At 36.9% G+C, this 72,089-nt stretch overlaps 1 long non-coding RNA gene across 1 annotated transcript; it reads left to right on the top strand.

Moving 5' to 3' along the window:
• The first annotated feature begins 11,067 nt into the window (after positions 1–11,067).
• Positions 11,068–31,237, top strand: LOC138148141 (uncharacterized). Its single transcript, XR_011164985.1, has 2 exons — positions 11,068–11,984; positions 31,001–31,237. It is a non-coding gene; the product is annotated as an uncharacterized lncRNA (long non-coding RNA).
• The last annotated feature ends 40,852 nt before the right edge of the window (positions 31,238–72,089 follow it).

Raw genomic sequence — 72,089 nt, forward strand, 5'->3', positions numbered from 1 at the left:
AGAATTGGCCAAATAAATAAGGAAGTCCAAAAGTTCACTGAAGAATGAGAATTCAAGAAATAATAAAACAAAACCAAAAGAATGAAAAAAATAGAAGACAATGTGAAATATCTCATTGGAAAAACAACTGACCTGGAAAATAGACCCAGAAGAGATAATTTTAAAATTATTGCACTACCATCACAGTCAAAAAAGAGAACCTAGACATCATCTTTCAAGAAATTATCAAGGAAAACTTCCCTGACATTCTAGAATCAGATGGTAAAACAGAAATTGAAAGATTTCACCAATCACCTGAAAGAGATCCCAAAATGAAAACTATCAGGAATATTATAGGTAAATCCCAGAGTTCCCAGGTCAAGGTGAAAATATTGAAAGCAGCCAGAAAGAAACAATTCAAGTACCATGAAGCCACCGTCTGGATAACACAAGATTTATCAGCTTCTACATTAAAGGATAAGAGGGCTTGGAATATGATATCCCAGTGGGCTTAGGAGCTAGGATTACAACCAAGAATCACCTACCTAGCAAAACTGAGTATAATCCTTCAGGGGGAAAATGGATATTCAATGAGACAGAGGACTTTCAAGCATTCTTTATGAAAAGGCCAAAGCCAAATAGAAAATTTGACTTTCAAATACAAGAGAAGCATAAAAAGGTCAAAAGGAAAGGGAAATCATAAGAGATTTAATAAGGTTAAACTGTTTACATTCCTACATGAGAAGATGATATTCATAACTCATTAAGATCTTTCTCATTATTAAGGTAGTTAATAGGAATATATATAGACAGAGGGCACAGGTGTGAATTGAATATGAAGGGATGGTATCTAAAAAATAAAATTAATGGTGAGAGAGGAATGTACTTGGAGAAAGAGAGAGGGAGAGGTAGAATGGGGTAAATTATCTCACATAAAAGAGGCAATAAAAAGCCTTTACAATGGAAGGGAAGAGGGGGAGGTGGAGAGTAAGAAAACCTTGCTCTCATCAGAATTGGCCCAAAGAAGGAATAAAATACATGCTTAATTGGGTATAAAAATCTCTTACCCTACAGAAAAGCAGGAAGGAAAGGGGATAAGAGAAGGGAGGATGGGCTCATAGAAGGGAGGGCAGATTGGAGTTAGTCAGAAGCAAAATACTTTTGAGGAGGGACAGGGTGAAAGAAGAGAGAATAGAATAAATGAGGGGACTAGGATGATGGAGGGAAATAACAGTTAGCAATAGTAACTGTGAAAAAAATTTAAAGCACGTTTCTCTAATAAAGGTCTCATTTCTCAAACATATGGAGAACTGAGTCAAATTTAGGAATATAAGAGCCATTCCCCAATTGATAAATGATCAAAAGGTAAAAATCAGTTTTCAGATGAAGTAATGAAAACTATCTATAGTCATATGAAAAAATACTCTTGCTACTGATTGGAGAAATGCAAATTAAAACAATTCTGAGGTACTACCTCATACCTATTAGATTGTCTATTAGGACAGAAAAGGTAAATAACAAATGTTGGAGGGGATGTGGAAAAAAATGAGACATTAATGAACTGTTGGTGGTGGTGTGAAGTAATTCAATTCTTCTGTAGAGCAATTTGGAACTATTCCCAAAATACTGTAAAACCATGCATACCCTTTGACCTATTAATAACACTGCTAGGTCTGTATCCCAAAAGAGTTAAAAAACAAAAAGGAAAGGGACCTATATATACAAAAATGTTTATAACCACTCTTTTCTGGGGGCAACAAATTAGAAATTATGGGAATGTCCATCAACTGGGGAATGGCTGAACAAGTTGTGGTATGTGATTATGATGGACTACCATTGTACTCTAAGAAATCACGAGTAGGCTGCCCTCAGAAAAACCTAGAAAGACTCATGTGGGTTGATGCAAATTAAAATATACTGTGTTCAAAGTAACAGCAATATTGTAAGATGATCAAGTGTGAATGACTTAGCTGTTCTCATCAATACAACAATCCAAGACAACCCTGAAGGATTTATGATGAAAAATGCTATCCATCCCCAGAAAAAGAACTGATGGTATCTGAATACAGGTTGAAACATACTTTTTAAAACTTTATTTTTCTTGAGTTTTCATGTCTGTGTTTTCTTTTGCAACATGACTATTATGGATATGTTTTCCATGACTACACATGTATAACCTGTATCGAATTACTTGCTTTCTCAATGAAGGGGGTTGAAGAGGGAAGAAGGGAGACAATGTGAATTCAAAAGTTTTAAAAAGGAATGTTAAAAATTGCTTTTACATGTAACTGAGGAAAAATAAAATTCTAAATAAAATTTCTAAAACATTGTTGTACCTTTACTAGACCCTGCCATACTTGCAAGTTGTAGTCCTCTATCTTTCCCTCCTCAGCTAAACTTCTTGAAAAATCCTTCTAATAGTCAGTGACTCTATTTCCTCTCCTCTCACTCTCATTTAAACCCTCTGTAACCTGCCTTCCAATCTTATCATGCATCTTAAAGTGTTCTCTACAAAGTTACCAATCAACTTTTCACTGCCAAATCTACTGTTCTTTTCTCAGTCCTTATCCTTTTCAACATTTCTGCACTGAGTCTGTTGACAACCTTCTCTTCCAGGATACTCTTTCTTCTCTTGAGTTTTTGTGACAGCACTCTCTCTTGGTTCTCCTCTCACTTGTCTCACTCCTCCTGGGTCTGTCTCCTCTGTTGAATCTTCAACCATGTCACATCCACTAACTCTGGTTGTCTTCCAAAGCTCAGTTCTGTGCCTTCTCTTTTTTCTTTATACTCTGCGCTGATGAGATAGGGATCTCATCAACTTCCATAGGTTCAACTATTATCCCTATGAAGATGATTTTCAAATCTATTTGTTAGCCAACTGCCTACGTGACTCAGGCTAACCACCTTGATGTCATATCTTAATTCTCTCTCTTGATTATCTTACATAACCAATCAACTGCCAAACCTTATTCCTTTCATTACAACATCTCTTGCATTTGTTCCCTTCTATCTTTTCACATAGCTACCATCGTAATTCACTTTTCATCTAGACTCTTGGAATAGACTTCTAATTGCTCTCACTACCTGATATCTCCCTGACTTCTATGGAACCTTCACTCAGCTGCAATGATTTTCCCAAAGTGTAGGTTTGACCATGCTACCTGCTTCCCACCCAACTCAAACTCCAATGGGTCCCTGCTGCTTCCAGGATCAAATATAAAGGCCTTTGGTATATAATCTTCTTTAAAACTTGTCCCCTTCCAATATTTTTAATATTCTACTCTCTTCAACTACACTCTACTATGCAAACCTGACACTATCTCCCCTCTCTCTACCTTGAACTAGAATGTTTTCCTTCCCAATCTCAGATTCTTCAAATCCCTGGTTTCCTTTAAGACTCACTTCAGGTGGCATCTCTAGCCTTTCCTGCTATCCTTCGCCCACTGTTTTTCCATCCTTTCTAAGGTTGCCTTTCATCAATTCCTCATTCATCTTATTTATTTATACATGTTTCTCTCCCATTCAAATGTTTCTTAAATCTTTTCTCCTTGATCTGTTTTCTAGGACAGTTGTTTTCATTATGAGATACTTTAAATCTACTATTTAAAAAAAAAAAGTTTTCTAATATTTCTTGTTGCCTCATAGAATCATTTTCTTAGATTTGGTCCATTTGTATTTCCAGGGAGTTGGTTGCTTGGGCAAAATCTTGTACCTCTTGTGCCAAATCCTTAATGCCCTTCCAAATTCTTTCTTCCATAGGTCTCATTTCCAATTTTTTCCTCAAGTGCTCTTTTCCATTTATAAAACTATTTTTAATTCTTAAAAAAACCCTCTTGCTTCATTTCTTCCAGGATTCTGGTTGAGTTTGGTGTATTTTTTTTTTCTGATGCAATGCTAGTAGATGTTTTGTAATCATTCCCTTCTATTTGTGTCTTGAGTGTCCCTACCACCATAATAGCTCCTTATGGTGGGTTTTGTGTGTGTTTCATTTTGTTTTGGGCAAACATTCTTCCTTACTTTAGACTTAAAAAGTCTGGGCTCATCCTATTGCTGCTTTCTTGAGGTATTATGCTATTCCAAGATCTCAGGGACAGGGTGAGGACCTACAAGTTTTCAGTGTTCCCAAAGTGGTCTGATCCAGTACAAAGTCTGAAAGCTGCCTCCCTAGTCTGAGCTCTGCAAGTTTGTGACCCAGGTTTTGGTCATAACAAGAGTATACTGCTGTTGGACTCTGACCCTATCAGCCACCTGGAAAGCTCTATTGTCTCAGAGCAACAGAATGTTAGGCTCCTTGGTCTGGGATTCCTGTCCTGGTTATTCCTTTGTAGTTTGGGCTAGATATTAAAAGATGCTGCTTTCTGACTCAGGTCTGATACACATTACTAGTATTGCTGTTGCTATTATTACTGGCTTCTGAACTTTCTCCTTTGTCTGTACACTTTCTCCTTTTTCTATACAGGTCCCCTCACCGCGTCTCTACAGTAGATCTATGATCAGGGACTGGATAGTGGTTGACAAAACTGCTAGTTGGCAAGTGCCCCAGTTGCAGTGCCCCAGTATAGGTGTGTGTGGGGGTGTCCTTGTATGTGTCTAAGACCTCTTCTTCCCCTTATGCACAGCCTCTTCCCCAGCACTGCAGTGCTCCACATGTAGTGTACTTCTGAACATGTCTGGTTCCAGTATCTGCAGACTTTCCTATATGTCTCCTTATGCCAAGCTGGGTCCAACAAAAGACACACTGACTTTTTCTGGATTTCCCCATTATAATTCAGTCTGGTGCGTTTTATAGATGTTAGGAGTCTGTGAAGAGGAGCTTACTACATTGCTTCCTATGACTCCACCATCTTGAATCTGCCTCCTGATTACAATTTGTTTGTTTACCTTCTCATCTGAGGAAATAATACATAAAACCCCTCAGAAGTTTATCATCACCAGTAGTCATAGAGATTTAATTATACAGGAAGCCTAGGTGTGATTCTGTTGTGTTCTAATCATCTCAAAAGAAGAATGGAAAGAGTGGGGAAGAGGAATGCACTGGGAAAAGGGGGGAAAGAGAAGAAGAATGGGGAAAACTATTTCACAGAAGTGGAGTGTGCGAAGAAGACTTAGCTGATTACATATGAACCTCATTTTCATCTGGACTGGTTAAAAGGGAAGAATGCATATACACACAGTTGGAGATAGTATTACACCTTACCCAACAGGTAAATAGGAAGTAGGAATAAGTGAAAGGGAGAGAATAAGAGGGGAGGTAGATTAAAATAGACATTAGTCAGAAGCAAAATAGACCCTGAAAGAGGGGACAGGAGATAAAGAATAGGTATAAGAGAATGGGATGGAGGGAAATACACAGTTAGCAAACACAACTGTGAATGTGAATTCATTAAACAGAGGAGGATAGCAGAATGAATTAGAAACTAGAATTAAAAAATAGATTGTTTACAAGAAATACACTTGAAACAAAAAAATATGCAGAATTAAAATAAAGGGCTAGATCAGAATCTATTACACTTCAGTTGAAGTGAAAGAGGCAGAGGTAGCAAACAAGCAAAAGCAAATATCAACCAAATTAAGAGACAGAAGGAAATTACATTTTTGCTAAAAGGTACCATAGACTATTAATTAATGTCAATATTAAAGAGCCTGGAGTCAGGAAGACCTGAGTTCAAATCCTAGCTCAGATACTTACTAGATATTTGACCCTAGGCAAGCCACTTAACTTCTGTTTGCCTCAGTTTCCTCATCTATAAAATGGGGATAACAATACTTACTTCCTAAGGTTGTGGTAAGGGTCAAATGAAATAGCTAACACAGTAATTAGGAGAAAAATAATATCTCTAAACTCTTTAATCAATAAAAGAGAAAGAGTAAATCAACAAATTGAATGTGCAACCAAAAAAAAAACCACACCAAGAAAACCAACAAATTACGCCCCCTAATTAAACACCAAAATAGGAATCCTGAAAACCAAAGGAGAGATTAACAAAATTGAAAGCAAATAAAAATTGAATTAATAAATAAAACTAAGAACTTAAAAAAGATAAGCCATTAGATAATTTGACTGAGAAAAAGAAAACAAAATTACCAGTACAAAAATGAAAAAAGTGAATTTACAATAAATGAAGAAAAAACAAAAGCAATTAGTAGGAGCTATTTTTGCCAAACCATATGCCAATATAAATGAAATGGATGAATAGTTACAAAAATATAAATTTTTCAGATCAATGGAAGAGGAAATAGAATACTTAAATGAACCTGTCTTAAAAAAAGAAACTGAATAAGCCATTAATGAATTCCCAAAGGTGAAAAAACACAGAACCACATGGACCTACAAGTGAAAGATACCAAACATATATAAGTAATTCCAATACCAAATTCTAATACCAATACCAGTTTTTTTTTAATTAAGGAGTTTTGTCAAATTCCTTCTATGTCACAAATATTGTCTTAATATCTAAACTAGAAAGAGTCAAAACAACTGATCAATTTTCCTAATGATTATTGATTTAAAATTTTAAATAAAACAATAACAAGAAGATCATAGCAATATATCACAAAGATCATACACTATGACCAGGCTTCAGGGTTAGTTCAATATTAGGAAACTATAAATATAATTGATATATGAATAGCAAAACCAACAAAATTATGTAATTATTTCAAAAGATGCAGAAAAAGCTTTTGACAAAGTATAACACCTATTCCTGTTAAAAACACTAGAAAGCATAGGAATAAATGGACCTTTCCTTAAAATGATAAGTAATATCTAACTAAACCCAAGAGCAATCATTATCTGTAATGGAGATAATCTACAAGCCTTTCCACTGAGATCAAGGGTGAAGCCAGAAGACCTATATAATAATATCATTACTATTGAGTATTGTACTAGAAATGTGAACTATAGTAATAAAACAAGAAAAAGAAATTGAAGGTATAAACATAGGAAAGAGGAAATAAAACTATCACTTTTTGAAGCTGGCATGATGTTTTACATAGAACAATGCTGTCCGACTCAAAATTTAAATGGAAGCCACTAATCTATATGGCTCCCGGAAGGCCACATATTGACTTAGTTTTACAAAGTAATATTTATATCTTATTATCACCTTATCTTTTTATTTATTTTATTAAATATTTCCCAATTACATTTTAATCTGGTTCAGGTCACATTCAGGATTGTTGTGGGTCACATGCTGCCCTCAAGCTGCATGTTTGATACCCCTGATTTAGAGAACTCTAGAGAGTCAACTAAAAAACTAATCAAAATAATTAACAACTTCAGCAAAGTTACCAGATATAAAACTAAACAAATTATCAAAATTTCTGCATAATACCAACAAAATCCAGCAGAAAGTGATAGGAAAAGAGAAATTTCATTTAGAATAATTATGAACCTTATAAAATACTTGGGAGTCTGCCTGCCAAGGCAAGCACAAGAACTGTATGAACACAATTATACTCTTCATACAAATAAAGACAGATATAAATAACTAGAGAAATATTAATTGCTCAAGAGTAGGCTGAGCCAATATTGTAAAAATTGCACTACCAAAGAAATATTTTTTTTATTTATTTTTAAGCAATCAGGATTAAGTAGCTTGCTCAAGGTTACATGGCCAGGTGTTTCTGGGTGGGTGCTAAGTGTCTGAGCTTGGGATTCGATCTCCAGGTCGTTCTGACACTGGAGCCTTTCTCTTACTCGCTGTGCTACCTGGCCGCCCCCAAAGAAATATTTTTATAGAGCTAGGAATAAATAGCAAAATTCATCTAGAGAAATGAAAGGTAAAAAATATCAAGGGAATCAGTGAGGGAAAAAAGGGAAGGAAAGGGGCCTATTAGTACTAGATCTCAAATTACACTCCAAAGCTGTAATCATCAAAACAATTTAATACTGGACAAGAAATTGAAAGATTGATTGGTGGACTAGATTAGGTACACAATATACAGAAGAAAATGAGCACAGTAACCTAATGTTTGATAAACCCAAAGATCCCAGCTTTTGAATTCACCATTTGACTAAAACTATTAGGAAAACTGTAAATTATTCTGGCAGAAACTATGCATACATCAGGGATGGGGAATCTCTATAGATCAACATCTCATCCTATACAAGATGATAAGCTCCAAATGGATATATGATATAGACATAAATAAGTGATATCATAAATTAGTTAACAAAAAAGAAAATGACAAATGCTGGAGAGACTGTGAAAACAAGTATATTTATGCACTGGTGGTGGAGCTATGAACTAGTTCAATCATTCTGGGAAGCAATTTAGAGCTAGGCTCAAAATCCTTACTAAATTGTGCACTTTGCCCCAGTAATACCCACTACTAGGTCTATGCCCCAAAAAGATCAAAGAAAGAAGACCTATATGTACCAAAATATTTATAGCATGTCTTTTCCTGGTGGCAAAGAAGGGGGTTCCTGGCAATGGGGACTAGGGGAATAAATTGTGGTACATGTATGTGATGTAATACTATTGTGCTCTAAGAAATAATGAAAGGGATGATTTCAGAAAGGGAGAAAGGAAGCCAATAAGCATTCATATTTGGTCTACTTTGTGCCAAGCACTGTGCTAAAAAGCTTTACAAATATCATGGTAGGTGCTATTATCCCTATTTGACAGTTGAGGAAATCGCAGCAAACCAAGGTTAAATGACTTATCTAGGGTCACACAGCTTGTGGGTAATGTCACATTTGAACCCAGGTCTTCTGGAGTCCAGGCACCCAGTACTCTCTCCACTGTTCTACCTAGCTTCCTCTGAAAAACCTGGGAAGACTTCTATGAACTGATGCAAAATGAACAGAATCAAGAGAATAATATATACAATAACAGCAATATTGCAAAAATAATCAACTTTGAAGACTTACTCTGATCAACGTAATGACTAGCTACAGTTCTAAAGGACTCATGATATCTACCTCCAAATAGAGCACTGATGGACTCTATACAAATCGAAGCATATTTTCTTTTTTTCCTCTTTTTAATGGCTAATATGATTTTTTGCATAACTATACATGTTTGTAATGGAGTTTGTTCCTGCTTCTCAATGCTTGGGTATGTATACAGAATTTGGAACTGAAAACTGAATTTTTAAAAACTCTGAGGGAGGTTGACCCATCTAGTAATTGACAGTTTGGGGGCCTGGTTATGGCAATGATTCATTTGTGATTTTCTGGGACAGTCCTAATTTCAGGACAAGGAAGGGTTCTAATAATAGTGTATATTTATATGTTTGCCAGTTGATTCACATAAATTATCTTCTTTGATCCTCATGATAACCTAGTTGCCAGTTGATACACATAAATTATCTTCTTTGATTCTCATGATAACCTAGTTGAGTTTAGAATCTTTTGAACTCTTATTGAACTTGAACTTATTGAACTTTTTTTAAATTGAACTCATTGAACTCTTATTGAACTTGAACTCTCCTTTCAAGGGCAATTCAAGTGAGTGCTCCACTGAAACCTTTCCTGACTCCCCCAATTCTCTGCCTCCCCAATTACTTTGTATATACTTTTATGTTATATTATACAATATCCCAATGCAATATCAATCAAACAACCAAAGAATTACTTTTAGGGAGCTAGAAAAAAATAACAAAATTCATCTACAGGGACAAAAGATCAAGAATATCAAGGGAATCGCTAAAAAAAATGAGAAGGGGTCCCAGCAGTACCAGACCTCAAATTATACAAGAAAGCTGTAATCATTAAAAATTTAGTACCGGGTAAGAAATGGAATGACTGATCAGTGGAATTAGGGACACAGCATACATAAGAAAATTAGCACTATTTAATAACCTAAAGTTTGATAAACCCAAAGATCCCAGATGTTGGAGTACTCAATGTTTAGTGAGAAGTCACTGTTCAGACAAAACTAATTGGTAAAATTGTAAACCATTATGGCAAAAACTAGGTATAAATCAACAGTCCACACCATATATAAAGATAAACACATTTGGTGGATATGTCATATCCTTCCAGTAAAATGTAAGCTCTTGGGAGTGAAGACTTGCCTTTGTAACCAGAGGGCCTATCATGAGTTCTTAAAATAAGTGATTTTGAAAAAATTGATTTTCCTTTGGAATTCTATGTATTTAATTTTATGAAATTAATTTTATGAGTGGGCAGATTTCATCAGATTTCCAAAAGTGTTCATCACACACACATAGAGTTTGGTTAATAAGCCCTTCATAACAGAATTTAGTCCAATGTTTTTCTTTAGTTTACAGATGAGGAAACTGAGGGCAGGAGGTGAAGATGTCTGGTCCCAGCATTTAAGTTCGATAATTTTCTTGACCTCAAAACAGCCACGTGTGCTTTTATAGCTTTGTTCCACCGAGATTTTGACGAGAAAACGTGAACCCTTTAGGAATGTGGGGCAAGAATAAATGTCAAATAAGTATTCATAAGTCAAAACAAGCCCCTACTGTGTGCGGGGCATTTTTCACTCATCCTGCGGGTGCGGAAATCCCAGCGGCCTCACTTCCCCGGGGAATGAGCGGTTGGGGCTTATTTTTGCATTATTTCGTTATTTTGTTGGGTTTTGTGGTGTTTTTTATTGGGGGGGGGGGCGGTGAAGGGAAGGCGTCCGATCTTCTTGCCGCTGGGAGAGGCCATAGGATCCCAATGGGGCCCAGGAAGAACGAAGATTCCTCTCTACTCTCCTCCCCTCCATTCCCCTCCCCTCCGTCTTCCCGGCCCGTCTCCTCCAGAAGACCAGTCCGGCGTGGAGACCGTTAAACCGTTACCAGATCGCCGCGCAGGCGCGCCAGTCTTCTCTGACTGTGGGGGAGGGGTCTCCAGCCTGCTCGCGCGCCTCCTCACACCCTTCTCCCGCCACGGCTCCTCCCTTTCTCCTCCCTCGTTATTTTCCAGGGCCTCCTATCTCCCGCCCCCCTCAACCCAACCCGCGCCGAACCGAGCTCCCGCGGTCACCCCATTCATTCCGCCTCGGTGCCCGCCAATCAGCAACTACCTGCCTCTCCCGCATCTGGCGACGGGGCGGGGCTTCGTCAGCACGCTCCTCGCTCCTTCCTCCTCCCACCCCGGTCCCTTGCGGCCCCACCTCCCCCGCCTCCCTTCACCCGCTAAGGCGGCGGAGTCATTCCAGGGCAATGACTGTTACAGGACCTCGTCCCCGGGCTGACCCTGCTTGGGGGCGGAGGCCTAGAGCAAGGCCTAGGCGTGCACGCTGTGGTCCGGGACGGTACAGCGAACCAGCGCCCGGGGGCGGAGGGACCTTAGGCTAGCGTTCTGGTCTGGATGCGAGGAGGAGCGATGGGGGGAAAGAAAGGGCGGGACCTCATGGGGCTGGAGGAAAAAGAAGTTACCGGAGAGAAGCCACACAACAAATCCCTTTTTTTTTCACCGATGACTTCTTACCATCTCCCAGTGAGGCCAGTGCTGCAGTTCTTGCACGCGGCCGCCGTGTGGGCTCAGGCCGGTTACAGCTACCCTGATGCTAATGGGAAGCCTTCAAAAACGAAGGCCGCCTAGTTTAAAAGGCTTCACCTTTTTCTTATCTTCGTGTGTCTGTGTGTATAGACTGTGACTCGCCCATTGTAAATGTCCGTCTCTAAGATAAATCTGTTACATAGTGCCTGGGACCGCCTGTCGTGTTCTGGACGGGGATAAACCCGGATGCTCTATCCTGTGATGGCCTTGACCTTGGCTTCTCCAGCCATTTCTATCCAGACCCCTTCCTTCCTTTCCAGTCTTGTTACACTTCTTCACCCCCACCTTCACTTCGAGATGCAGAGCACGGGCTTCCTGGCTGTTTCTCCCTCACTTTGAGACATGCCATCTCCAGACTCCGGACATTTTCACAGGCTGTTCCTCGTGCCGGGAATTCTTCGATGCCTCATCTAGCCTCCTGGCTTCCTTCAAGTTCCAGCTAAAATCCCACCGTCAACAAGAAGTCTTTCCTGATCCCTCTAAACTGCCAGTGCTTTTACGAAATTTATAATCTCCACTTTATCCTGTATACTGTTGAAAGGTATATCTTGTATTTCTACACAGTAGTTTTCATGCTTTCTCCCTCATTCATTTAACTATAAGCTCCTAGGGAGCAGGGACTATCTTTAACCTTTTTTGTATCCCCAGTGCTTAGCACAGTGCTGAGCACATGGTGGGGAGCACATGGTGTATATTCAACCATTTCAGCCTGTCTGACTTTGTGATCCTGTGTTAACTTTTCTTGACAAAGATACTGGAGTGGTTTGCCAAATGTTTCTACAGCTCATTTGACAGATGAGGAAACTGAGGCAAACAGGATTAAGTGACTTGCTCGAGGTCACCCATCTAATAAGTGTCTAAAGTCAGATTTGAACTCAAGGAAGATGCGTCTTTCTGACTCCAGGTCCCATACTCTCTATCCTCTTCAACACCTAGCTGGCATATAGTAGGCACTTAATCAATGTAGATTGATTGATTAATAGGGTTTTTTGACAGCTCTTTACTGATTACCCTCTCTAATTACACAGACATCAAAAAAGTTACTGGTTTCCCTGCCATGTAACTATTTCCACAACCACTTTGAAGTCTAGTATATAGGGAGTTATCTGAAAATTCAAGAAAATTAACCTTGACCCTGAATTTATTGATCAATAGTAATTAGAGATGATAGTGATCTTGATATTTAAAGGCTAGATTAAGCAATCTCACAACTAGTTTCAGCAGACATGATTGCTATATGTTGAATTTCCACATCATTGCTCTAACTCCCTTCATATATGAAGACTTGGCTTCAAAGTACATATATCTTCTAAGTAAAGAAATGTGTAAAAACAAAACCTCAGAGCTGAAGGACCCAGGTCCAGAGCCTAGGTCATGAGGAACAGGTTGAAATGATAGTCTAGAGATGACTGGATCAGGCCAAGGAGTGAATGAATGAATGAAAAAGCATTTATTAGAAGTGTAGTATGTTCAAAACCCTGTGATGAACACTAGGGATGCAAATAGAAAAGCAGAGACAGACTCTTCTGAAGGAACTCTAATTCAAATGGGGAGAGACAACCTACCTAAGTTTCAGTGCCAAGTCAAATGGAAATTCCCCATAAGGCAGCAAAGTAGATGATAATGCATCTTCTTTAATGTCATTTCCACTGATACTGTGGTATCAGTTTCAAATTGTCTAACTTTTTGACAATGCTAAGGACTTTAGTAGAGAGAAGTTGTTTTCTGGGTCTTCGGTATCTGTGATTGCAGCATCCACAGGAGTAGTTACCAGACCAATCTTCATGAAATAATGGCTACAGAGACTAGACTAAAAGCAGGATTAGAAGTCTGGGGGAAGTTGCCACTCCCAAGTTTCTTTGGGCATACCTTAATCAGTGAACTGATCAGTGACTGTCAGTGACAGTGCATTTGGTATTGAGGTAGTTTGTGGCATAGTAGATAGTGTTGGACTTGACAAAAAGATGAGTTCAAATCCATCCTCAGACACTTACTGGTTATATGACCCCAGGCAAGTGACTTAACCCCTTTCTTCCTCAGTTTCCTCATCTTAAAAATGAAAATTATAATAGTACCCACTTGCCAAGGTTGTGTAGAGGGTGAAATGAAATAGTATTTGTAAAACACTTTGCAATCTTTAAAACACTAAATAAATGTTAGCTGTTGTTGCCATTGTCAACAATTAGGAATTATCTATTACTATTTCTAATAAATATTTATTTACTACTATGTGCTAGGCACTGTACTAAGTGTTAGGGATACAGAAAGAAGAATTATCATCATCATTATCAACAGTCATGGTGATTTAGGTAAGACCCTTTTTCCACAGTGATTGCTGCCCTCAGTGTTGGTTGTGGGAGTAGTCTGGGCACAAGGCTTAGTCAGTATAGGGGTACTGCTATTTCCAAAGCTTTTGGGTTTAGGGTCCTGGCTACCTCCATCAGAGTTTGAAGGCAACTTTCCTGGCAAGGGACTTAATCTTTTCTTGCTTCACCTAGGCTGTTGGTGAGGATGGTTTACAAAGAGACAGCATGGCTAGTGTAGGCTGGTAGTGATGTGCTATCCTAGGCTGCTTGAGATAAGGTAAAAAGTTCACCCATCACAGACTCCAGATATAGTCCAGGTTACTGTGGGTTTGGAAAGAAGTGGAAGTATGTGTTTCCATTCAAAGTCGGGTTGATACAAGGTGTGTGTACCCCAAAACTGTGTGCAACAGAGATACCCAAATAATACTCAGAGGCTTCTCAAGCTAGGAAGCAGAAAAGAATGGTTTATTAAGATCTCGAGAAAGGGCAACCCTTCCCCCACCTTTAACAAATAGTTAGGGAGAAGCAGTTTACAAAAGGAAATGGCAAAGTTATAAAGTCCTAACATGGAATGCTCCCTTCCCTCCACCCCCTTTTCTTCCATTGGCTGGAAGTCAGGTACACGATCTAAGCACTGCAATTTACTTCAAGTACCAGAACAAGGAAACAGTAGACCACCCAATATACATTTGAGAAAGCACTTCTGTTCTTATTGGGCATATCTTATGCTGAGGTGTCACTGAGGAGAGGAGTGACTCCCTACTGCTCTGAGTTTTGAGTCCTTGTAAATCATGTGATTTCTGGTGAAGGGAAACTTGGGCCTGTTTCCCACAAAAAGGCTTACTAGATTTTAGAGTATAGTCTGGGAAGTTTTCACTTCTCTCATTCAAAAGGAAAGAAGAATATTTATGAACCCACATCAGTTCTTTTCATTTAGTGAAAATCTGTAGGATTCCTGGTGTTACCTTCAGATTCACCTTTTTTGACTGGACTAGCTTATTTAATCTATAACTCTTCTTTGGGAGAAATATATGCAATATGATAAACTAAATCAGGGATCCTAAATTTTTTTTTTGGTGATGAAAATGACTTTTCATTTTCCTTAAAATTAGGGAAAATAGGAGGGGGGGGTCTGGCTATCCTTTGCTCTGGTCAATCTATATGGATAGTATTGTCTTCTAGTACCACAGTTTAAAAAGAATATTGGTAAATTAGAGAGGAACCAAAGAAAGGCAACCAGAATGGTGAATTATGTGAGAGCTGTTTGAAGAAATTGGAAATGTTTTAGCCTAGAGGAGAGAAATTAAGTTGAATGACTTCAGACAAATAACTGTCTTTACACATTTGAAAGCCTGTAGGCTAGAAAATGATTTAGACTAGTTTTGTATGCCCCAGAGGGCAGAATTAGGAACAATGGGTGGAAATTGCAGAAAGGATAATTTAGGCTTCAATCTATGACAAACTTCCTAACAATCACAGCTATCTAAAAGTAGAGTGCTCTGCCTAGGGGAGGTCTGGAGTTTCCTCACCTAGTTGGTCTTTAAATGAAGGCAGGATAACCCTTCCCTGTTCAGACATGCATTTAACTAGGTGGTCTCTGAGGTTCTTCCAACTCTGAAATTCTATGAATCCGTGAATAAAATCTTTCCACTAGGAATCCCAGGGATATTGTGGCAGATCTCAGACTGTTGCCTGGGGCCCCTGCAGTAATTTTCTTGGCCATTTAGAAAAATTGATTACAATCAGATACTATTTGCTTGGGGTTGTGGCAGCTGGATGGTAATGCAATGCAATGCAGTGATTTTATTCCGTTTTTCACTTAGTGTATTGTACCTTTAAAATTTCCATAGTTGTATGCTGCAGTGATTTATGTAGAGCAATAAACTTTGGGGACATACTTGTCTGATATTTAACACTATCAATCCTTAGGAACATGTATTGTCTAAGGATCAATTAATCACTCTGACACCTAACTTTTGAGCAAGTATCAAGTACTCAACATTTATGTGCTATGATGGATACATAGGGTTTCGGTATAGGACTAGTTCCTGTCTTCAAGGAGCTTAAAATCTAGCTGAGGAGCCACACAAAACAGTAACAGGAAACAAATACAGTTGGGTTCTAAATAAGCATCAGATTGAAAGAGTTCAAAGGAGAACAGTTAAGGCTAGAGATCTCAGGGAAGGTCTGGATCTTTCAGGAAAGGCTTCATAGAAGAGTTGAGACTTGAGCTGGATCTTAGAAGAAGTAAAAGTAAATAAGTAAAAATTAGAAAGATATAAATAAAAGTTGGAAACAGTATGGTTTAGTAGAAAAGACTTGGATTTGGATGATCTAGATTTCAGTGCTACCTCTGCTTCTTCTGACCTGTATGACCTAGCACATGGTAATAATAATAATGATGATGATGATGATGATGATGATTAAGAAGCAATAACTAGCATTTATGGAGTTCCCTATTTCTTTTATATTCTTTTTGGAGGCAATTAAGATTAAGTGACTTGCCCAGAGTCACACAGCTAATAAGTGTCTGAGACCAGATTTGAATTCAGGTCCTCCTGACTCCAGAGCTGGTGCTCTATTCACTGCACCACCTAGCTGCCCCCTTATTTTTCATATATAATCTAGATTTTCCAGGTCAAAGAAAAAGTACTGCAAGAATCCAGAAAGAAAAAGTCCAAGTACCAAGGAGCCCCAGTCAAATGTAATTTAGCAGCCATCTAGATAGGCTTCTATGATCTGTCAGATCTGTCATGGCCTAAGACAGGATCTTACAGATCAGGCAGGAGCAGTTGATTAGGGGAACATGCAGAAAGGATATCCTTACCAGAGAGACCCAAGATGAACTGGATCATCCCAGGGCTCCAGAGTTTTCTTCACAAAGAATGGTGAGCTCGACCAAGGCAGGAGCTTGGGGATTGAAACAGGGAAAAGGGTCTAGGACTCACCAGACAAAATGGTTCGGATGCCAAAGAAATTTCCCCTGCCAGCTAGTCCATCCTGCTGGTATTGGAGAGTCTGATGGCCTGGTTCCATCCATGTCCAATCCCACTTCTGACACCAGTTTAATGTTAACCAGACCAAACCATTCTCTCACCTATGGATAGCTGATGCAGAACCATGGAGCAGGCAAGAAACAGGAGAGTCAAGAATCAAAGAGAAATTTAATTTGTTTGTGAGGGAAATGATTGTAAATGGAGTCCTCCTTCCTAAGAATGGTGGAAAACTAGACATGTGCCAATCTCCACCCCCCACCCACAGTGGGGGACCCACTTTAGTGTGGGCAAATCTCAAAATGTATGCCAGTGGCTATGCTATGAGCTGTATCCCTGACAATGAGGAGTAGCAGCAACAGTGTGACAAGTTTGATTCATAGCAAGGCTTCGTGATCATAACATGGTTACTGTGGGTGTTTGACCAAGCTTAGAGAACACTTGGTGCAGGTGTGAAATAATTCTGGAATTTTTCTGTAGTTGAGTTCGTCCAGAGGGTGAGCACAAAGGATTGTTTTATCTAGCTCAAGGCACAGCTTGCTTGCTGGGGGTGTGGAGTAAGTGAAGGCATTCTCATAAAATGGAGACAGTGCTCTAAACTTGAGCTGGGCTTCTGCTGCAAGCAGGCTTGTGTTTCACTTTCCTGCAGGCCTAAGTTTCACTTCTGCAAGCAAGCCTAAGTTTTGCATTTGCAGATAGGCCTAACTTTTGCTTTTTGGGAAACCAAAAGTGAAACTTACCCCTCCCCTTAAATTTTTGTATAGGGGTTTCTCTCCCACACACTGGGCCTTAGCTCTGGTAAACAGTGTCTACTAATAGTATCCTGATAGAATCTTTAATGAAATAGTGGACTCCCAAGCATTCCTGATGAAAAGGCCAATGCTGTGTAGAAATCTTGAAGTTCAAACATGGAAATTAAGAAAAATGTAAAAAGATTTTTAAAAATTTAAAAAGATAAACACAAACAAAAAATTATTAAGTACTAAACAAGGATAAACTACTTACATTATGATATGGGGAGATGATAAATGGGTCCCCTTTGAATCTTATCACCAGGGTTCATAGAGCAAATATACTTAGAAGACTTGGGAGTAGTTCGATTATATCTTATTGCTCTTAAAAGAAAAATGGAAGGGTAGAGGTAGAGAAATACTGGAATGAAAGAAGGGAAAATTATCTCACATAATCAGGTGATACAAGTGGAAATCCATACAAGTAAGGAGGAGGGAGTTGGGGGGTAGGTAGCAGGCAACATATACAATTTGGTACACAAATACATTGAACTCAATAGGGAAATAGGAGGTAAAGGGGAAAAGGAAGAAAGGAGAATTAGAAGGAGAGGGACACTGGAGAAGGAATGGCAAATCACAACAGTATCTTTGCCAAGAAAATTTCATGGACACAATCATCATGATGTGGTCCACATGATCACCAAGAGTAGGACATGACTGAATGACAAGAATAAGAGAGAGATTGGTCCTAAACAAAACAACTAAGGATCTGCAAAGATATTTGTAACTCTTTGAGGTGGCAAAGAATTGGAATTTGAGGGGTTGTCCATCAAAGGCAATAGATGAAAAAATTATGCTATATAAATTGATGGAATATTATTGTGCTATAAGAAATGATGAAGGGATACCCTGCAGGAAAATAGGGGGGTAAGGGATGAGGGGGGATGATAGAAGGGAGGGCATATTGGGGGGGGAAGGTAGTTAGAAGCAAACATTTTTGAAAAGGGACAGGGTCAAAGGAGAAAATAGAATAAGTGGAGGGTGGGATAGGATGGAAGGAAATATAGTCTTTCACAATATAACTACTATGGAAATGATTTGGGCAACTACACATGTACAACATATATTAAATTGCTTATCTTTCCAGTGGGGATGAGTGAGGAGGGAAGAAGAGGGAAAAATCTGGAACTCTTAAGTTTTAAAAACAAATGTTTTAAAAATTTTGTTTTTTACATGCAACTGGGAAATAATATATATAAGCACTGGGGTATAGAAGCCCATCTTGCCCTACTAGAAAGTTAGGGGGGTGATGACGGAGGATATAAGAGAGAAAGATTGGGGGAAGGGATATTCAGTAGGCTTGCTATTTTGGGGTGGGGGTTAGGGGAAAGATGAGGAGAAAAAATTGTAACTCAAAATCTTGTGGAAATGAATGTTGTAAACTAAAAATAAATAATTAAATAATGAAGAGGATATTTTCAGAGAAACCTAGGAAGACTTGTATGAACTGATGCTGAATGAAGGGAACAGAACCAGGCAAACAATTTATATGATGACAAAAATATTGTAAAGAAAAACAACTTTGAAAGACAAGATGATCTCTCATCTGTGTAATGACCAACAACAATTCCAAACGATGAAACATGCCACCCACCTTCTGAAAAGGATATGAAAGAGTCAGAGTGCACAATGTATATGTATACTTATACATATAAAAGTGTGTGTACAGGTTTATAGATGTCTACATAGACATTTATGCCATGGTCAATGCAGAAATTTATTTTGCTTGACTATGCATATTTGTAATAGAGATTTTGGTTTTTTTTATTCTCAGTTGGGGAGTAGTAGTGGGGATGGGAAAGAGATGGCAGATATTTTGCTATCAAAAAACCCATTAGAAAATAAAAGACAAGGTTACAAAGCAAACAAAAAAGTGATAGAGAAAACGTTAATGCAGTGTACCGTACATCCTTTTTTTTTTGAGAGCTAGTTGTTTAACATTTACCAACTCTCCATTGCTTTGAAACAAACAAACAAAAGCCAGTTAAGTGAAACCAATTCTCATAGTAAACCACATGTGATTGATTACCTGTGCAATATGATAGGGTATACTTACTTTCTGAACTCCATTATGAATTGTATTTTTTTTAACCAATATGTCTTCCCTTTGCTAATTTTGTGAACAAAATATTTTCAAGGAAGTTGATGGCAGTGTACTAGGTGTTCAGTAGTGATTCCCCCAGATTTTCTGGTATAGGGCTGTGAACCAGAAGTACGAGAAATTTCCTAAAGTGAACCTAGGGCCTTCATATTTTAAGTACCTGTAATATGAGAATTATAAATATAAATTAAACTACAGATGGGGGGGGAGAATAAGCATTTATTAAGTACATACTATGTGCCAGGAACTGCACTTTACAAACGTTATCTCATTTGATCCTCAAAACAACCCTGGTAGGTAGGGGCTATTATGATACCCATTTTACAGTTGAGAAAACTAAGGCAGATAGGTTAAGTGACTTGCCCAAGGTCACACAAATAGTAAATGTCTAAGGCTGAATTTGACGTCAGGTCTTCCTTACTCCAGATCCGGTACTCTTATCACAGGCGATAAAGAACAAAATAAAGTCCTGTGGATTCCAGCTTGTCCACCATAGATAGACATTTTGGTGTGAAATGTAGAGCATATTCTTCCAATGTAAATAGTTGTCCAGACTTTAAATAAATATATATGTATACATATGTACATATATGCACACATCTGTATGTATCTATACACATGTGTATATATGCATATGTGTAGATATGTATACATGTATGTATATATTCAGACAATTCTTCAGGAAGGGGAATGAGACATTAACATGGAAAACAAAAAGCACCTGTTTTAGTGGCTGAATGAGACAGGAGTCTTGGAAGCAGAATTCATTTCTCTATCATTTGTACATTTATTTTCTCAGAGAGAGAGACTTTTAATATGATGGAGTACAAGATAGATTTTCTCTCCCCTTCCCCCCCCCCCAGTAGATTATCAATGCTGCAGAAAGAACCTTCTAGATTTACAAGTTTACAAAGCTTTTCTAAGTTTTTGGCTGTTTATGTTTACTTGAATGTCCTCATATTATTGTTGCCTATTGCCATCTTGGTTCCTATCTGCCCTTCTCATCTCCTGTTCTTGTATTGGGGGGAAAGGGGCAGACTGAATGTTTATATTGGGGTCAGTAGGGAGTGGGGGTAGGCAGGGAATATCCACTATGCCATCTAGATACTCCATATAGCCCCTATAGGGATTATTGACAAGATTGGCCTGCTTGGGGCAGAAGGTTAGTACTTACTGGGTAGTAGTAGGGGAAAATAATTTAAAACAGAATATAAAGAGACTGTGGTGAACCTTGAAAGCCAGGCAGAGGAACTTAGATTTGACTGCTAAGCAAATAGAAAGAAATGGAAGATTTTTGAGCTAGAAAATGACATTATGAAAATAATGTTTAAGGAAAATTAGTCTGATAGCAAGTATAGTCCTGTCATGCCATGAGTTGGTATGTGTTCAAAGCATGAAAACAAATTTTAATATGAGAATAAATCAAATATAATTATGAAAAGACAATTGCTGCTGCAAAATAGAATACATTAAAAGTTTAAAATTCTGTACAGTGCTTTTGGAAGTTTCAATACAATTTTTAAAAGTATGCATTGTGTATGAAGGATACCATTTGTGAAAATGTTTTTTAGAGGAAATCTATAAGAGGAGGAGAGAAAGATTTTGTGGATGACATTGTTTTTGATGTGACAGATGAATTTTGGGGTAAGAAAAAGACATGGATATCAGTATGGGTTGGTTAGGGGAAAGTACAAATAAAATCTGTGGATCATACTTACAACCTTTTGAATATGGTTGTGTTTGAGGTGTCAGTTAAAACATTTAAAATTACTTTTGGACTAGCTACTGTTCAGCTATATCTTATACTAAACATTCAAATAAGTATTTATTGATGGATTGATTTGTATTGTTTATACCATCCCTTTCCTTTATTAGGATGGATAATTTTGAATTTGTTGCTTTTTTTTTCTTTCATGTCATTCTCCTCACAAATTGGGGACAAGGCAGGTGAAGAAATCCTTCTAAGAATATGGTTATGTCCAAAACTGTATGCCTCATTTTGCATCTTGAGTCTATCTTCATTCTGTCAGGAGGAGGGTAAAATAGTTTTTCATCAGCTCTCTGTAATCATTACTTCACCTCTGTGAAGAAAGGAGGTACACTTTCTCTCATATTCTTTATGATCAAAAATGGATTTTTGTTCTTTTTGTTTACACTGTTGTAGTCATTGTATGTATGTATTACTTTGTTGGTCCTGCTCTACATCAGTTCAATTAAGTCTTCTCATGTTTCCCTGTATTCTTCATGTTCATGGTTTCTTATATGCAATTACATGTAGTGATATTCCATCATATACATATGCTACATTTTGTTTATCTATTCCCCAGTTGATTTGTTTACAATTCTTGGATACCATAAAAAGTGCTTTTATGAATATGTTGGTATATATGGGAGCTTTCTATTTGTTACCTCCTTGGGATGGGACTTCTGGGTCAAAGAATATGGATATTTCATCCCCTCCAACTCTAGATCTACTTTTACTTAACTAAACAACATTAAATAAAGACTTTGCTAAATCAATTGAAATTCCAAGAGATTAGCAAATGAATGAATTAAGCACTTACTGGGCAGCCATTTGGTACAGTTGATAGAGTGTGGGACCCGGAGTCAAGAAGACTCATCTTCCTGAGTTCAAATCTCATCTTAGACATTTACTGGGTGACCCTGGGCAAGTCACTTAACCCTCTTTGCCTCAGTTTCTTCATCAGTCAAACAAGCTGGAGAAGGAAATGGCAAGTCATTCCAGTACCTTTGCCAAGAAAACCCCAAGTAGGATCATGAAAAGTTGGACATTAACGAACAATGTACATACTATATGCAATAAGAACTGGAGATACAAATAGAAAAACAAGACAGCCTCTACTCTCAGGGAACTTAGATTTTAATAAGAGAAGACAACACATAGAAGATGCTAGCAAGGCAAAAGTGACCATTGTTGAATTCTTTTCTCCTTTCTGCTACCTCCAACACAGGCCATAGAACTTGTCTCTGAGTATCCCATACATGAAAGACTACACCAATTTGTACATAATCATCTTGGTAGGATGCCAAAGTTGATGGGGGATACATTGATGACCTTTTACAATTTCTCCCTACTCTTTGTTTACTACATCATGCTTCCCATTCCCATCTGCTTTATTCAGGAAATTTTCCCTCATTAATGTCATCCATTCTCCAGCATAATCCCCAACCCTCCTCTCCCATAACAGATTTAAGATCTATACATTTATAGATTATAGGATTTAGAACTGGAAGGGCTCATAGAACTCATCTAGCCCCAATTTGCCATTTTACAGATGAGGAAAACAAGAACCAGAGAAGTTAATCTATTTACCCAAACTGTATAAGTGTAAGTGACAGAGCCAAAATTCAAATCCATATTGTTCGACTCTAATTCCAGTAGTATTTCTACTATACCATACTGCCTTTCAGAAGTTATATATCTCATATATTTGATTACATGTTTACAGATAAGTAAATATAGATACAAAACAAATTTCCTATCTGTGTAAACTTGGGCAAGTTACTTTACTCTCTGGGTCTCAGTTTCCTCATCTGCAAAATAAAGATGTTTTATCATAATATCACTTCTGAAGCTCCTGCCAGTCTATAACTAGGATTCTATGAAACACAAAGTGATTAGAGGAGGAATTAGGAAAAAGGCCTCTTGAAAGATGTGGAACTTCTGATAAGTCTTGGTAGAAAATGGGGGATCCACGAAGCAGCAGCTGGAAAGAGGAGCAATCCAGGCCTAGGACAGAGCCTGTGTAAGACACAGAGCAGTAAGGAGGGAGATGAAATGTTGTGTACAAACAATAGCAAATGTGCCATTTTGGCTGGGGCATACAGTGCATCAGGGACAGTGATATATAGTCAGCCTAGAAATAAATGCTAGAGCCAGACTGTGAAGAGCTGTAAATGCCAAACAAAAGAATTTGCATTTTATCCTATAGGCAATTGGAACCTACTAAAGGTTCTTAAGCAGGGGCCATGGTCAGTTTCTTTTAATTTTTTTTTAAATCTGATTTTCCTAGTTTGCTATGTTTTTCCATCCATGTTTCCAGTGTTCCAACCTGAGGTGGCTGGAAATATCTAAGTAGACTTGTTGCAATATCATAGTATTTGTGTTTTCTACTTAGATTTTTTAGGATTTTAGTGGTGATGTTTGAGAACTTTAAACTGATATAGAGTAGAGGTAATGAACAAGTGGCCAAGAATCACATGTGGCCCACAACACTCCTGAATGTGGTCAAAACCAGAATAAAATGTAATAGGGAAATATTTACCTGTTGCATTCTGAGATGGATTTGACTTATCGAGGTGGACGTACTGCAATTCCATTGCATTCCATTGTATAAGGATGTTCTGTTTATATTTCAATGATCTCATGATAATATTGAATTCACGTATGGTACATTCATGCTCTTTAGAATGATGCAATATGAATTGGAGCTTTCTAGTTGGGTCTGATGCATTTTATTTTAGTAGGCCTTTTCTTTTTCTATTAATGTTTTTTATTTTTATATAAAATTCATTGCTGAATATATCCCCCTCCATTGTAATGGAGATTTTAAAAGATAAAAATGCAATTCAACAAAACTAAATAATATCTTAATTATAACTTACAGTATATGAATATTCCACATCAATAGTCCTTTTTTATGCAAAGAAGGGCAATGTATAAATCTGAACTCTCTTTTGATCCAGCCTTAGTCATTAATTATAATACATAGTGTTTGTGTTTGCTTTATTCTTCTTTTGCATTCTCATTATTATAGTGATAGTGTATATCATTTTCCTGGATTTTATTTCCTCTGTTTTATTTTGCATCAGTTCATATAAATCCCCTAATATATCTCTGAATGCTTCATATTAATTGTTTCTTAAGGCAAATAATATTTCATTATGTTTATTTACCACAATTTGTTTAGCCATTCTCTAGTCAATGGAAACCTTTGTTTCCACTTCTTTGCAAGTATAAAAAGTGCTGCTATGGGGGCGGCTAGGTGGCGCAGTGACCCTGGAGTCAGGAGGAACCAAGTTTGATTTGGCCTCAGACACTTAACAACCACACAAAAATACTAGCCGTGTAACCTTGGGCAAGTTACTTAACCCCAATTGCCCTCCAAAAGGCAAAAAAAAAAAAAAGTGCTGCTATGAATAATTTGGTATATATAAGATGCTTCTTTCTAACTTTGACCTCTTTGGAATATATTCCTTACAGTCAGATCTTTTGACAACTGGGTATGGACATTTTAGTCCTGCTTTCCAATGACCCCTCCACCCAAGGATATTTCCAATTTTTGTCATTTTTGCCAGTTTGCTACTTGAAATGTGAAATCTCAGAGTTGTTTGTTTGGTGGCTCTGTAGAGAACACATTGTAGATGGAAGAATCTGCATGCAAGTGAGACCATGTAAGAAGTAATTACAATAGCTTAAGTGAGAGGTAATGACAGCCTGAACTAGGGTGGTTGTGGTGTTAGGAGAGAAGGTGATGGTTGTGGATATGAGAGATGTTGAAGAGGTAGAAAAAACAAGACTTTGAAAGTAGATGTGACCATTCTGGAAAGCAATTTGGAATCATATACAAAAATTTACTAAACAGTGCATGTGCTTTGATTCAGCTATCCCATTACTAAGCCTGTATCCCGAAGTGATTAAAGAAATAGCAAAAGGTCTTATGTGTACAAAAATATTTATAGTAGCTCTTTTTGTGGTGGCAAAAAACCTAGAAACTAAAAGGATGCCCATCAACTGAGGAATGGTTGATTAAGTTGTGGCATATGAATGTGATGGAGTGCTATTGTGCTATAAGAAATAAGGAAATAGATGATTTCAAAGTGATAAGGAAAGACTTCTATGAACTGATGCAGAATGAAATGATCATAATCAGAAGAATAATTTATACTATAACATCAAAATTACAAAATGAACAATTTAAAAGGCTTTTTTTGTAAGCTGATGAATGAAATGATCAGAACCAGAGGAAAAATTTGTACAATAAAAACAAACAGTTCTGAAAGGTATAAGAACTGTAATTAGTACAATTTACATCAATGATTCTAGAGAATCAGTGATTAAACATACTATCTACCTCTTGCCAGAAGGGTGACAGATTCAGGGTGTACAGTGTCAACCTCTAGAAAAGGTCTAGCCAAAGTACACAGACAAATAGTAATATAAAAATCACAACATTTATTCATTATTCCCTTAAAGCTAGTGGTACTTGTACAAGGAGCCAAGAGCTAAGTCCTGACTGATGAACAAAAGGTTGAGAGAGCTTAAGTACATTTTAGGACCATCCCAATTTGGGGTGGCTGAGTTACACAAATTTATGATCCCCATAAATGTTTAATCATTGTATGAGAAAGGAATTTTCTTAATCGAATAAATGGTAAATACACTAAAACAAGAGAGTTGACAAAGCATCAATTGAAATTATGATTCAGAATATCTGTGTTTTCTTTACCATTAACATTCCATAATATGGTATATGCCCAGAAAATATAAAAATAAGAAAAGGTCCCATTACTCAAGTTAATGCCATGAGTTGAGGGTCTCCTCCTTAAGAGCCATAAAGTAAGCCCATTTTGCTCCCATTCTGGCTTTGTTAACATAAGAAGAGGTATTCTCTGAGAACAGGACAAAGCTGGGTCTGTTTGGGATTTATAATCTCGGGGTGCCTGTTTTAAATCCTACTCCCAGCTGTATCTAGTCTCTGGAGTGACTGAAACAGAAAAATAGCCTTTTTAAAATGAGGCAAAGCAGTCTATTTGATTAATTCAAACTTTGGCCAAATATGATATTTAATGATTATCAATAGACAGAGATATAGATAGATACAGATATAGACATATATGTGTGTGTGTTTATGTTGTATAGTCAGTGAGGAAATTTGCTCTACCTAACTATGTGTATTTCTTACAAAGCATTTGTTTTTTCTCTTTTTTTTCCCCAGTGGGATGGGAGTGGAAGGGAAAAAAATAAACTTCTACTGATTAAAAAAAACAAAAATGGAAAAATATGAGGGGATGCTATAGATGTGGAATATTGTATGCCCTTTCAGATGAGATCACTAGTTTTGCTTAACTGTTTTTATTTTGTTACATAAGAACTTTCTTGGAGTGGGTTTGATCCATAAATGTACAATGAAAAACAAAACCCCAAAACTGAAAACCCCATAAAACCCCAAAACATCAGTTAAGCCTTTAAAAATAAAATATCATCAAAAAGAAACTGGATATGGGAGGTGAGTGAGGATGAAGACTAAAGGATGAATTTTGGTTGTAAACTTAGATAGCTAGAAGAATAGTGGTGCTCTTAAAATAAATGGGGAAATTAGGTTGAGGGATGGGTTTTGAGGGAAAGATTGAGTTAGGTTTTGGATTCATTGAGTTTCAGGTACTCATGAGACATCCAGATGGAGATTTCTAGAAATCAGTTGTAAATGCAGGCCTGGAAGTCAGGAAAGAGTTCCTGAAATACTGGGTATGGAGGTTGGGAGATCTTCATGGGGATGATTATTTAATCCATTAGAGCTAGATGAGATTGCCAAGAGACAAAATTTAGAGAGAAAACGAGAGGTTCCAGGATAAGAATTTTTATATAGAATCATACATAGAGGACATAACATGGATGATGCTCCTACAAAAGAGATTGAGAAAAAAAAGTGTCCAGAAAACTCAGGGAGAAGAGGGTAAACACAGGGAAGGAATATGGTGTCAAAATACTCCTGCAAAGAAGTCAATAATAATTGCTACAACAGCTACCATTTATATAGTGCTTTAAGGTTTGCAAAGCATTTTGTTTATATTATCTTATTTGAATATCCTTATAAGGTAGGTGCTATTATTATTATTACTTTATAGATGAGGAAACTGAAGCTAAGAGGTTGTGATTTGTCCATGATGACACAGCTGTTAAGTGTCTAAGACTGAATTTGTTTAGAGTCATTTTTTACAGGTATTTGGAGGTGATTAGAGGATGAACTTCAGCAAGTTCCTGCTTTTACTCCTCCATCTTGGCTCCGCCCCGAGACAGGATATGAATACAGGTTTACTTGTCTTCAAGTCTAGCACTCCACCATGGCACCTACCTTCCTTCAGGTCAAGAAGGATGAAGGATGCAAAAAGAGCCTTGAAGTTAGAAATAAAAGAGATAACTGGTGACCTTGGAGATAATATATTTTAGTAAAGCTCAAAGTAGGAAAACCGCATTGCAAAGGGTTGAGAAGTGAGTATGAGAAAGTGGAGGCAACAAGTATAGGCAGCTTTTTTTTCCAGAGTTGACTGTGAAAAAGAGAGTGAAAAGAGAAAGGATAGTGGTTTGGGGGTGTGTGGTGTTAAATGAAAAAAATTTTTTAAAGTATGAATGGGATGTGGGGATGTTTGTAGGCATCAGAGAAGGAGACAGTGGAAAAGGAGAAATTTGAAATTAGGTTAAGGGAAGGAATGTTGGAAAAGGCAAGGTGACAAAGGCACAAGTTGAGGGGTTGGAAATAGTCAAATAGAAGGGTCATCTAGTCCTCTGAGACCACTGTAAATAAGGAATGCTGAGGTCATTTGAAGTATGTACCTGGAGAGGAGAGCTAGAAATGGATGACATATATATATATATATATTTTTACAGCAGAGTATATGTAAGAAAAGGCCTTCTATTGAGAAGGAGAAAATAAGGGGTGGTCAAAGTGGTCTGAAAAGAGAAGATATCTATAAAATGAGAACATAATAGTGCTTACTTCCCAGAGTTGTAAGGAGATGAGATCATACAGTTATCCCTTCCAAATTGTGGGGGTTAGGAGCACAACACTGGAAAATCTGCATAAATTTTTTGGTCCTCCATACCAGAGAAGAAGTCTGAATTATTATGGTATTAAAAGATAAAATATGTTGATACCGTGTTTCCCCGATAATAAGACCTATCCCGAAAATAAGCCCTCCCCTTACTGTGTAAGATTGCTCTAAAATAAGCCCTCCCCCGAAAATAAGCCCTATTGAGATTGCTACTGTAGTGAAGGTGATCCCCTGCGCTACACGCTACATTACAGTACACTCTGTATGCACCGTCCCATTCCCCCTCCCCCCGGGTGAAACGCACGCCGCGCTCCGAGCTGCATCCAATCAGAGCTGCAGCAGTGAGCGCGTCATCCTGTTCTTTATTGAATTCATTATTGAATAAAGGTACATTTTTTTGTTCACATTTACCTGTTTATTAAAATCGCTGTCAATGTTCATTAAAATAAGCCCTCCCCTGAAAATAAGCCCTCTGGTGTTTTTCTGTCCAAAAAATTAATAAGACAGTGTCTTATTATCGGGGAAACACGGTATTATATAATACTATACCTATATTTTATGCATTTCTGAGTTTTTAAACTTATTCTGTATTATCTGCTGGCTTTCTTGTTTTGTTTATCATTTTTTCAAAACTCCCCCAAAATTCCCATTCAATTTCTTATGCTGACTCATGATATATGAAACCATGATGGGGAAAGTAAGGGGAAGGAATAACTATATTTGTAAAGCACTTTGCAAATCTTCAGAGGCTATATAAATGCTAGTTTTTATTATTGAAATTAATAGCTTGCCAGGTCATTTTACCTAATATTCTTTTTTTTCTTTGCTTTTTGGAGGGGGGAATACAAGGCAATTGGGGTTAAGTGACTTGTCCAAGGTCACACGGCTAGTTTTTTTGTGTTACATGTCTGAGGCTGGATTTGAACTCAGGTCTTCCTGACTCCAGGGCTGGTGCTCTATTCACTGAGCCACCTAGCCACCCCTTCTGCTTCATTTCTTAATAGTACAATATAATTCAATCACAATTATATACCACAATTTGTTCAGTCATTCCTCAATTGGTGGACATCCCATTAATTTTCAATTATTTGCCACCACAAAAAGACCTGCTATAAATATTTTTGTACATATGGCTTCTTTTTTTTTTTTTTTTTATAATTTTGGGCTACAGACCTAGTAGCAGTATTAATGCATCAAAGAGTATGCACAGTTTTATAGCACTTTGGGCCTATTTCCAAATTGTTCTCCAGAGTGGCCAGACACGTTCACAAGTTCACCAACAGTATCTATTTTTCCATATCTTCTTCAGTATTTGTATGACTAGGGATATATTTTTTTCTATGATATTTATAATAATACCTTCTATTCTGTTCTGGACAGCTAAGAGATAATAAAGTAGGAGTTTATGGGAAGAAATATCTAATTTGAAATCAGCTTCCTTTTTTCTTATTTTTAAAAATAATTTTTATCTATGTTTTCTATTTTTTACATCATAATATGAGAGTTGTTCCAAATGAAAAACAGTATTTTTTTTAAGAAATGGGGCAAAAAGTGGGATGTTGAGTGAACTCAGGATCAGTGAACATTTGTTCCTGGGTTTTGGATTTAAATGTTTTTTACCTTCTTTTGGATTCTTGGTGTTCTAAGACCTTGAAAACAGCTGAGATTGCTTTACTTTTGATGCATAGTTTCTGTTTTGGGGAGGTTTGAGAAGTCAAGATAACAAAAAAAGTCTAATTTGCCATCTTGTCACTCATGTAATCCGGAAGTCTACTCTCTTTATTTTATTTTTTGCTTTATTTTTTTTTTGGAGGGGTAAGATAGAGCAGTTGGGGTTAAGTGACTTGCCCAAGGTCACATGGCTAGTTTTTTGTGTTAAGTGTCTGAGGCCAGATTTAAATTCAGGTCCTCCTGATTCCAGGGCCAGTGCTCTATTCACTGCACCGCCTAGCCACCCATACTCTATTTTCAATAAAGGAATAAAAGGACTGAGAAATACTCAAGCTGCACTGAAAAATGAGAATATGATAGGTTTTTTAAAAAGTTATTCACTATTCTGTCATAGCCTTTTATATTGACTTTCCTCTTCTAGTTAGATTGCTTAGGTTCAAATCTTCTTAGCTTTTGTTTATGATCTATTTCATAATAGTGTTAATGATAGTTAACGTTTATTAACAGCATACTTACAACACTCCTCTGAGGTGGGTAGTGAAATTACTATTTTACCCAGTTAATGGATAAGAAGAGCCTTGAGGTTCAAAAAATTGAAATTTTGCTCTGGATCACCTAAGTATTCAAAACCAAATCTCCTGACTCCAGGAGCAGCTCCTTTTCTATGGCTTTCATGCAGAATTTAATTTAATTTAGGGATGAGAAGTAAACTTCTGGAAGGTAGAGTCTTAGCTTAGTTAGGTTTGTTTATTCTCTCATTGGAACATGTACAGGTATCCCTTCCAAAGAAATTAGGAAGTATCACTGTATCAGCACCACATCTATGTTAACATAAAGAATAATAAAAGCATTTTGGTAAGTGGCTCTGAATTTCTCTTTTTCATTTTGTCTTGGTAATCCAGGCTGAAGAAACTTCCTCCTGAGACAATGCATTTCCATGACCAGAACTGTTAACCAGAAGGGAGATGACCTCTTGGTGGATTGGAAGGTGAACTAGATGACTTCTTAGAAACAGAATCTAAGAGGCAAATTATGGTTGTGGACCAAATCCAGCCCACAGTTTGTTTTTGTATTGACAAACCAAGAACGATTTTTACATTTTAAAATAAAAAAACCCTTTATTTTAAACATTTAAAAAACATTTTATCTGGTACAAAAATAGGCAGCCAGTGGATTTGCAGATCCATATCTAAGATCCCTTCCATTTCCAAGGGTCTAAGCCTCATGATTCTATGAGTTGAACACCATAGTAAAAAAAAAAAAAATTGTTTTAAATAGGTATGAGAGGAGAGGATTCTGGGAAAATGGTGGAGTAGATCAGAAAACTTCAGTCATTTCAAATTTCCTTTACAAAAAAAGACAGAACATCACCTCAAAGTGAACATAGAATAGCAGAAATAAAAGGTGGGCTAAAGCAGTTATCCTCCTAAGACAACTTGAGAGGATCTTAGGAAAGACCCAAGCTCCAGGCTGAAGATTGGCCTGAGTGAAGGGCAAACACCTCCAGAAAGACTGCAGAATCAACAAACAACAAGCCCTTGGGTAGCTGGGTCGAGAGTCAGCCTGAGTCTCAGGAACTTTCACCTCACCGACTGTGTGGGAGTCAGAGGGCTGAATAGGGAAAAGAATGAATGACCTTCCCATGTTGAGGGATGCCAAGCACAGTGGTGCTGACCTGACATGGTCCCAGGCTGTGACTGGGGGATGGGGGTGACAGAGGGGAGGAGAGGGGAAGAAGGAGCCAGTACCTGCCTGATGAGTGTGGGAAAAGGGAGCAGGAGTTAGGGGTGGTGGTGGGAATTGAGAACCCTACTGGCTGTAACCACTTGCAGGAGAGCAAAATTCCTGGTTTCATTCCCAGGGCAGAGAGGACAGCTGAAGTTTGCAGCCACCAGAAGGACCACAGGGAGTAAAAACATTTGAAGGACAGCATGGCTGGGGGTCCTAGCTGTGGCTTAGGGGTGGAGAGAAATTGGGGGTGGAATGCTCAAGGTTGGGCCCCAGGGTAGAGCTCAGAAAATAACAATAAGAAAGAGCCTGGGGTATTATTTCCCACACCTCAGGACTAGAACCTGATTATAATAAAAAGCTAAAACAGCAATCATCAAAACTACTTGGAACTGGCTAAGAAATAGAGGGGGTAGATCAGTGGAATAGGTTAGGTATACAAGACAAAGTAATCAATGATTATAGCAATCTGTTTGATAAAACCAAAGACCCTTGCTTCTGGGATAAGAACTCGCTATTTGACAAAAATTGCTGGGAACATTGGAAAAATAGTATGACAGAAACTGGGCATAGACCAATGTTTGACACCATATACCAAAATAAAGTCCAAATGGGTACACAATTTATATATAAAGACTAATAATATAAACAAATCAGGGAAGCAAGAAATAGTTTATCTGTCAGATTTATGGAGAATGGAGTAATTTATGACCAAACAAAAGATAGAGAACATTATAAAATGCAAAATGGATAATTTTGATTACATTAAATTGAAAAGTTTTTGCACAAACAAAGCCAAAGCAGCCAAGATTAGGAAGGAAGCAGAAAACTGGGAAAGAATTTTTACAACTAGTGTCTGTAGCGCCAATGCAATATTTACAGTGCCCACAATCATGATAAAGACCGTTACTATAAGTATCACATGATGGTTCATCACAAAATATACCAAACTCTCCAGATAGAGGACAGAACTGAAGCATTTATTTAGACACCAGAAAACCCAATCCCAAAACCAGTAAGCCAATTCCATCACAGTAGGAAAGCTATTCAGAAGCCATAATAATGCTGAGAGACACAGCATCCTTCAGCCTTCCCACAAACCAATACAAAATCACTATTTACTCATAAACCTCTCTATCTCCTTGCCTGAGTTCCTCTCTCCCCCATCATCCAGCTAGCTCTGACCAGCTTCCTATGGGCTCTGCTCCACCCTTTAGCAAATTCCCTGCATCACAGGCTCCCTGTGATTACATTCAGCCTATCAGGGGGCAGTTTACTTTCAAAGCAGGGGAGGTCTTCAAACTCCCCCTTAGATCTATTAAGGGACAGGGAAGATCTTCAAATTCTCATTCTTATTACACCCACTTTACCATAATTATTACTAATGAGGCTCTAATTCTGTTAGATAATATACATAATACATGAGGCTCATTAAGCATGTGCAGTAACAACCCTAGAATACTGAACTCCCACTAGTCCAACCTAGATGTGTCCTTATCTGGGCCTGAGTGTCCCAAGGCCACTGTCTGCTTTCTAATTGGTCAAATCCACCTGCTGCTGCCAGCTCCTTTTATTCTACATTATTTCATTTTTAGTATTATCTAGGAGTTCTCTGGGAACTGGGAACCCAACTTCCTCCCAAGGCTATTGCCTCAATTCTTCCCAAGGCTACTGTCTGGTACTTTTTATCAGTAGTCTTGTTTCAGCAATCCTTGCAGCTCTGTAGAAACTTAACCCTTTGCTACTTCTCACACTAACATTGCTTTATACACAGTGACCCCATATGTATGGGGAAACGATACTGAACTTAGCTACAAAGTATAAAGAAGAAATAAGAATCTAATAGGATGTTCAGAATGGGGAAACTTCACTGCAGGTCATCTCTCACAAAGGTAAAGAAGAAATAGAAAAAATCCACCATTTAGGACCTGAGAGATCTCAAGAGGAAAATTTATAGGAATATTAAAGCCAAGTTTCAAAGCTCCCAGGTTAAGGAGAAAATATTGCAAACAACAAAAAATTAAACATCATAGAGCTACAATAAGGTTTACAGAAGATGTAGAAGCTTCTATGTTGAACAACCATAGGTCTTGGAACACTATATTTCATAACTGGGGCTACACCTCAGAAAAGTTAAATATAGTCCTGAGTGGAAAAACAAATAGAAATTTAACAAACTGAAAGACTTTCAGGAATTTGTGAGGAAAAAAAGCAGAACTTAATGGACAATTTGAGATAAGATCTAGGAGAAATATAAGGTAAACATTGAAGATCAATTAAAAGGGACTCAATATGGTCAAACTGTTAACTTCCTATATATGAAAATATCAGTACTCTTATGACTGTCATCATTATTCAGGTACTTTGAAAGAAAGACTTTGGCTGAGCTATGTATGATAGGGTGATTCTAAAATATAAAATTCGGTAGGGAGGGATAAAAAAGAGCAATTATCTCATACACATGAGACAGGAAAGGAAGAGCTGATAGAGAAGTAAGTAGGGGTAGAGGACCAGTAGGGCTGGAGCCTTACTCTCATTGGAAACAGGTTAAAGAGGGAACAATATATACATTTAGAAAGGTATAAAAGTCGTCTAAATTTAAAAAGAAATGAGAATGAGGGGACAGAATAAGGGAGAGGTTTTTAGAAGCCTGTGTAGATTAGGAATTAGGAGGGGAGAGGGAGAAACTCTTAGAAAGACAGTTAGATTAAGGTAGAAGGTGGGAGGAGAGGAAAAGGAGATTAAGGAATAGGTAGTGGGTAGAAGTGTAGGATGGAAGGAAATACACAAGTAATTATAATTTATAATGTAAATAGGATGGCTTTATCCATAAAATGAAACCAGATAGCAGGATGGATTAAAAATCTGAATTTGGACTAGAGTAGTCCAAATAATAGTAGATACTACTCTAGTAGTAGAGTAGAATTTGTTATTTAAAAGAAGCAGGGGTAGGGGTGGCTAGGTGGTGCAATGAATAGAGCACCAGCCCTGAAGTCAGGAGGACCTGAGTTCAAATGTGGCCTTAGACACTTAACACAAAAACTAGCCATGTGACCTTGGGCAAGTCACTTAACCCCAATGCCCTCCAAAAAGCAAAAAATAAATAAATAAAAGAGGATTTAAAAAAAAATAAGCAGGGGTAGCAACCATGATCTCAAAGTTAAAGTTAAAATAGATACCTGTCACAATATTGTCTTGGACCATTTAAAATAACTAGACAGCATAAAATACCAAAGTGCCAAAACACACAGGAACTACATGAATATAAATATAAAACACTCCCTATACCATAAAATCCAATTTAAATAACTGGAGAATTTATCATTGGTTGTGGGTAGGTAAAGCCAATATAATGATGGCAATTTTACCTAATTAATCTATTTATTCAATGCCATCCCAATTAAATTACTAAAAAATTATTTTACTGAATTAGGAAAAATAATAACAAAATTCTCTTGGAAGAACAAAAGGTCAAGAATTTCATAGAAAGTAATAAGAATGTAAAGGAAAGAGATTCATCAGTACCAGACCCTAAACTATATTATAAGGCAGTAAATATCAAAAACTATCTGGTACTGGCTAAGAAATAGACAGATAGTTGAACAAAGTAGATATACAGTGCACAGTAGTAAAGGACTATCATAACTTTGTGTCTGACAAATGTAAAGATTTAAATTTTGGGGGTAAGAATTCATTATTTGGTAAAAACTACTGGGAAAGCTGGAAAGCAATCTGGCAGTACCTGGGCATAGACCAATATCTTAAATCATTTACCAAGATAAGAGCAAAATGAATACATGACCTAGATTTAAAGGTACATATCACAAGAAAATTAGAAAAACATGTCTTCTCTCACAAAATCTGGACCACAATAGGTACCTGCCCAAGGTCCACTTAATGGCTGTATTTTCCCTGATGGTCTTTCCCTCCCGGTTTGATTTTTTTTTAACTTTTTTTTTTTTTAATTAAAGGGGCCATCCCTTCATTCACTTCTTCTTTCTTTCTTTTTTTTTTTTTTTTAGCAATTGGGTTTAAGTAACTTGCTCACGGTTACACGGCCAAGTGTTTCTGGGTGGGTGCTAAGTGTCTGAGCCTGGATTCGATCCACAAGTCATCCCGACAGTGGAGCCGGTGCTCTTACTCGCTGTGCTACCTGGCCGCCCCCCTTCATTCACTTCTTGAAGAGGCCTATTCACTGAATCAGTGTTACCTCACTCTAACTAACTCTGAAAAGACATTAGCCTAAAAGATCCAGTGTCTCCCACTGCATCCTGAGTCATCTCCAGTCATCCTGATTAATATCTGGTCACTGAATCCAGATGGGTCTGGAGGAGAAAGTGAGGCTGGTGACCTTGCACAGTCCTCCCTCACTGAAATCAAAGTCAACTGCAAGTCACGTCATCATTTCCTTAACAAAGGACAAACACAATCTACTATGTGTTAGGAACTGTGTTAAGCACTGGGGATACAAATCTAGCAAATAAGATAGTGTATGAGTCCTTGAGCCTTTTGGTAGCTTACATTCTAATGAGAGAATAAGGATAGTTAGGAGGAATATGGAGTGGTAGGAATAGAGGCTAGGTCAAGTAAGATCTAGGCCCAGAAAGATAAATTAAAAACTGACCTATAAGAGCTGAAGGATACAGGGATAGAATCCAGGTAAGTAAGTGATGGGGATGATATGGTCTGAGTAGAGGCTACATGGGTTGTATAGGCTGAAGTGAAGAGAAGATGTAATCAGTTTCTGGGAATGGTCTTAACTCCCCACTAAGGTCTATGAAGAGAGTTTGTCTTGTTTATGGTGACCAAGCTAAGAGTAGGAATGTCTTTTTTAAAAAAATCCAATTAAAAGGTATCCCCTTATTTATCATTCTAGGAAGTAGTTTAAAAAGAGGAAGTAGTTGGTTTCAGGAAAATATTTTTTCTTAGGGGGAGCTTGCATTAATATTTCCATTGTTCCATTTTTTTTAAAAAAACCTCTAAATTTAAATAATGTATTTTTGCTTTATTGTGCTGTAGAATTTGGTCCTTTGTTTCATGATTACTATAAAATTTAAGTCAGAAGTTTCTTGGCTCAGGAAGGGTTTTCTAATTAGCTAGGAAAACTCTGCATGTTTCTTGAAACAAAAATACTTGTGTATTAATAATTTGTCTCTGAATTTGGTTAAAACATAGAATAGATTGTTTTCTTCTACTATTTGATGGTAACAGAGATGACCATAGGGAAAATGTGATGTGTCACAGACAGGTAAACACAGTGAGGGATTGTATTCTTGTAATGAGATCAGGTAAATCTTTATGAAAGAGAAAGCTTTTAAACTAGACTTTGAAGGATGAGAAAAATTCCAGCAGTCAGAAGTGGGTGTTTGGGAGGGAAGGGGATAGATATTCATTTAAAGCAGTGAGAATAGCATGATTAAAGAAGGACACAGAAATGAAAGAATAAAGGAATAGTGATGAATCATTTTTTTCTAGCTCAGTAGATCTTTTAAATGAACAGGATAGCTATTCATTCACTTGTGCCTGTTTTCCCTTGCTACTTAGCAATGAAAGCTCATGTTTTTGAGGGAAGTCAGCGGCCACATTTGAGGAGAAAATACAGAGCCAAACATTTATCCTAATTAGGTTTACTGAAGCATATTCTTTATCATCAGTAAGACTTTTCATTCATTTTCTTTAGCCTAATTGCTATCCTTGTTATTTGTGAGCAATCAAAATTGGATTTTCTAGAATTGAATTATATCTTACCTCTCTACTGAATCAGTCAAGTAGACACAGGACCTTTTTGGACAGCAAAGTATTTAATGACAGGTCAAGAGGATCTAGGTCCAGTAATTAAAACATTGTTTGCCCTCTGTCACTGCCACTACAGCTTTTATTCTCTCACTCATCCTGTTTCACCATTTCTAACAGACTGTAATTAGCAAATTTTACCACATCTTATCCAAGCTACTCAAGGGTATAGAGAGATTTAAAGACAAATTTAGAATCATTTTGAACTACTAATCTGCAATACTAATTGTGGTATAGTATTAGTTTTTTATTTTCTTTTGATTTATTTAACTTTAACTCATGGAAATGTAGGCATATGGATGCTAAGAAAAAAGACCAAAAGTGTAGTATAAAATCATTGAGTTTGAAAAAAGTAAAGAGGGGAGGCTAGGTGGTGCAGTGAGTAAAGCACCAGCCCTGGAGTCAGGAGGACTTGGGTTTGGATCCGGCCTCAGACACTTAACAAAAAAAACTAGCTGTGTTACCTTGGGCAAGTTACTTAACCCCAATGGACCTCCAAAAAAAAAAGGCAAAAAAAAAAGACACTGGAAGAACTTGACTGTTAAAAGCATTAGATCAACTGAAGAAAACTGGTCTGAAGATAACTAAAAGAAAAACCAAGCTAAATTAAAGAAGCCAATGGGAAAAAAAAATAAAGAAGAGAATAATGTTTAAAATATCATTTAAGAAATATTGAGCTTACCATTGACACAGTGAAGTCACCCAATCTGGTCAACTCAAAACAAAAAAAAATTGCAATGGTGACCATTTAGAGAAGCCACAGAGAGCTCTGTTTGGGATTTTATACCAATATCTCTTTATTTAAAAAAAAAATTTTACTTTTTTTTTAATAACGATTGCTATCTAAATTTGTTTTTAAATATATTCTTATTTATCTTGTTAAATATTTCCCAACTGCATGTAAAATTTTTTAACATCATTTTTAAAAATTTGATTTCAAATTCTCTCCCTCCCCCCTCCTTGAGAAGGCAAGCAATTTGATATCTATTATACATGTGACATCATACAAAACATATTTCTATTAGCCATTTTGCAAAATAGAACAGAGACAAAACAAAGGAAAAGAGCAATTTCTCTATATTGTTAAAAGGACTGATCTCCTCTGCCTTCCATCAGCTATCTGCTCACTCCCTCTAATCCTTCCTGCTTCCTGGTCCTCACTGATGTTGCTGCTTAGACGATCTGCTTCTTAGAATCATAGATTTTTAAAACTAGGAGGGATTTTAGAAGTCACATAAGCCAGCTTCCTCATTTTGCAAAGGAAGAGGCCTCTTTCTTTCCTCAGTCACCTTCTTTCTACATATAAGGAAGATAGTTCTCCTCTTTCCCCCAAGAAAGAAAAAGGACAAAATCCAAGTAAAATGACAGAGAAGATATCACCAGGTTTTTTTTTTTAGCCCACTTGACTTTTTGCAGTGAAAATTATTCCTTGCAAAATGTTTTATACTATTCAACAAAAATATATTAAGGCCATACTATGTGCAACATATTGTGCCTACCCTCTGAGGATAAAAAGATGAAAAACACCTCCTATTTAGCTGTGTGACCTTGAATAATTCACTTTCTTCCTGAGTCTCAGCTTCCTTATTTCTAAAATGGGAATAATAATATTTTCACTTCCTACCACACAGGGCTGTAATACCGATCAAATGAAATGAAGTGTATATAAGCACTTTGTTAATTGGAGGGCTATGTACATTTTAGCTTATTATTATTATAACTACCTGTTATCATCAATCCGATCTATCTGAAGATAGCATGGTGGTTTGGAGACAAAGGTTGAAATCCTAGTTCCTCCATTTATTACCTGTATGACCTTGGTCAAGTATTCACATAACCTTTTTCTCTAGGCCAATTTCATCATCTATAAAATGAGAGGAATGGAATGAGTGGCCTCTAAAGTCCCATACATCTCTAAATGCCCCCCACACCTCCCACACCCCCTCACCCCCCTGCAGATTTACCACCCTGAAGAATTCTCTAGCCTGAGGCTCTCCTGATTGGTGATTCTTTAGCCCAGACAGTCATTCAAAGGGGGGGTCTCAGTTGAACCCATATCACTCCTAGCTCAGGTTGCTCTCCACTCTTCTCTCTCTCTCCTAGTCAGCAGTCTTGTCCCCTAGAGGGGACACTTTCTTCCCTCCCCCTCTATATGTTGTAGACATATTTTATGTCTGCATAAGAATATAAGAATTGGAATGTCAGACATAAGAATATGTCTGCATTAGAATGTAAGCTCTTTGGGGTAAGGAACTGTATTATTTTTGTTTGTATTTTTATCCTTCCTGTTGGAGTACATGGCACATAATAAGTACTTAATAAATGCTCACTCACTCATCCACTCTAAGGCAGCTGGTGGCCCAGTGGATATAGCACTGGGCTTGAGTTAGGAAGATCTTAGTTCAAATCCAGCATCAGATACTTACTAGCTATGTGATCCCGGGAAAGTCATTTAAACTGTTTGCCTCAATTTCATCAGCTATAAATTGGAGATAATAACAGCTCCTACCTTGCTTGTTCTGAGGATGCAGAAGTGCTTAGCACAGTGCCTGATACATAGTGAGCACTATATAAACATTCATTCCTCTCTTTCTCTATCTATCTATCTATCTATCTATCTATCTATCTATCTATCTATCTATCTATCTATCTATCTATCTGTCTGTCTGTCTGTCTGTCTGTCTGTCTGTCTGTCTGTCTGTCTGTCTGTCTGTCTGTCTGACTGTCTGTCTGTCTGTCTGTCTATCTATCTATCTGTCTGTCTATCAATCACTGTGATCCAGTGGAATTACTATGGCCCTTCATTTCTCAATTTTAAAATGATATCTTAAGTCTCTTTTTTATGTCTAAATCTATGATTTACAGGGTATTTAAAAAGGGGAGGGGAGCAAAATGGTTAAAATTGAAGTTGTACCTCCTCAGGACATTCTGATTAAGTTCATGGACTCCCCTTCTTCACCTTTGGCGCATGTACAGTGTTCTTTGCCTGCTTCCAACTATGTATGACAGCACTGGGTTGAATCCCCCCATTGATTGCTGAGCTAGGAAAAAAGCTTATGATGAGGGATTATGACACTGGGTAGAAAAAGAAGTGACTTCTGGTTAGGGATACACTGGCCTAGATGCTTGTTCCTCACATATGACATCCCATCTCCCAGTGACTTGATAGTGGTTGGATATAGATCTTTCATAGTGTAGTCTGAAGAAGTGTGAGCTGGATATCAGGCAAAACACAGATGACAATGTCCACTGAGGGAAGGACTGAGAAAATAAAGATGACTGTTCAGAGATGTATTATTTACTTTTTTTGAAATTCATTTTTTAATGAAAAAAAATTGCTTTTTCCCCACTTGTAACAAATATGCAAAGTCAAACAAAACAAATTCCCTCGTTGTCCAAGTCAAAAATGTATTTCTCAATCTGCATACTGAGTTGTGACCTCTCTGTCAGGATGTGGGTAGCATGCTTCTTTATCAGTGCCCTGGAATCTTAGTTGGTCATTGGGTTAATCAAAGTTCTCAAGTCTTTCAAAGTTCTGTCTTTGCAATGTTGTAGATACTGTATAAATTGTTCTAGTTCTGCTTACTTCACTCTCCATCAATTCATACAAATCTTCCCCAGGTTTCTCTGAAACTCACTTTTTTCATTTATTAAGGCCCAATGATATTCTATTACATTCATGTAACATAATTTTTTCCAGTCTTTCTTCAGATACTGGGAACTCCTTAGTTTCCAATTCTTTACCACTACAAATGAACTTCTTTTAATATTTTTGAACATAGGGATCCTTTTCTTCTTTCTTTGATTTCTTTGGGAGCATAAGCCTAGTAGTAGTATCACCATGTCAGAAGATATGCATAGCTTAGAAACTTTTCTGAAGTAGCCCCAAATTGTTTTCCAGAATGACTGGATCAATTTACAGCTCCACCTTCAGTGTATTAATTAGTCAATCAGTTAACAAGCATTTAATAAGTGCCTACTATGTGCTGGGGATGCAAAAAGAGAGCTCCTTAAGGAGCTCACAGTATAATGGGAGAAACAACAAGCAAACAGATATGTACAAACAACTTATATACAGGATAAATAAGAAAAAAATTAAAGAGAGAAGGTACTAGAATTAAGAGGGTTTGGGAAAGATTTCTTTTAGAACACAGGATTTTAGCTGGGGTTTAAAGGAAACCAGGGAAATCGGTAGATAGAGATAAGGAAGGAGAATATTCTAGGCATGGGGAAAAAGAAAGAGAGAGAATTCCAGGCATGGGGAAAAGGGGGAGAACATTACAGAGAAAAAGTGCCTGTTTCCTTGTGAGTCAGTTACCAGAGACAGAGAATACCAAGTAGAAGGGCCAAAGGCCAGAAGTGGAATGGGGATCAGAAATATGTCAATACCAAAGCATTGGCAGAGTTTGAGGAGCAGTGGAAAGGATGTGGTTTGGGGTCAGATGGAAGTTATTTGCATAGGGTCCAAATTTAAGAGAGTTCAAAACAATTGGTCACTCTTATGAACTTGTATGCATACATCTAACGTACATTTTTAAGCTTCTTGGTGAGGGGCTGGCCCTATCTATGTGATACCCCTGAATGAACTTTTCCTAGGTGGCTCCCTGACATTCATTTTCCTCAGGAGATGTGGTTGTCTTAAATGCTCTTTCCTACGCACTATACTGTATGATGAGCTACTTACTAAAGGCTGCTCAAGGTCATCCAAATAATACTTTCAATAACTGCTGAGAGCAGCAAGGCTTTCTTTTCTCTGAGATGAAGAGCCAGGAAAGCTTAAAGCCAGAGAATCTCCCTCAGAAAGGGGCCAGAGGGGCAGAATTGGCCAGAGAGAAGTAGGGCCTCAAAGGTGACTCCTACCAGGCAGAGGATCTGGATCCAGGAAGCAGTGTCCAGAAAAGGAGAGTTTAAGGAGCAAGAGAAGAGCTGTGAGTTAGGCAGAGGTTTTAGATAACAGAGGGAACAAATAGGGTTTCAAGTCAACTCAGCTTGCATTTCTTAAATGCTATGTGCCAGACACAAATTCTAGGGATCCAGTGGAAGACAAAGGAGCTCACAGTTTAACGGAAGAGTGAACATGCAAACACATAGGTGCACACAACATATATGCAGGATAAATTGGAGATAGTCTTAGAGGGAAGTCATTAAAATTAAGGAGGACTGGGAAAGGCTTCTTGCAGAAGGTAGGACTTTAGCTGGGACTTGAAGGGAGCCAGAAAGTAGAGATGAGGAGGGAAAGATTTCCAAGAATAGGGGACAGCCAGTGAAAATGATCAGTGTTGGGAGAAGAAATGTCTTTCTAGAGAAACAGCAAGGAATTAACCATCACTGGATCTCAAAATATATGGTGGGGGGAGTAAGATGACTGAAGGGACCAAGTTATGAAGGACTTTAAAAGTCAAACAGGGGATTTTATATTTGATCCTGGAAGTAAGAGGGAGCCATTGGAGTTTGTTGATTGGGGGTGAGAGGAGTGGGGTATAATATGGTCATACCTGCTCTTTAGGAAGATCAATTTGACAACTGAGTGGAAGATGGATTGGAGAGTGGGGAGAAAATTGAGGCAAGGAGACCAGCCAGGGAGCTATTGCCACATTTGCCGTCTTGTAAAAGAATATTTGTTTTGATGCCTGGTCAAGTAAGTGAGTATCAAGTCAGCCATGACTTCCTTTTTCCACTGAATTACTTTCATATGGATGGTGCCTTCATCCCACCCTCACCCCTCCGAACCCCCTCTCTCCAACATTATTCTCAGGGGTTTTTTCCAAATGGGAACAGGCACTCTGCCCACTAAGGCACAGGCCTACTTTTAGAATGGAATGTTTCTTTATAATTCAAAGTTTATGGAAACTTACATTTACTCCCCTTTGTGAAAAAGTAAAGCAGTGTGCATTTGGGAGAATTGTACTTTTAATGTGTAAAAACCATGAAGTGAATACTGGATTTACAGTCTGACTCTGGGTTCTTGTCACTTACCATCACCTGGGTAGCCTGGGGCAGATCACTCAGCTCCTTTTATCTGAATCAGATCTCCTGATCTATAAAACAAGGGGTCATGGCTAAAGTTCTCTAAGACCTGTTCCAGCTCTAAATCAATGATCCTATTGTCTGGATAGATCTAGGAAGCAAAAACCTTTGGAGACATTGAAGAGCAGGCATCTAGGTGGTATAGTTTCTTATAGAGTATTGACTTGGAGTCAGAAAGATTTGGGTTTAAATCCTCCCTTAACCACCAGCTATCTAATCTTGGCCAAGTCCCTCGGTTTCTTTGTTCCTCAGTCTTCCCATCTGTGAAATTAAGGAGTTGGATCTGATGGTCTTTGAAGTTTTTCCCCACTCAAAATCTTTGATACTGTGCTCTAATTCCAACACTTTAAATTATGTCCCAGATCACAAGGATTAAGCGATACATGGAAAACCTGAGATTTTGTAATCTTGAGCTGAGGTAAACACTCTTAAGAGTATAGTTTGAGGGGATTGGGAACACACTATTTAATAGAGCAAAGACATAGAAGTGAAGGCATAAAAGGCTTTCACAGAGAATATAATTTTAGCTAAAGCATTTGCTCTATGAAACATAATTTAACTACAGAGGAGAGACAGACTGAACCGCAGACATTCAACTTAATTTTCAGAGGTAAGTAGTGTATGACATTTGGGTACGTAATACATACTGTTTTTCCTTTCTCTGGTCCAGGAAAGCAAAGAGAAAACAGTATGGATCACATTCTCTGGTTGAAGAGCAAAACAGATTCCCAAAAGGCCTATTTACAAATGAAAAGATATCTGGATACAGATCTAAGTTTGTATCTATTTTTGAATATTTCATTTTGGGGCCACAAAGGAGAAGAATGGAATTCCACAAGCTGAGATCCAAAAGTAGAAAGGGTTTTATTATTTACTCTAGAAACAGAAGACAAGAAACAGCATTCAGGAGATTACTTCCAGAAGATAATTTACTTTGGACAAAGGAGCCCAGGATGATTAATGCAGCTAATGTTCTCAGAACTTAACCTGTACATAGTTCAAGTGTGGTCACCTTGGAAGATGTTTCCTCTTTCCCAATATCTCTTTTCTGGAATTTTCATTTTGAGACATCCATGGCTATCATTGTTATTGTGACAGGTAAGACAGAAAAATAACTATTTCATGATTTGGATTATTGATTTATTAGATAATTTCACACAGCTAAATATTCCCAAAATGTCACAAATTACCCAAAGGGCCTTTTTATTTTTTTAAAATAGCAAATCAAAATGACAAGTGACTCTATATTGACCTTTTGCCCACCTAGGTAGTGAAAGTTAAAAGAAAGCACTTGAATTGTACTCTGATGAGAAATAATGGCTCTTGTAGACAAAATGCCTCCTAACATGGTAATTTATCATCAGATAGAGCCATCTAATTTCTTAAAATGTTTTTTTCTATTATGAACTTTACAAATAGCAACATATATGAAGATTTATATAAACAAAGAACATAAAAAGGAGATAATATGTTAAACTGATTTTCTGTTAACTTTTTTTTTAAAAGCATATACTAAATTTAGCAGGAATAGAAACAATATTGCCCACTTGTTTCTGTCCCCTTCTGAACTTTCTTCTACTCTTTTCTGAACAACCCAATTTTAAAGCTAGAACTCTTACCCTCTAGGCACCTTTCCAGTTTGAAACCAGATTTCCTAGCATATAGATTTTAGAAGATGCTAAGGTCAGCTATTAACTATATATTATATACTGCCCCTTTTCAGTTTGGCTTCATGTTGAAAAGTACAAGGGATGCTAATAAATTGCCTCAATGTGTAATTTTTATCTCTTGCCCACAGCTGAAAAAAAAAAAAACCTCTTCAAATTCTCATGTGACAGCCCTTCACATTTCCACAGCCTACCTTGTATCATGTTTATTTGTGTGCCTGTCTTACTATTAGACTGTAAGCTCTGTGAGAATAGTGACTATGCCATTTTTCATCTTTTTTACCCTGCAGCACCTTGCACAGTGCCATGCATATTTATAATTGTTTGCTGAATTTAGTTGAGTTGATTGACCCCAGCTTTGAGTATTTTGATCATAAAGTTCTCCTTAAGCAGCCTATCCAATAGTTTTCTTCCAGGCCACAATGTGGGGAAGGGGATATTACATTTTCTTGTCCTCCATAGTCTCACAATACAGAGCGGTATCAGCATTTTTATTGTCATTTAACCTAAGACCTCTGGAAGCAATCATTAGAAGCTCTGTTATATAGGAATACCACTATCAATTTGTAGATGACCTTCTGCTCTTAGGCTTTTCTGGACATAATAAATTTCCTTCTGGAAGTAATTGCCAGGATACTATTTCCCTTTGCCTTCCTCCAGAGTGAGAACAAGATCCTTTCTGTCATAGTATCCTGGGTTGTCAAGCTCTTTCCACCTCAGCTGAGGCCTTAAAGCAAAACATTCAAGAGGAGATTCAGGTCCCTGCCCAGGGATGTAAATAGGCATCCCTGAACAACACAATTCTGACCTGCTCCCACTTTCTTTTAAACATTCTTGTCACTATATATTTGAAGGTCAGAGCCTGTTCTTTTCATGTCTCATTGAATGGTACCTGGATATCTTAAGGGATAACATACCATGGAAATAAAGACATAGGGGCAAAGGAGTGTTTTTCTATTTAAAATGGAAGGAGAGTGATTTCTTCTATATTATCTAAATGTGTTTCAAAGATTACTATAAGTTATATAATCATAGAATCCTAGATTTTGAGCTAGAAAGGACTTTGTAGGTCATCTAGTCTGACTTGTTCATTTTACATGTAAGAAAACTGAAGCCTAATAAAGTTAAGTGACTTGTCCAAGGTCGCAAATGCTAATACATGGCAGGCCACAGAACAGAGCTCTGAACCAAGATCTCCTGACTTCAAATCAAACAACACTTAGAAAATCATAGAATGTTAGATCTGAGAAGTTGTCTGGTCCAAACTCGATATTTTATAGATGAGCTTCCAGGTTCTGCAAGGTTAAATGATTTGTCCAAGGTCACCAGTGCTAGAACAAAAATATCCTGATTCCAGGGGTCAAAGCTCTGTCCACTATACCACATCATATAAATAGCTTGCTAAATATCCAATATTCCAGTAAAGTAAAACACCTGGGACTATGAATCCCTTCCCCTTTTCTCCCCTTGGCTTTGTGCCATTACCAGGAAGTTATAAGTGATTTAAAAAACTGTTCAAGCATTACATTGGAAATTGCCTGCTTCCCATATATTAAAGAAATTATGATGGCTGATACAATAGGAGATACATTTTCTTAGACAAATTTTGTATAACACCAAACACATTATGAAAGTTCCAGGAATAAAAATAAAAAACAAGGCAGCAGCTGTTGTTGCTTCCTGATCCAGGCTAATCAGTGCAGCTGCTAAAACATTCACCCTTCTCTTATAATTTATTTCCTTGCAAAATAAGCGGCAGCTCCCACCTTCCCTTGAGGCTTTGCAGTCCTGGGGCCCAAATCGGGCAGCACTATGTTTTGTAATGTTTGGCCAATCACAAGCAGCTTTAACCTGGGCTACCTAGTTACAGTTGTTGCTTAATCTATGGAGAGCAAAACCATGATTAGCAGGTAGGATGATTGGTATCCAGGGCCTCTAACTGCAAACATTGAAAAGCTTTTTTGCAATCAGAGAGGATTGTTGAGTCAACAAAACTAAGCTTTGCATTTGGACATTTCTGGTGCAATTACCAGAGGTCAGCTATTTTACATGAAAAGCAAACCCTGCTTATAAAGGATCCATTCCCATTAACTGATTAGTTCAATACACATTGAGACAGAAGTGATTGCTTTATGTATATTACTAACATCAGATTTACTGCAAAGGAAAAGAGGAGCAAAAAAATGTCTGATCTATAATATCTTGCTTTTCTCTAATCCCAAATATTTACACCTCTTCTCTAGTCAGGCTGGTCTTTCTATTACCTGTCATGTAATAGCAAGGGTGCTCCCCATATGTGGCATGAGGATGTCATTGTGTGGTTCAAAGAGGCAGAATAGACATTTCTAGTCTTTTCCGTCAAAACCCTCCCTTCTCCAGGGGAGATTTTAATTCCTGCCAGGAGATGAAGCAGGAGGTGGAGGGCAGAGTCTGACCATTTTGTTCTCCTCAGTGAGAGGGGGTACTGAAATAGAATTATATCTATCTACTCCCTTAAATATTGTTAGTCAACGGCAGGGGTGAGGAACATGTGGCCCTCTAGGTCCTCAAGTGTGTCCCTTTGACTGAATCCAAATTTCACAGAAAAAAATCCCCTTAATAAACAGATTTGTTCTGTAAAACTTGGACTCAGTCAAAAGGCTAACCCCAAGGACCTAGAAGGCCACATGTGGCCTTGAGGTCGAAAGTTCCCAACCCCTGGTCACGGGGATTTAATTTTCAGGTTCATGCTAAAATGCTAATTACTAGTTCTAAACAGGGAAAGGAGAACTCAACCTTTATATCCAAGACTTGACTCCCTTCCCACAAAATATCAGTTCTACAATGAACACATATAGCAAGTAGTAAATAAATCCATTTATCCAAGTCAATAACAAAACAGAAATCAAAAGTATACATAGGAAAATATATGTCAGATAATGCAAAGTGAAGGAGCTTTCCCATTTGTAGCAAGGTAACTTGGCTCTGACCCTTATTGGCTCTGTGACCCTGTAAAAGTCACTTCACCTCTGTTTGCCTTAATCCACTGGAGAAGAAAATAACAAACCACTCCAATATCTTTGCCAAGAAAATCCCTTGGACAATATTGATATGAGTCATGGGGTCACAAAGAGTTGGATATGACTGAACAACAACTTGGCTCAATCAAACAAGAGATCATACTCAAGGGAAAATTCCTTGAAGTCTCTAGTGTAGCAAACTGGGAATGGGGCATGCATCAATTTTCATTAGAGATATAGGTTTGCAATTTTCTTTCTCTGCTTTGACTCTCCTTAATTTAGGAATCAAGAACCATCTGGAATTATGCCCAAAGGGCTATAAATAATTTCATATCCTTTGACCCAGCAATACCACTCCTAGAGTTATATCTCAAAGAGATCATAGAAGTGGGAGGAAGACCCATATGTACAAAAATGTTTGTAGCAGCTCTTTTTGTGGTGGCAAAGAATTGGAAATTAAGGGGATGCCCATCAATTGGGGAATGGCTGAACAAGTTGTGGTATATGAATGTAATACTATTGTGCTATAAGAAACGAGGAGCAGATGGACTTCATATTTACCTGGAGAGGCTTATATGAACTGATGCTGAGTGAGAAGAGTAGAACCAGTAGAAACTTGTACACAATTACAGACACAATGTATGTGTGATGACCAACTTTGATAGACTGGACTCTTCTCAGCAATGCAGTGATATAGGTCAATCCCAAAAGACTCATGATGGAGAAAAATATGTGCATCCAGAGAAAGAACTAGAAAGAACTGAGTTTATATCCAGGTGGAAGCAAACTACCTGATCTTTTTCCTTCTCTTATTTGGTTTTATGTCCTCTTTACCATTTTTCATTCCAGCTGATAACAATCCATCTTTATAACCTGATTAATGTATAATTTGAAAGTATTTACAGATCCTATATTTGACTATATGCCACCATGGGGGGGAAGGGAGGGAGGGGTCAAAATGTGAAACTCAAGGAATTGTGGAATTGAATCCTGTAAAACTAAAAGGAAAAAAAGAATTTAATTAAAAAATAAAAAAAATATTTAAAAAAATTTAGGAATGAAGACTATATTTGTGTCATAGAAAGAGATTAGAAGGGTATCTTCTTATTGCAACTTATGTGGTTTTAAATGAATTGTTCTTTGAATATTTGATAGAATTTACTTAAAATCCATCAGGTCCCAGCATTTTTCTTGTTTTTCCTGCAACTGTAATATGCTGTATCTGCAAAGACTGCTGTACTCCATGATTTGTAGCCATATAGAAGTAGTGAGAAAATAGTAAAAAAGGGCATTTATTTCAGGTAGAAGCTTAATGTCATTAAAAGATCTTTGTAGCTTTTGGAGGTTGATAGGAAGCAAGGTAGCAGCATAATGAAGTTTTCCACTATCGTAAGAGCATGTAAAGTAGCTGCCTGCTGCTTGGCCACTCCTAAGTGCTCAATACTTTTTTTATCAGATGCATATTTTTATTCCTAATCATGTTATCAAAAAGTCCTGATTCTCATACTTTGTTTATTAGCTGAAGAAAAAAAAATCCTCTGGTGATATCATATTCTGGTTTTTGAGAAGGCCTCTCTTAGGGTAAAAAACTCTGAATCTGACTATTCTATGGTTTAAGGAGTGGGACTTTTACCATACAACCTGTATGGGAAATATAGAGACTTGACCACTTCTGGCACTGTCACTCAGTGCTACTGAGAAATGGACACCTATCACTGTGCCCAGGGGTCATTCCATCCAAATCAAGAAAGTGGAAGAAACTATTGCCAGCCATTGCCACTGGCTTGAAGTCAAGCAGTTCTCTAACTCCAAAATCAAGTTATCTGTCCCACAGAATCCTATGAATTTAGTATAAATCTTGTTTCAACATTAAGAGGCCCAACACATTCTTCTAAATTCAGATAAAGGACAAGTGTTTTTTAATCTGCTTAAATTTCTCAATGGGAAAAAAAAATGAGCATTGACATTTTCCTACAACAACAACAACAACAACAAAAGTTTCCTTCTTTTATTTAATTTTGTAGGCAATGTGGTATAAGGGATAGTGGACCTTGAAGCCAGAAAGACTTGGGTTCACATACTGCCTCTAACATTTATTAGTTGTATGACCCACAATTAACCCCTCAGTGCTCTAGGTCATAAGATCTTAAACTTTCTTGTATTATGGACACATTCAACAGGAAGCCTCTAGTCCCCTGCTCAGAGTGATGTTTTTAAATTCCTGAAATGAAATGCATATGATTACAAAGGGAAAAGAATATTGAAATAAAGTGATCAAATATATATATTTTCTAAAAGTTCGTAGACTTCAGGTTAAGAATCTCTAAAACTATAAATTAAAGAGGTATCAGCCAGCTTTGGTAGAGAGTTTCCTTGTCAGGAAATTCCCTCTGCCACTGAAATAAGTTTAGTCTCTATCCCTATTGAGTTCTGGATCCAGTTCGTTGTCTATGTGCAGTGTCTGTCCAAGGTATATATGCTGGTGGTTGGGCTCTATAGGTTGTTCTTTCAAATGGGTATTTGATAGGCATTTTTCATCCCCATGATTTTTCTTATCTACATTGCAAGACTGAAATATTTTGAGTCATTATAGATATAATTTAGGAGTTCTGTAGTGTTCTGGATCTTGAGCAATCAGTATAATGCATTCACAAACGCATCCAGAGGACCTCAGCATCTGTTGTTGTTGTTCAGTTGTTTTTCAGTCATGTCTGACTCTTCATGACTCCATTTGGGGTTCCCTTGGCAAAGATCTTGGAGTGGTTTGCCTTTCCTTCTCCAGCTTATTTTATAGATGAGGAAACTGAGGCAAATAGGGTTAAGTGACTTGGCCAGGGTCACATAGTATCTGTGGCCAGATTTGAACTCAGGAAAGTAAGTCATCTTGGCTGCAGGCTGGGCACTCTCCATTGTGCCACCTAGTTGGCACCTAGCTAGCTTCATAGGGTACAATTGTATGCAAATACAATTGTCATTCACATAATTACAAATTTGTGATCCTATAAGAGTATTTATTCTAGAGGCATCCCTTTGCCCTTTATTTTTATTTCTGATGAGGGATGGCTCCCAATAGGTTCAGCAGGAACTCTGATCTTATCTAAGACCAGAAAGCCTGCAATTCAGTCTTGAAAGAATTCAGTAGGCCCAGGCTAACTTGGAGTCAGAGTTGTAAAAGTTTATTATATGCCTTACAGCAGGCAAGGATCCTTAGGGGACCTGCAACCTTAAAGGGGTAGAATTAAGATTTATATAGAATCATCCATAGCAGAACCCGTGCCAATTATGCTAACTAGGTGATTAAGGGTGGGATTAGGGAGGAGTTAAAATGGGGTCAGTGTTTAAAGGAACACAAATTTTTAATGTAACTGCCCAGGCGTATTGCCCATGATTCACTGGGAAAAAGCCCAAGGCGGGGCTACCTGGAGATGTGGTTTTAGGCTTGAAATGTCACTAAGTCAGGTAACAGTCAAGGGCTGATGGGGAAGTGCCCAGTCTGCTGCCTACCAGTGTTATGTTTGACAAAATTGATGTCTGGGAACCAAGGCTAACGGAAACTCAGTGTGTGGATAATAGGCTAAGGAGTTAACCCAGAGATAGGGTACTGAAGGATTCATTGAGGCAGCCAAGGATAGGGTATCGAAGGATTCATGGGGGAAGCGGGATACTATGCAAGGGGGAGATAATAGTTGCCTAAACTGGAATGTTTAGAGATATTTTTGTGAAGGATTCATAGGAATAGTTTGTTATTATTCCAAGCTGAGATACTTGTTGTTGAGCAGAGTTATTGCTCTGAAGCTGGGGGGTGGAATGGAGTGTGATTTTACAAAGTGGTTTTATAAATTGATGTTACAAAGTTTTACAGACTGATGTTACAAAGTTTTACAAATTGATTTTACAAACATAGATCCCAAGCACCCCATCATTTCCTCTTCACAAAACTATTGGTCGAAACCAAAATTACAAAGGGATTGGGAAACCTGGAAAAGATGAATAGTCTAAAGAGTTTTGACCTGGAAGAACAGTTTTATCACTCTTGATGTCACCTACACTGTGACTGGTTGTATAGGAGAAGGATAAAGATGAACTGAGGGGGTAGTTGATTGCCAGTCCTCCAAAGTTTTCATGTCTTCATACTGGGTCTTAGAATTATAGAATCTCAAAGTTGGAAGATACCTCAGAGGGCACCTAGTCCTATCCATATGTGAAGATTCTCCTCTATAGTATTTCTGACAAGCAAATCATCTAATCTCTACTTTAATATCTTAATACAAATTTACTATTTCTCTAGATAGCACACTCCACTTCTACTTCACTGGTTCTAGTTTTGCCCTTTGAAGCCAAGCAAGATAAGTTTAACCCCTCTTCAGTTTCATAGTCCTTTGAATATTGGGAGACAGTTTCCATGTCCTCTCTAAATCTTCTTTGATCTAAACTAATCACTGCTTCTTTCTTTAACCAATCTGCATATACCACCAGTCCCAGTCCTTTCACCATATTGGTCATCCTTTTCTGGATACAATTCCAGGTTGTCATTACTCTTCCTAAAATGTAGCTTCTAGAATTGAATATAGCATTACAAATATTTTCTGACCGGGGCAGCATGTAGAAAAATTGGCACTGCCTATTACTGGCTTTGACGAGGGACGGGGGGGGGGGGGGGGGGGATAGGTATTACAGGGGCTCCAATGACCAGAGTCCCTGAGTGGGCAGTCTGGAATGAATTCATAGGACCCAAGCAATCTTTAAAGTCAGGATTGTAAAAATGTATTGTTATGCTTTACAGCAGGCAAGAGTTCTTAGGGAGCCTGCAAACTTAAAGAAGTCATAGGTATAGTTTATAAAGAGTTACAGTAGTAAATCAGATGTCAATTATGCTAACTAGGTGAGTAATGGTGGGATTAGGGAGGAGTTAAGGAGTGGTCAGTGCTTAAAGGAACATGCACTTTTATTATCTACTGCGCAGGTGTTGCCCATGATTCACTGGGAAATAGCCCAAGGCGGGGCTACCTGGAGGTGTGGTTTTAGGCTTGAAACAAGACTAAGTCAGCTAGCAGTCAGGGCTGACTGAGAAGTGCCTAGTGTGCCACCCATCAGTGTCATGTTTGACAAGATGGATGTTGGGAACTAAGGCTAATGGGGATTCAGGATGTGCCTAATTGGCTGAGGAGTTAACTTACATTTAGTGCATTGAAGGATTCATAGGTGCAGCTGGCCATTATACTAAGGGGAGATAAACAGTTCATGAATTGTTGCAAGACAGAGTGCTGGCAGGGGGAAGAGGCAGAGTTAATACTCTGAGGCTGCGGGGTGGGGGTGGGAAATGTGATTTTACAAACCGATGTTACAAACATAGACACCCCAATCACCCCATCAGCTTCTACCTTTCCATTAATGCAGCCTAAGATTGCATTATTATTATTATTGTTATTTTAGCTGATGTATCCTTGAAGTAAAAAAAAAATTTTTTAAGATATTTTTTCATATTATGTGCTTTCTAGGAACACTTTCTTCATTATTAATTTCTATAGTTAATTTTTAAAAGGTCAAATATAGGCATCTTGGCATAGTGAATGAAGTACTAGATTTGGAGTCAGGAATATCTAGTTCTAAATATTACCTTGATAAAGAGAGAAAAAAATACAAGAGAATAGATGAAGGGAAATACATGGTTAATGGTAATAAATGAAAGTGAATGAAATGAACTTACCCATAACATCTAAGAGGTTAGAAAAATTCATTAGAAAGCTGAATCCAGCAACACGTTATTTACAAGGATCACACTTGAAACATAAATACTTAGAATTAAAATAAGGGGCTAAAACAAAATCTATTGTGCTTCAGTTAAATTTTTTAAAAAATCAGGCAGAGTATCATTAAAGATTTCAAGCAAAGAAGCAGTAAAAATAAACTTGTTTAAAACAGATTAAAAGGAAAGCTACATTTTGTTAAAGGTACTATAGTCAGTGAATTAATTTGCAATGCTTAACATATATGTACCAAATGACATAACATCAAAAAACTTAAAGAAAAAGCTAAATGAATTAATGGGAGAAATAGACAGTAAAACTATAATTGTCGGGGTGGGGGGGACCTTAATGTGCCTCTATTTATATATAAACAATTCTAAGCCAAAAATAAACATGAAAGAAATCAAAGACCTGAATAGAATTTTAAGATAGTTAGATATGATAGATCTTTGGAAATTATTAAGTGGGAATGGAAAGGAGTAGATATTCTTCAGTTGTATAGGTGGCATCTTTACAAAAATTTACCACGTTTAGGGTTTAAAAAACAAATAACGGCAGAAAAGTAAAAATGTTAAAACACATTCTTTATTAACCACAATATATTAAGATCATATTCAATAGAGCTTTTGGATAAAGTATTAAAATTAACAAGAGGGGCAGCCAGGTAGCACAGCGAGTAAGAGCACTGGCCCCAGAGTTGGGATGACCTGGGATTGAATCCAGGCTCAGACATTTAGTCCCCACCCAGAAACACCTGGCCATGTAACCTTGAGCAAGTTACTTAACCCCAATTGCTTAAAAAAAAAATTAACAAGAGACCTGATAACCCAAATCCTAAGAAAGTTTAGTAAAAATAACAAAGCATAGAAACAATAATATCATTAAATATAATGATAACAATTAGACAAACTACTAAAAATCTTAGGATGCTGCCAAAGTGTTCCATAGGGGAAAATTTATATCTTTAAATATTTTCATCAGCAGAAAAGAAAAAGAACAAATCAATTAACAGGACATGAAACAATAACAAAAAATCCCTAGAAAACCAACAGATTTTAAAATCACAGTTAAACATCAAATTAGAAGTCCTGAAAAAAACTGAAGTAGATTTTAACAAAATTTAAAGTAAAAAAACCTATTGAATTAGTAAACCAAAATAGGAGTTAGTTTTTTTTAAAGAAAGACAAGCTAATTAAATAGATAAATAATTAGCTATTTAATTTTTTAAAAGAGGAAAACCAAATGACTAATATCAAAAATGAAAAAGGAAAATTTGCAATATAGTAAGATGAAATAAAGGATAATATTAGAAACGATTTCACCCAATTATATGCCAATAACACTTAAAACAATGAAAATGGATGAATATTTACAAAAATATAAAATACTTAGGCTAATAGAACAAGAACTAGAGAATTTAAATAACTCAACACCTGAAAAGGAAATTGAAAAAGTGATAAACAAATTCCAAAACAAAAAGCTATTGGACCAAATGAATTTAAAAGCAAATTCTATCAAACATTCAAAGAATAATTGCCTTTAATATTATAAAAACTGTAAAAATAGGAAAGTATTATGCCACATTATTTCTATGATATAAATATGATCTTGATAAAGATCTGAAACCTAAACTAAAGAGAGTCAAAACAGAAAAAGAAAACTATCTAGGGGTGGGAAACTACAGGTTGACTGGCCTGGGGCATAGGGGAAGGCTCAAGTTATGCTTCTCTTGATGCACTTCCTGGCAGCCTCTAGATCCACAAAAACATAAGGCATGCCCTAAATAAAGTCTGTGTCCCATTTGGATAATAGGGGGTGAGTAGTGAGATAGTTATAGAGGAGAGACCTTGGGGAGAAAGGGTATCATGTGCTCTTGGGAATAATTTATTTGTGTGGGCCCTTTCAACAATGTCTAAGTGGGCTATTGTGGTTGGGCTAGACAGAAACCAGTAGAGTAGTCAAGTCATCCCAATCATCCATGTGTAGTTAACACCATACGACATCAGGTACTCAGAGGTATGAAAGATATTTCTTCTCTAGAGTGATGGAGAGAAAGGAAGCTGGGGCACTTTGTTATATAGCAGCCCCCTTTATAGCAAATCTGCCTGATTTGTAAGAAAGGCAGATGACATGTGTCTGCTTATTGTGAACTTCAGGGAGCTGAACAAAGTCATCATGTCCATCTTCACAGCTATTCCTGGTCTTGTCAAGGTCACAGAACAGGTAGTACTGGCCATGATTTCACCAGTGCTTGTTTCTCTATTCCTGTGACTGAGACTGCTCAAGAGCAGTTGGCTTTCACCTGGGAAGGAATTTCACTATCCTTCCCCATGGTATTTCACTATCCTTCAGCATATTATGGTGGGTAAAGAATGAAAGAGGTTTACTTTCCAGCGGTCATTGATGTACACTACTACATTAATGGGGCCAGATGAGATCACAATAATGGATGCCCTACCTCAGCTGGCATCCCATATGAGGGACAAATGGTAAAAAATCTACCCTAAGAAAATCCAGGGTCCAGTAAGATGACCCTTTAACATGATGGGTAGCATAAAGGAAACTTCTTTTGTTTAATGGAAATGACATATGCAAAATCACATTTGCTTAGGCCCATTTGGTATTTACATCCTTCACAAACAGGTGGTAACTATGCCAGAGATTGAGGGCTCTACGCCAGGCCCTGGAATCTGCCTCCTCCTTTATTTCAATAGGCCTATATAAGGCAACCTATAAGGACTTGGCTGTTTTGAATGAATGCTATTTTGCCTGGCTCACTGATGGGTCCATCTACTGCAAGAGAGGCATTCAAGAAATTTCAAAGTCCACTAATCAAGTGATAGGGAATACCCTAGGGCAGGACTTCTTAAACTTTTTCCACTTATGACCCCAGAAATTTTCATGCAACCTTGGGTATATAGGTATACAAAATAGGTATGCAAACAAACATTTACTGATGATAAATCATAAATTTATTTTAAAATAATTCTTTGGTATGTGTATATATATATATATATACATATATCATTTTACCACTTATTAAAGATGAAGTGAATTTGCATACTAGTGAGATGAATGTACTTGTTTATTTTTACATGACAAATTAAATCTTGGTGGAATATTTGATACTACACGATGTTGTAATAGTAATGGAATTTAAAAGTCCCCCTGTATTGGCTTGGTTTTTGGATTGATTGTGTTAAAACCCAGAGCTTGTGAATCCCACTTGTGGGATGGACTTGTTGATGTGAAAAGAGAGTGCTGAACTGGGAGGAGCTGGTGACATGAATTTAGAGAGACGCAAGCAAAGAGAAAGGCAGGAGAATTTTTTGGAAGTAGCATCATGGAGGCAGAAATGGAGAGGATTGCTGAGGGCCAGTTTGAACTGCCCAGGACTTTTTAGAGCTGCCACCCAGAGCTACCAACGACTGAGGAGACATGGCTATTATGCTGGTATTTTGTCTATTTTGATGTTGTTTTGCCAGATTCGTCCACTGGTGAAGGACAATCCTGTTGTTGCAGAGGTTCTGAAACCTTGCTGTTGGTTCAGAAACCCTGAAGAAGGATTTTCTTGTTGTGTGTTTACAGAAATCCTGGAAGAGGGTTTTGCTAATGTTTTCAGGGGTCCTAGGACTGTTCTGCAGACAAAGAATGAATTAATGAAGACACTGGCAATGTATCTTGTGGCCTTGCTAAGCTTTGTCTCCCCAGGAACAAAGATTGCTGAGAACTTGCCTTGGGTCAAGATGAAGAAAAGACCTCTCTTTGGGTATTAAATGCTGTGCTTAATCTTGTTATAATTCTGGGGTAGATTCAATTGTGATCCAAGGGTGGGGAGCTTTTGACTTGTTTGTGCTCTGTTATTGAACAAATGAATGTACTTTACTAATGATTGGAAACTAATCTCCATTTGAGAAGAGGGGCTAAATGAATGTACTGCCTAGGGGTGGAGTAGTATTTAGAAGAGGGACTTTGTGATTGATTAAATGAATGTAATGTCCAGGGGTGGAGTAGTACTTGACTGAATTACACTTGGTGAATGCTGTATTTTGAATTATGCTATATTTTTATTTTCTCTGTTCTTAATTTGTCACTAAATAAAATGGAGAGCACCTATGCTGGTATTTTGAACGTTGGGAAGTTGCCTTTGCTTGGCATTACAGATGTGGAGCTTTAGTATTTTTCAGAGTTGATCAATATTTTGATTTTATAATCACCAATGCTGAGAATGCCATTTCACGTAAATATATAGCACAAAGTGGCAGAAGTATGTTTAGGGTCATTTCAGAAATTGTTAGAAATTCTGTCTTAATCCCAAGACAAAATTCATTTAACGTGTTTTTTTTTTTTTTTTTAGGAAACTCAAGTTTTAAACCCGTATCGCTTGATAACTTGGCAAATTCTTCTTGGACTTTTAATGGCAGATGGCTGACATTTTTTATTTTAATTGAGTATTGTTTATGAACCCAACTTAGTTTTTTTGAATCAAAATTTGAAAGGAAGTGTTTCTGAAACCATGTCTCCAGGCATTTTAGATGATCAATTATAACTCTTACAATTAAATCTTTGGGAAGGTTATTTTCAATTATAAAATCATCTGTAACTAAAAATTTCTAAAGAACTATTTCTCACCCTGTTCTTCCATATGTTAACTTGTTAAGTAAAACTTTCAATTTTATCTTTTAATATAAATGTTACAATTTTTCCTTGAAGTGACATGTTTAAATCATTGAGTTTTTCAAAAATATCTGAAAAATAACTCAGTTTTGAAAACCATAAGTCATTATGAAAAAGAACTAAATAGAATTTCTTCTCAGTCATAAATATAAGAACTTTATCTTTCTATTTCAATAATCTTTTTAAACTTTGTCCTCTTGAGAGCCACCTTACCTCTGCATATAGTAATAGGCTTTTGTAATCAGAACAGTTAAGGGCATTGCTTTTAATGAAGTTAATTATTTTGATAGCATAAAATCTAACTCTGGTGATTTTTTTTTTTGGCTATGAGTGCCTCCCAAGGGATCATGCAGTGAGTAAAAATGATATGTTCGTAGCTGTCATGGGAATGGGAATTTGAAGATCTTCCCTGCCCCTTAATAGACCTGGGGGGAATTTGAAGACCTTCCCTGCTGTGAAAGTAAACTCTGGCCCCTAGGGCCTACAGGAAGTTTCCCTGCTATGGGAGTGGACTCTGCCCCCTGATAGGCTGAATGTAGTCACATGAAACTTGTGGTAAGAGGAGTTTGTTGAGGAGAAGCAGAGCCCACAGAGAAGCTGGTAGAGAGTGAGTCTGACAGTAGGAGACAGAGGAGCTCATTAAAGAGAATGAGGGTTTTGTGAGTAAATATTGATCATGTATTGGTGTGTGGGAAGGCTAAAGGATGCTGTGACTCTGAGCATTACTATGGCCTCTGAATATCTTTGGTACTTTGGCTTACTGATTTTGGGATTTGGTTTTCTGGTATCTAAATAAATCTTTCAACTTTATCCTCTATCTGGAGAGTTTGACATATTTTGCCATTGATCACCATGAGATACTTATAGTCACGGTCTCTATAGTGATTGTGGACGCTGTAAATGTTGCATTTGTGCTACAATAGCCACCAACTTTAACTTTTGCTACAAATCCAACATTTTCATCCATCATTGCTCCAGCACCATCTGTACAGTGTCAACTTTAAGATATATAACTTCCTTTCTTGTGTGACCTTCCAAAGGGTAACAAAACAATAATTCCTTATTTTTGCTTCCTTCATAAACATGTCTTACATAAAGTAACAACTGTGTCATGTTAGAAATGTCAGTTGTTTCATCTAACTGATTTGCAAACTTTGGGCTGCCCTTAAGCCTGGTAACAGGCTGCTGGAATTGGTCATTACTGATTTCAGAAATTCTTTTGGAAACAGTATCATTCAATAAAGGAATTTTATGAATTTCATCCCCATACTTTTTCCCATGAATTATTTATGACATTTTAATAGCAACAGATAATACCAGATTTTTTCCTATCACATGGCACTTTTTAGTTTTTGCAATTAAATAAGTTTAGTAAGCTGCAAGTAAATACTTTTCACTGACAGTAACAACTTTCTTAAAACATTGTTTTTCTTTATTTGAAGGTTTTAAAAGTCGTTTGAAATATTCCTTTGGTTTATATAAGCACACTGCATGCTTAGTATTAAGATGTTATTTTACTTACACGTACACACACACACACAAACTCATGCACACGTGTGCACATACACAGGAAAGAAAAAATGGAATGAAAGAATGATCATTCCTGGGGTTGCTGGTATACTGGGAAATTATTTTTTACTTGCTAACAATTATTTTCTACTTGTTAGCAACCTCACTCTTTATGATATTACATCAAATAGACTTTTATATTATTTGGTTTATATGATGATGTACAGAAAATGAAAATTATGTAACAGTAAAGAAAATATTCATGTTCAGATTAAACACATATTAATATTTTTTAAAAGATGTCATTATAGATTGACTGGTTTCGTGCTCTCCACAGCCAAAACTTCATTACAAATTAAGGAAAGAGGGTTTTCCACACCATCATCATTATTAGAAGTAAATACATAGCTATAAGAAACGAGGAGCAGGCAGTCTTCATATTTACCTGGAGAGGCTTAAAAGAACTGATGCTGAGTGAGAAGAGTAGAACCAGGAGAAATTTGTACACAATTACAGACACAATGTATGTGTGATGACCAACTTTGATAGACTGGACTCTTTTCAGCAATGCAGTGATATAAGTCAATCCCAAAAGATGCATGATGGAGAGAAAAATGTGCATCCAGAGAAAGAACTAGAAAGAACTAAGTTTATATCCAGGTGGAAGCAAAATACCTGATCTTTTTCATTCTCTTATTTGGTTTTATGGCCTCTTTACCATTTTTCATTCCAGCTGGTACAATCCGTCCTTATAACCCGACCAATGTATAATGTGAAAGTATTTACAGATCCTATACTTGACTATAAGCCACCACGGGGAGGGAGGGGAGGGAGGGGAACAAAATGTGAAATTCAAGGAATTGTGGAATTGAATCCTGTAAAATAAAAGGAAACAAACAAATTTTAAAAAAAGAAGTAAATACATATTACAAAAATAGACATATTTTCTTTTTCTTGTCTGGTAGCAAAGACTGCTGCATTGTCATCAATATTTTTACCTCTTCTGTCTAAATTTAGCCACTTATCCATATCCTAAAATATAAATAAATATTACTAATAACTTCTCAAATAAATACTAGCTTTAGTGTATGAAATTACATTTATTTGTGCTTAGTTTAAAAAACTGATCTTCACATTTATATACACACACACAACAGTGATGGTGGAGAAATATTATTAAAAGGCTTTTGTCTTTACTTGCTGCAATCAAACAGTCATGTTTCTGTAAAAGAAGGAGATAACAGCAATTTTGAAAATCAAACATCCTAACAAAATACAATCCAGAGATATACTAATTTGGTACTTACATGCTAAGGAATGGTGATAGGAAAATATTAGAAGTCTTCATTTTCCATAATTAAACTATTATATTTCTGTAAGAGCAGAAAACTTTGTATGTAATTCAAAACTTATAATAGTTTCAAATCCAAGCCAAGGTATTTTTGACAGTGTTGTTGTTTTATGGTGTAATGACATATGTGGTACAAAGTGCACATTTGTGTTCAGAACCAAGACTGAAGTGAAGTTGCAAGATGTAACACAAGCACATGCTGCCAGAAACATCTCCAATTCATTATGCATTTGATTTTGAATTAATTTTTGGTCACTGCACATTCAGAAACCTTTTACTGTTGCCAAATTTGTATCAACCCCCATATTTAGTTACATGACCCCTTGTGGGGTCATGATCCACAGTCCAAGAAGTGCTGCTAAGGAGTGCTGATGCTATGTTGTGCTGAGAGCAGAACTGTATCATCACCCTAACTAAGCATAAGGCAGCTATTCCTGCCCAGTTGGGCTTCTTTGACCAGTTCAAACACCCACCTAAGCGAAGTGGTATTGGACCTGTCTCCAACTAGATTGTTTTGATGATTACCACTTTATAATTAGTTTGAAATCTGATATTGCTAAGGCACCTTCCTTCAGATTTCTTTCATTGATTTCATTGATATTCTTGATCTTTTTTTTCCAGATGAATTTGTTATTAATTTTTTCTAACTATACAAATGAATTCTTTAGTAATTTGATTGGTATGGCATGAAATAAGTAAATTAGGTAGAATTTTCATTTTTATTATATTGGTTCAGTCTACCCATTAAATATTGTTTAAAACAGTCTTTATTTGTATGAAAAGTGTTTTGTATTTGTGTTCATATAGTCCCTGGGTTTGATACCTGGGCAGGTAGACTCACAAGTATTTTATATTGTCCACAGTTGTTTTATTTTATTTAAAATAGTATTTTATTTTCTCTAATTACATGTAAAGATAATTTTTAATATTCATGTTTTTAATAGGATTGTCAGTACCAAATTTTTTTCTTTCCTCTCCCTCTTCCGTGAGACAGCAAGTAATTTGATAGAGATTATATGTGTGCAGTTATGTAAAACATATTTCCTTATTAGTTATATGGTGAAAGAAGAAACAGAACAAAAGAAAAAACTATGAAAAAATAAAAGAAAAATGGTATACTCTGATCTGCATTTTCAGACTCCATCAGTTCTTTCTCTGGATGTGGATAGCATTTTCCTTCATGAGTCTTCTGGAATTATCTTGAATCAGTTTCTTAAAAGAGCTAAGTCAATCATAGCTGATCATCACACAATGTTGCTGTTACTGTGTACAGTATTTCTCTGGTTCTGCTTAGTTCATTCAGCATTCGTTTATGTAAGTTTTTCCAGATTTTTCTGAAATCTGCCTGTGCATATTTCTTATAGCACAATAGCATTCCATGACATTCATATACCACAACTTGTTCATCCATTCTACAGTTGATGGTCATGCCCTCAATTACCAATTCTTTGCCACCATAAAAAGAGCTGCTACAGATATTTTTGCACATGTAGATTCTTTTTCCGTTTTTATGATCTCTTTGGGATATATAACTAGTAGTGGTATTGCTGGACCAAAGCATGTGCACAATTTCATTGCCCTGTGGGCATTGTTCCACATTGGTCTCAAGAATGGTTGGATCAGTTCACAACTCCACCAATAATTCTGCAGTTATTTTAAAAGGAATTTCTTTTTTTTTATCTCTGCTGTATTTTGTTAGTAATATTTATAAATGCTGATGATTTATATGGATTTATTTTATATCCTGAAACTTTGTTAAAGTTGTTAATTATTTCATCTAGTCTTTTAATTGATTCTCTAAGGTTCTTTAAGGATACCATCATATCATCTGCAAAGAATGATAGTTTTCTTTCCTCATTGCCTATTTTTGTTCCTTCAATTTCTTTTTCTTGTCTTATTGCTATAGCTAGCTAGCATTTCTAGTACAATATTGAATAATGGTGTTGATAACTGACATACTTGCTTCCCTCCTGATCTTTTTTTTTTCTTCTCCTGATCTTATTGGGAAGGCTTCTAAGCTTATCTCATTATAGATAATGCTTAAGCTTGAATTTTGATGGTTACTACTTATCATCGTAAGAAATGTTCCATTTTATTCCTGTAATTCCTAGTGTTTTTGTTAGGAATGGATGTTGTATTTTGTCAAAGGTTTTTTCTACATCTACATGTTTTTGTTACAATCATGTAATTTTTGTTGTTTTGTTATTGATATGGTCAATTATATTGATAATTTTCCTAATATTGAACCAGTGCTGAATTTCTGGTAAAAATCCTACCTAATAGTAGTATATGATCTTGGTGATATTTTACTATAATCTCCTTGAAAGCATTTTACTTAAAAATTTTCCATTGATATTCATCAAATTAATTGGTTTATAGTTTTCTTTCTCGGTTTTTGCTCTCCCTGATTTAAGTATCAAAACCATAGCTGTGTCATAAAAGGAATTAGGTAGTGCTCCTTCTTTACTTATTTTTTCAAATAGTTTCTATAATGTTGGGATTAATTGTTCTTTAAATGTTTCATAGAATTCACTTGTAAATCCATCTGGTCCTGGGAATTTTTTCTTAAGGAGCTCATCCAAGGCTTGCTTAATTTCTTTTTCTAAGATAAGGTTATTAAGTATTCTATTTTCTGTTAATCTGGGCAGTTATTACTTTTGTAAATATTTATCAATTTCATTTATATTGTCAGTATTACTGGCATATAATTGGGCAAAATAACTCCTAATAAATGTTTTAATTTCATTTTTATTGGTGGTGCTAGTAATTTGGTTTTCTTCTTTCCTTCTTTTTTGAAATTGAATTAACCAATGGTCTGAGATGATTCAAAACAACTTCTTCCCTGAAAGGGCTTGGATGACCAAAGATTGGTATTGTTGGCAGGTGTCTTGCTTGCTTACAGCATTGGGGAGATAAAACTGTCACTATATAACTGTGGTTAATGTGTATTTACTTGGAAGAAAGGGGGTCACTTAGTAAATTGGGTGATAACTCTGATTCCCTGGATAAAGGTAAGGGAGAGTCCTTATTTAACCCCTATAGAAGAAGGGGGAAGTATGGGAGCAAAGATTTTATATCATTCTATTGATATACTTCCCAGACCACCATTCCTGCTTCCAACCCAGCCCTCACAACTCCTATGGAGAAGCAGTAAGTCATCCCCACCAAAGGTTAACCTACTGCCACATACAGGGTGGGCAGGTCAGCCTACTCAAGGCAGGAAGTCAAACAGGAAGCAGCAAGTTAAAGAGAAGCAGGAAGTAACAGTATGTGCCATCACCTTGACTACTATCTCATGATCCTTAGGGTGCATGATGGAGACAGCCCAAGAACCTGAACCCAAGAGTCCTAGGAGTAGTGGCATTAAATAATGATATTAAAGAAGGATCATTACTATCAGTTTTCCTGCCGCACCCTAAGGATCATGAGACTTTTCCATCCAACTTAGAACTGAAACCTTCCATTTATGCTATCTCTCCATTTAGGATATGAATTCCTTGAGAGCTGGTACTGTCTTTTCTATTTGTATCCTCAGTGCTTAACACAATGCTTTGCACATAGTAAACCCTTAATGAGTGCTTCATTCATTCATTCATTCATTCATTCATTCATCGGTTCATTCATCTATTCATGTGGCTCTCAGGGAGGGGACGGTTTTCATGAGTGATCCAGGGAATACTATGTAGGTGGCAGTTTGGGAGAGTCTCTGGATCAAGTTAGATGCTGAAACAAGTTATATGTAAGAGACTTATTACCCCCTTAGCCTTTGTATTACAGATGGCCCTGACATGATAAAGAATCTGCAACTATGCAAATTAAAACAACTCTGAGGTACCATCTTGCACCTATTAAATTGGCTAAAATGATAGAAGGGGAAAATGGCAAATGTTGGAGGGAATGTGGAAAAATTAAGACACTAGTAATTGTTGGTGGAATTGTGGATCAATCCAATCATTTTGGATAGCAATTTAGAATTATGCCCAAAGAGTTATAAAACTGCACATATCCTTTGACCCAAGAATACCAATATTAGATCTGTTTCCCAACATTATCAGGGAAAAAGGAAAAGAATCTATATTTTTAAAAATACTTATAGCAGTTCTTTTTGTGATGGCAAAGAATTGGAAACTGAGGGTATGCCCTTTAATTGGGGAATGTGAATAAGTTGTTGTATGTGATTGTGATAGAATACTACTATACTGTAAGAAATGATGAGCAGAAAAAAATGATGAGCAGGTTGGTTTTAAAAAACATGGAAAGATTTGCCAGAAATAATGAAGAGTGTAATTAATGGAACCAAGAGAACATTGTATATAGTAACAACAATAGTGTTCTAAGGCTAACTGTGAATGACTAAGCTTATTATGAGCAAAATGAACATTCAAATCAACTATAAAGGACCTATGAAAGTAAATGCTATCCACTTCCAGAGAAAGAACTGATATATGAAAGTATGTACTGTTTGGTTTCACACACATATATATATATATATATACACATACATGTATGTATGTATGTATATGTGTGTGTGTGTATCAAATTGGCTAAAATGATAGCAAGATGGCACAGTGGATAGAATGCAGGGCCTGGAGTTGGAAGTTCTCTCCTTCCTGAGTTCAAACATGACTTCAGACACTTGCTAGTTGTGTGACCCTGGGCAAATTACTTACCCATATTTGCCTCAGTTTCCTTACCTGTAAAATGAGGTGGAGAAGGAAATAGCAAACCATTCTGGTATCTCTGCCAGGAAAACCCCAAAAGGGGGTCATGAAGAGTCAAATACAACTGAAAAATGACTGAACAACAACAAATATATCTATATCAGGTGTTGGCCTTCTTTAATGTGGGGTTGGGAGGGAGGGAGGAACAGAGAAAACTCAGAACTCAAAATATAGCCAAAAAATCAAATAAATGATAAATGAACAAACAAATAATAAAGTTGATGATCCTAAAAAAAATCTGTGACTGTGCTGGAGGCATTGTCATCTGTTCTGTGGCTCTGGTGCCCCTGCTCCTGTTCCTCATTGTCACCACCTAACCTCAAGGGATAGACTTTCATCAATTTCAACCATTTGTCAACATTCACCATATGGACCAGATTGTTGAGATTTGGGACTTAGTCCTCACATTTTTCAGCCATTCCTTTAGGTGACAAGTAAATTTTTTTGTTGTATACCTGTTTTGTTTTTGCTATCTTTTTGGTTGAGTTTTTTCTTCCTCTTACACCTCCCCCCCCCCCCCCCAATTGCCTGTTCCAGTCTCCTTAGGATTGTCTAGTACCGGTATCATATTCAAAGTCCTTTAAGTGGCAGAGGGTCTCCTAGAGGACATGAAGGATCTTAGTGTGGTTGCAAAGGAATGGGGATACTTCTGGCTGTGAGCACTTGCAGGAGAACAGAGTTCCTGGTTTCACTTCCAGGATAGAGAGGACAGCTGTAGTTTGCAGTCACAGGAGGGACTACAGGGAGCAAGGGCATTTGAGGGACAGTGTGTCTGGTTGCTCTAGTTGTGGCTTAGGGGTAGAGAGAAGGGTCTAAATTTGAGCCCTGGGACAGAGCTCAGAAAATAACAGTAAGAAGGACCTGAGACCTGGGACATCATTACCCACACCTTGGGACTAGAACTTGATGATAATAGTAGCTGATAAAAACAAAATAAAAATGAGTAAGCAAAAGAGAAAAAAAAACCCAACTGTAGATAGCTACTATGGGGATAGAGAAGATCAGAAGAAGATAATGGAGCTAAAAAAAACCACTCCTTTTTTAATGAGAAATGTCAAATGGTCCCAAGCCCAAAAGGAGTTCTTGAAAGAACTTAAAAAGAATTCTAAAAATCAAATAAGAGATATCAAGGAAAAATTAGAAAAAAAAATAAGAGAAATCCAAGAAAATCAAGAAAATTATCAAAAGAAAGTTAACCAACTGGAAATAGAGAATCAAAAACTTAAAGAAGAAAAGAATTCCTTGAAAACTAGAATTGGGCAAGGGAAAACTAATGACATTATAAAATACCAATAGATAATAATACAAATTAAAAGAATGAAAAATAGAAGAGAATGTGAAACAAACATCTCATCAGAAAAACAGCTGATTTGGTGAACAGATCAGGGAGAGACAATATAAGAAGAGTCTACTCTTCTTATATAACATAAGATATAAGAAGGGACTACCTGAAAGTTATTATCAAAAAAGAATCTTATACAATGTTGTAAGGAATTAAGGAAAATTGCCCTATTAAATTAAGGAATTAAGGAAAAGTTCTAGAATAAGAAGACAAAGCAGAAATAGAAAAAAATACACTGATCATCACCTGAAAGAGATCCCAGAGGAAAACTTACAGGAATGTCATAGCCAAGTTTCAAATCTCCCAGTTTAAAGAGAAAATATTGCAAGCAACAAGAAAAATAATTTAAATATCATGGAGCTACAAGAAGGATTACACAAGTCCTAGCAGGTACAACAACAATTTCAAGACCAAAAAGGGGTTATGACCAAGGGTAACTTACCCAGCAAAGTTAAGTATAATCTTGAATGGGAAAAAAATGGATATTTAATGAACTGAAAGACTTTAAGGTATTTGTGAACTTAATGGAAAATTCATCATATAAGATCCAGGAGAAATATAAGGTAGGTATTAAAGACCAATTAAAAGGTACTCAATATGATCCAACTGTTAACTTCTTGTATGTGAAAATGTTATCAGTACTCTTATGACTGTCATCATTATTTGGGTAGTTTAAAAGAAAGGCTTGGGTTGAGCTATGTATGATAGTGTGATTCTAAAAAATAAAACTGGGTAGGGAGAGATAAAAAGGAGCAATTATCTCATACAAATGAGGCATGAAAAGAAAAGCTGATACAGAAGAAGCTAGTGGGGGTGGAGAACTGGAAGTGCTAGACCTTTACTCTCATAGGAAATGGGTTAAAGAGGGAACAACATAAATATCTAGAAGGGTATAAAATCTTCTAAATTTAGAAAGAAAGAAGAGGCTAAGAGAGAGGATAAGGGAGAAACTCATAGAAAGATAGTCAGACTAAGGTGGGGGGAGAGAGGATAAGGGAGAGACTCTTAAAAGTCAAGGGTAGTGGGTAGAAGTAAATTAGATAAATGAGGCAGATTACTGTAAATAAGGCAAGAAGAATAGTGAGAAAAAATAGCATGAAAGGAAATATACAAAAAATAATTATAACAGAATATGAACAGAATGAATTAACCCATAAAATGGAATCAGCAGAATGGATTAAAAATTCAAATTCAATAATATGGTGCTTTCAGGAAACACAATACAAGTGAAAGACATACACCGAGATAAAATAAAGGACTGGAGTAGGATTTATTATGTAAAAACAGCAGGGGTAGTAATCATGATCTCAGACAAAGGTAAAGCTAAAATAGATTTAATTAAAAGAGAAAAATAGGGAAACTACACTATGTGTCTCCAATATTATTCAATGTTGTTTTAGACCATTTAAAATAACTAGATACCATAAAATACCTGAGACTATGCTTGCCAAAACAGACACAGGAACTACATGAACATTAACATTAAATATTCTTTATACAAATAAAGTCATATTTAAACAATTGGAGAAACATTTATTGTTCATGGGTAGGCAAAGTCAATATAATAAAAAGTGACAATTTAACCTAACTAATCTATTTATCCAATGCCATTCCAATTCAATTACTAGAGAATTATTTTACTGAGTTAGAAAAAATAATTTTAAAAACCATTTGGAAGAAAAAAAAGGTCAAGATTTCAAAGAAACTAAGGGAAAAAATATAAAGAAGGAGATTCAGCAGTACCAGGCCTTAGAATATATTATAAAGCAAGAACATCGTCAAAGTGTAAAATGTATAATTTTGATTATTTTAAATGAAAAAATTTTTAATAAGTAAAACCAATATAGCTGAGATTAGATGGAAAGCAGAAAACTGGGAAAATATTTTCATAGACAATCTCTCAGATGGGATATGGTTGTGATGGAATACTGCTGTGATACAAGAAATGGTGAGCTAGTTGATTTAGAACAACATGGAAAGACTTGGACCTTTGAAAAGAAGATGCTATCCACCTCCGGAGAGAGAACTGACAAATAAAAATATGCACATTTTAGTCTTACATATATGCGTATGTGTAGGTTTATAAATATATGCATATATATTACATATATGTAAGATGTTCAATTGTAGCCTTGTCTAAGGCAGGATGGTGAGTGGGAGAGGGAGGGAGAGGAGAGAGAAAAAAAATAAAATAAGAAGTACACAGCAGAGAACAAAAGAAAACCTAGAGGGAAGCACAGAAAAGCCGGGTTGCTTTGAAAACAATGTGTAGGATTTATTACATAGGCTTTTGAAAAATAGAAATTTATTGTTTTATATTGAATCCCTTCTTATGTTCTGCTGCTTACATGGAAATGTTCTTTTTTTCTTTTCTTGTTTTGTTAAAATATATAGTTCAAAATGAATAAAAATTTTTAAAAAAGATTTCTGAAAATTGTGAGAGTCAATACATCCCTGCCCTGCTGTCTACATTAGTTTTCCTATGAAGATTAGAGGTGTTTCTACTCAAATTAAATTCTGGAGTATTGTTGTTTAATATACTTTTTAATGGTATTGCTAAATAAAACTCCCTTTAATTGTTGAGTCACCTATGAGGACCTCATTTCTTTCCAACATCAAATCTGAACTATCAGGATACTAGGCTTAGTCAGGTCCACCCTTTTACATCCCATGAAAGTCACCTAACATTTTGTGCAGCTCCCTGGGATTTACCTTTCTTTGCTCTGATACCACCTCCTACATGAAGCTTTCTTAATTTCTCCAACTGCTAGAGACTCCTCAAAATTGCTTTGTATTTATTTTCTATGTGTGTACATGAGATCTTTCTGTACAGAGTTAACTTCTTTGAGGGCAGGGACTATTTAATTTTCCTTTGTATCTCCAGTGCCTACCATAGGGCCTCTCACATAGTAGGTACTTAATCAATACTTTGATATTGATTAACTGGTCAGCCTACTTGCCATAAACTCTGATGTTGGCTCCTGACTAGCTGGACTATAGAATTGCCTGACATTTAAGTTTCAAGTTTTCAGTTTTAGATTATCTGGCATCATGGTGAAGTGATAAAACTTGGGAACCAGAGGATCTGAACTTGAAATTCGACTACATCTTAGTAGTTATGAGACCTGAGGACAGTTCATTTCTTTTCTCTGGACTTCATTTTCTTCCAGTGTAAAATGAGGGGGCTCTCCTGGATCATAGGTTCATAACCTTTTTTGTGTTACGTGCCTCTTTGGCAGTCTGGCTAAACCTACAGATGGGCTTCTTAGAATAACGTTTTTAAATACATAAATATAAGTCCATATGATTACAATAGAAACCAATTATATTGAAAATACAATTACCAAAATATTTTGAAAAATAAGTTCATGGACCCATTGTTAAGAGCCCCTGTGCTTTAAGAACCCTGTTTCTTTCTGTTCTAACTTCCTATGATCTGCATATTTAAAAAGAGAGAATAGACAGTCATTATAGATTGGCTGTCACCAATCAGAATATTTGAAGGGATCACTTTAGAGCTAGCATCTTGTAGATTTGTTTTTTGTTATGTAAATGTTATTATTCCCTTAATACCTTCTTCCCAAAACACACATACATAGTCAGGGGCACATACACACAGTCATACAGAACAAACAAATATTTTCTGCTTCTAAATGGATCATGTGGGAACTCTGGGGATGAACTTCTCCATTCCCTCACTGGAGGAAGGAAGAAAAAAAGATAGAGTAAAAAATTGGAAGGTGTGAGGATAGTGAGGACCATCACCCATTTTTATAAATGTACGTATGGATAAATAAGGAAGATCTTAAAGGTCATCTAGTCCAACTCCCTCCTTTCATAGGTGAGGGAAATGAGGCACAGAAGAAAGTCATGGAGGAAAGAAACTGAAAGAGTAAGAGATCTATAGAAATATATTTAACAATCCAAGTTTTCAAAGATCCAGACTTAATCATGCTCTAGCCTTTCCTCCCAACTTCTTCCACCTTCTTCCCATTGGTCTTTTGAGACAGAACTACTAATTTTCAATCAATCAGCAAGCATTTATTAAGGGTCTACTGTGTGCTAAGCATTGGGTAGTCCTTGCCCTCAAGTAGTTTCCATTCTATTGGAATAGAAGGCACAAGCTATACTGATAATAACTAGCATTGATATAGCACTTTGTGATTTCTAAAGTGCCAGATAAACTTATTTTATTTGAGTTTTACAAGGTACTGCAGGTATTGTTATGCCCCATTGTACAGCTGAGGAGGCAAGTAGGTAACTCAGTGGATAGAGTACTGGGCCCGGAGTCAGGAAGACCTGAATTCAAATCTGGCCTCCAACACTTACTAACTGTGAGACCCTGGGCAAGTCACTTAACCTTTGCTTATTGGAGAAGGAAATGGCAAACATTCCACTATCTTTGCTATGAAAACCCCATGGGAAGTACT

This window comes from Petaurus breviceps, unplaced genomic scaffold (genome assembly GCF_028583685.1).
Source record: "Petaurus breviceps papuanus isolate PSGF00001 unplaced genomic scaffold, PetGlider_PUasm1.0 90822, whole genome shotgun sequence".
Lineage (NCBI taxonomy): Eukaryota > Metazoa > Chordata > Mammalia > Diprotodontia > Petauridae > Petaurus > Petaurus breviceps.